The sequence below is a fragment of the Erinaceus europaeus genome, chromosome 13 (assembly GCF_950295315.1).
Source record: "Erinaceus europaeus chromosome 13, mEriEur2.1, whole genome shotgun sequence".
In the NCBI taxonomy this organism is placed as follows: domain Eukaryota; kingdom Metazoa; phylum Chordata; class Mammalia; order Eulipotyphla; family Erinaceidae; genus Erinaceus; species Erinaceus europaeus.
In genome coordinates, this window is record NC_080174.1 from 36,325,324 (window position 1) to 36,397,412 (window position 72,089).

The following is a 72,089-nucleotide window of genomic DNA, read 5'->3' on the forward strand; positions in this document are numbered from 1 at the left end:
AGATATACTTATTTGTTAATGAAAGAGAGATGGTGATGGAGATGGAGAGAGCGCCAGAGCATCACTCTGGCACATGGGATTCTGGGGTTCAATGATTTATCCAATCACCTTCCCGGCCCCTTACATTATTGTTGTTAAGATCCCAGCATTTGTCTGCTTCATAACCCATAACACAGAGCTTAGACCCACAGAGATAATGAGCTTCATACTGGGCACATAGTAGGTTTTCAGTAATTATATTTCCATTCATAGATTTTGGGTTAGACCCTCTAATTGTACCTGGAAATTCTTCAGACCACTGCTTGCTTGCTCTCCATTTCATTCTTGGGTGAGTCATTGAAGGTTAGAGAAGTAGGGTTAGCTCCAGCTGGCAAGATAGTTCACAGGGTAGTGTGTTTGCTTTGACCAAGGCTTGAGTACAGACAGCCCCACCACACTCAAGTTAGCATCTGTGCTGTGGTGTCTTTTTCCCTGTCTCTTTCCATTTGAAAAGTCAGCTCAAAGCGGTGAACCCCCAGGTAGGAGCCCTTGGTGGTAGCAAAAGGAGTGGGAAGTGGCAAGAGAGCAGAGAGGAGGGCTAATTCTACAGAAGTGAACGTGGATGGCTGTGGAATTTAAAGATTTTGGATTAAGGGAACACAAGGGAAAAATCCAGTAGGAGTGTAAAGTGCAGCAAAATGAGTTTAGGCATAATGAGTACTGGTATCCATAAGGAACTGGCCTTTTCCTCTGTAAGGTTCTTTGGGTTCATACCTGCCCTATCTACACTGGATATTAATTAGCTCCAAGCCTTGTGTAGAAAAGATTCCCATTCTATCACCTGTATGGTGCGTTGCACTGAGAATCAGCGGGAAGAGTTTGGCAAGCCGGGGCTCAGTCATGGACCTCATTGGCTCTCAATCGCTAATCCGTGTTAGCGATTTCCCTCACATTCTGGGCGGCCCCCGGTGACGTGCGGAAAGGAGCCAAGAAGACAGTTTTCGGATTGTTCCAAGAGCGGTTTTATTTTTATTTTTTTAACGCTCCAGCCAAAGGGCGAACCCAATTATCCTTAAATCATGTTGTAGCTAGTGCCTACAAGATGCCCTAGAGCGAGACCTGACCGCGTGGCGAGGGCGTGTCCGGGGCGCCTGCCAGCGATCGTGGGGACGCGAGGGGGCCGGGGCTGGGGGCGATGCGGCGCCGGAGAAAGGGAGGAAGAGCCGCGGCGGGGCTAGGCCGGCGCGGACAGTAGGAGGCTCGGCTCGGAGGTGACCACGCGTCCCGAGGCCAGGCATAGCTTTTCGCCTTCTTGGGGGTGGCTGACCAAGAAGGGAAAGCATCGGCGACGCAGGGCCTAGTACCCTGCAGCCTCACCTCTATCAGGGGCTTCAGACCCCTTTGTGCTCCTGCCCCCGCCCCGGAGGCGCCCAGCCGGCGGCGCTGAGTTGTTTTATTGGCTCAGCTGTTGACTTCATCGGTTGGCTCTCGAGTTGTCCGGCGATGTGCTCATCTCTTCATTTTGATTGGGTCTCTGAGCTGTCGCTCAGGCCGCCGCGCGAGGTGATTGCCCGGCTGCGTGGAGTCCCTGGAAGCAGTTCCGGGAAACCCCGCGTGCTGCCGGGATTGCGGCTTGGTCCATGAGGGGGGAGGGGGTGGCGCGCGCGCCATTTCTAGTCGTTTTCAAAGCGCCTCGCGCTGATTCTCACGGGCCCGGCCGCCGGCCCCTGCTCTGCCCTGGTGAGTCTCGCGCCGGCCCGTGGGGGGAGGGGCCGGGAGCCCCGATCCGACCCGGCCCGGCCGGGGCTCGACGCCTGCTCCCCAATTTCCTTTTTTCTTTTTTCTTTTTTTTTTTTCCTCCGAGGCCCCGGGGTGGGGGCGGGGATGGGTCGGGGGCGGCTTCCCGCCTGGCCGTGTACCTGGAGGCCTAGCCCAGCCGCGGCGCCTCCTCACCGCCCTCGCTCATCCTCCCGCCCCGCCAATCCCGGGCCGGCGGCGCGGACCTCCGGGCGCTCCCCGCCGGGCCTACCGGCCCGGCCGTGCCTTTCCCGCCTCCGCCCGCCGCTCCACGCGGCCGCGCCAGCCTGGCGGCCCGAGGGGCCCGCCGCCCCAGAGCCTCACCTCCGCCCGGGCTGCCTCGCTCCGGCCTCAGCCGGCCTGGTTCCAAGTGGGACGTGTGGACGGCGCCGGCTGGGGGGCGGAGGGCGGGATGCAAACCCCATCCTTGGTTACCGGAGCCGGGAGAAACTTTTGTGTGAGCAGAAGCCGGGAGGCCGGTTCGTGTAGGGAGCCTCCCTCCCTTCCCCCCATCTGCATGCTGCGAGCCGAGATTTGAAGGAAAAAATGACTCCTAGAGGCCAGGAAACTTGGAGATATCACCCAGTCTGAGGATGTCATTGGCGCACCGAGTCGGAAAGGCGATTCTTTTTCTTTCACGCTTGTAACCGTACTGCCACAAATTAAAACTTAAAAAGCCAAGGGTTTCTTGAAAGGTTCAGTCCTCCCGCATTTTTTGCTGCCCTCAAGAATCTGGATGTATGTCTCATGAGTCGGAGGGTAAGGGCTTGGCACTCCTAAGCCGCTAACTAAACCGTTAGTTTTCGTCTTGTTGATTCTTTTAAAGTTGGTCTCTTCGAATGCAAAATTTGCCCGGTGGTATTCAGAAAAATGCAGGGGTGAACCAGTGTTGATTTCCCAAATCTCCTAGCAGCCCTGACAAGTCTTGTTTAGATTTCTTTCTTTATCCATTTCTTCCTTTTCCCCTTCCTTTTATTATTATTATTATTTTATTTATTTATTGAGAAAGTATTTAGGTCAGAAGGCTCCAATTCTGTTAGGTTTTGCTGCATCCAGAAATATGGTTTGGCTGTGTGACATTGTGTTGAATTGACACAAGAGTTTTGAACGGGTCTCATGTGACATGAAAACCACGTAAAGGTCATTGTATTTGGCTGGAAGAGAAGTTTTTCCTTGATCTGAAAGGTTTTGTTTTTTGCAGTCCGGTATTTTAATTTTGTTGTTAAAAGTTCACAGACTTTTTTTTTTACAAACTTAACATCTCGGAATCAACATGTAGCACACCTTTGCAATGAAATTTTAGTCACAAATACTTGTTTTCAATATACTACTTGTCGTTATGCTTTATGAATATTAAAAGGCAAAAACCCTTAACAGGCGTTCATTGAACTAAATTTACTTCCTTTCCGTGACTAGTATTTCCAAGAGCAGTGCTGTAATTATCTTGTGATGACAGAACTTTGGAGTTTCTGATGACCTTGGGGGTAGGGGGAAACAACTCTCATGTTCACAGTAATTTTGGACGTTAGGATAATTCTAAGTAGAAATAAGTATTAATCTGTGAATGTTGTCAACTGACACGACCCGGAGTATGATCCAGCGTATGCCAGTTGAGCATGTTACCGCTATTTTGCCAGTACATCCTAATGAGCTGGCCCTGAGGAACATTTATACAGAGTTTAACTGGAGTCTGCGTCTGTGTAGACGTTAGTGGGCTATCCGCCTTGGTAATATTTTGTAATTATAAAAATTATATGTATATCATTTTCAGAGTAACCCTTTCTGTATTTTCCTTGTTGTACTCTGTTACTTCCTTCCCATGGGTCTTATTTCCTTTTTCATTAACGTCAACTAATATCAGTGGACTTTGAAAAGAAAAGAAGTGGTTTCAAGTAAGAAAACTACACATAGTGCGTTTATTTGCACAGTGTCTGATAAGCAATCTGGAAGTCTGGTTATCTTAGGGGTTATAAGTGTCTCATAGGAAACTTGGATTTCCTTTATAGACGGTTAGGTGTCATTAAAAATTGTATAGCTTTTTTTTTTTTTTCCTTTTCCTTGAGAGCCATCTTCATGTCCTTTATTTCAGTATGTGTTGTAATGTCTTTATTCTGCTGCCTCTTATCCTCATCTGATTTTTGCCATAGACAGATTCACTTTAATTCCCCACCCATTGAGACAGTGGCCTAGTAGAATTTTATGAATCTTCAGGGGAGTTGGGCCTCTTCAGCATTATATGCAGGTTGAACATACAGAGTAATTTTGGTAGGTTAATCTGAGAAATAGGACTTCAGTTAACTCCAATTAGGTAATGTTTGTTAAAACTACTTGAAAGAAGTTAGCTGTCTATTATGTTTTTGCAGCTTATTTTATATGAAAAATTCACTATGTATACCCCCCCTTTTTAAGGAAGCAATTTCAACTATAGCTTACTTTTAACTTTATGTGGACTTTTAAAGTGATTGTTAGCTTTTAAACATTTTGATTATTTTTTATTTATAAATTTGTGAATGGGATAAGCACATATTTTAGAACAAAAACTAAATGTCAAGTTGTGTTTTTTAAATGAGGTCCAGAAAACCCAAACCCCCAGCATGTTGATCTAGACTAGATAACAGGGCATTGACTTCATATCTATATTGGACTTAAAGCAGAGCTAGGAGATTTTGAAAGTTTTAAAACCTCGATAAAGTGGTCTGTGGGTGTTCTTTTTATTTGCAAATCAAACTAAAAAAAAAAAGCCAAAATTGAATTGTCAGCTGAAGGGCTTTTTAGGATTTTGTGGTGATTTGATACACTTGCAGGACACAACAGCTGCTTTTGTTATCAGTGATTCTACCTTCAATAAATTCAAGACTTTATTTAACCTAATGTACATGAAGCCTCTTAAAGATCTAATGCTTCGATGTACATTTTCTATGATTTTCACAGACTTACTACAATTTTAGGTCAGATACATACAAAAGGCATAAAATAATATATTGATAGAGGTTATTAGCAGCATGTATACAAATTAGTTTAGATAAATCATGCATTGTCCTACAAACTAGTTATTTCTGGCTTAATGTAATGTAGCTCCTGAATTTTTTCCAGCAGCATAATAAAATGGCTAATCAGGTGAATGGTAATGCGGTACAGTTAAAAGAAGAGGAAGAACCAATGGATACTTCCAGTGTAACTCACACAGAACACTACAAGACACTGATAGAGGCAGGCCTCCCACAGAAGGTGGCAGAAAGACTTGATGAAATATTTCAGACAGGTATAATATGCATTTCTTGTTTCTGACTGGTTATGAAAGTGAGGGCAAACCACTTTGATTTTATAGATTTTTAAGGTTAAATAATACTTACTGTTTCTGACCTATCTAGAGCGAATGTTACTTTCCTTTCATTGATAGCATATGGGTTTGACTTTGATATTATTTCATTATTTTGATGCCTTCTTAGTGTTGAATATGCAGTCATAGTTGTTTCAGAACAGTAATTTGACTTTGATTTATCACCAATCAAAATGTATGTTTCAGCATACCGAGAGTTTTACATTTTTTGTTAATCTAAATCATCGTTTTGCTTTTGTTTTTCTGCTTTTAGTCTCAGAATTGATTGTTCAATAAGTTTGGGTTTGATTAGGTGGCATAAGAAGACTAGCTAGTTAGACTGTATTGTCAGAAACAAAAATAAATGTCAAGACTACTTGAGAGCTTGTGGCCTGCTAGTTTCGATTGAAATCCACATCTCTCAGTATTTGGAATCGTTTGGTGTGTAAGTTGGTTATTTATTTATTTATTTATTTATAATCTAGAAGTCCCATGGCTAGGTGCTTAAGCAAATTTGAATCCTTAAAATGGTTGGTTATAAGTGGTTGGAAGCTTTAAAGAGGGAGAGAACTATTTACCCTTAGTGAGTATTGTCATAAATAAACCTGCCCTCCCTTTGGGGCCATAGATGGAAACTTTCTTCCTCTGTGTTTTGTGTGTCTATCTAGATACTGGGAGGGAGAATTGAATTGTCTCACAAATATATCATTAGTAGTGACAAATACCTGGTTTTCTTGTCTGTCTTTTTTTTTTTTTTTAACTTAAAAAGCTTAAGTTAACTTTAGACATTAAAAAGACTTCTTAAAAATGACTCCTGGGTGATGGTTCCACTTGAAAATCAGTCCTTAGGAACTTTGTGACAGTCTGCCATAGGGAATTAGCAGTGATCTGCTTAGAGATGCTCTCTTATAGAGTGTTTTGTTATTGATTAGAGGCTGATGGTTTTTGTGTTGGCTTGTATTGACAGAATGAATTGATGGGTGTCCTGAGTTGTGCCTTTGGGTGGTGGTATGGAATATTCAAGTAAGGAAATTCCAATTATTTAGGGATGCTCATTTTGAGCTTTTAAAACAAGCATGGTAACATTAAAAAGAAAGAAACTTTGCAAGTGGCATTACATTTATTTAAATTTAATTACTGTGTGGAACAAAGTTTGGTCTTAACAAAATTAAGTCACTTTTGATGTTCATATGGACTTGGGGTTTTAATCTGTCAAGTATTTCCACTTGATGTGAATCAATTCTGAAGTATATTCCTTATATTTAGACAAATACAGTGCAATTTAGCAGACTGATAGACTTAAATTAATAGGTGTTTGTGTGCAGTTACATGTACTATGTATATAGAATGCAGTGCATATATTTTCTATATATAGCTTTCTTGTAAGTTACAAAGTTCTTAATACTATTTGATAATTGTCATTGTAAACAAAGTTTTAAATGCCATAGCATCATTTAATTTTCAACTTTAGCCCTCAGAAGAATAAAAATCTTGAAGTAAGACTTTCAGAATTAATTAATCGAGCTGCACTTGAATTTAGAAGAGTTTTTAATTAAGGTTTATGCCTTTCCACATTCTGACTGCAGCAAAGTATATGCTCACATGCATTTCAATTTATCTTTGGTGCTAAGGAGGTAAAGCTTTTGACACTTTGAAGAGTGTAAAGAATTACTTATTTAGTAAAAGTGACTCTCTTTTATCCTTCTCCTCACCTTGTTTGGGTATAGTTCATATAATTTGAAGGTTGATCCTTGGGAAATAGAGACTTCACTATATCAGTGCTTACTCCATAGCACTATGCATCAGGTTTAATTTCTAAGACTTAAAGCTTTTGGGGAGTGGGAAATGGGGTTAGGATTTTTTTTTCTTATTGAGTGTGGGTGGGGATTCATGTTTATAGGTGTTGACACTTTATTCTTTTTTTATACTCCTTAGCTTTCTGGATAGTATTTGAATAGTAGTCTCTGTGTATAATTAAATAAAAATATAGTTAGTGATAGTATTGCACATGACGATTCCTGCTTAAACATTTAGTTCAGAGTATCCCTTTTATTTCAGTAATGTTACCCCTTTTTAATTTAATTTTTAGGATTGGTAGCTTATGTCGATCTTGATGAAAGAGCAATTGATGCTCTCAGGGAATTTAATGAAGAGGGAGCTCTCTCTGTACTCCAGCAGTTCAAGGAAAGTGACTTATCACATGTTCAGGTAAGACCCCTACTCAAATGTTTAACTCATGAACTGAAACAAATTTACTATCATTTTTTTTTTCTTCAGAGAGGTGCTGTTTATGATTATTTCTGCTTTTAAAAATGATATTTAAAGAAAAAATAAAGTATGGCACAGAGCTTTCAGAAATGTACATGCAAAAGTCTTCCCCCTACTCATTTATGTTGCTGTGAGTTATTAAAAAAACTTTAAAACCAGTATTTGCTGCTTGCTGTTTAGTTTTATGTGTTTCAATGACTCAAATTCTAGACTTTTGGGCGGCCTGTCTGATTTTGTTTTATGTTAGAGGGAAAAAGTGTATGTGGCAGGAGTAGTTTCAGATCTGGCAAAGATAGTTCAGATGTGTTTAAAAATCAAAAGATGGAACACTATTATGCCACTGCAAAACAAGGTAAACTTCTGGAGGCTTTGACTGTCTTGTATGGTCGAGACTCTGGCACATAGTAAACACTCAGCAAATATTTGTTGAGTGAATAAATGAACAAATATTTTCTTAAGGTTCTTAATTAAATTTAACTATGTATGTAACCTTTGAATGAAAATTTTTTTATTGGATTACTTGTTATAGAACAAAAGTGCATTTTTATGTGGAGTTATGAAGACCTATAGGCAAAGGGAGAAACAGGGGAGCAAGGTGCAAGAGTCTACAAAGGGACCTGATGAAGCAAAGATCAAGGTAAAAAGTGACTTGGATATTTGTAATACAATTAAATGATGAGGGCTATGCAGTGTCTTTGTGGTATAGCACATGCCTTGCACTCATGAGACTCTGGGTTTGATCCCTGGCACCACATTAAAATGATCTGACTGATCTTGAATACTTTTTTCTTTGTTTCATAGAAATAGTTTTTTTTTTTTTTTTTTTTTTTTTTTTTTTTTTTTAACAGCACTGCTCAGCTCTGGCTTATGATGGTGTGGGGGGATTGAATCTGGGACTTTGGTGCCTCAGGCATGAGAGTCTCTGCATAACCATTATGTTATCTATCAAGTTTCTTGCCCTTTTTTTTTTTTGCCTCTAGGGTTATTGCTGGGGCTTGGTGCCTGCACTACAATTCCACTGCTTCTGGAGGCCATTTTTCCCTTTTTTGCTGCTCTTGTTTTATCGTTGTTGTAGTTATTATTGCTGTTGTTATTGCTGTCATTGTTGGATAGTACAGGGAGAAATTGAGAGAAGAGGGAAAGACAGAGGGGGAAAGAAAGATAGGTACCTGCAGACCTGCTTCACTGCCCGTGAGGTGACACCACCACCACCACCCCCTGCAGTTGGGAGCTGGGGGCTCAAACCAAGAACCAAGATCCTTATACTAGTGGGTCCTTGTGTTTGGTGCCATGTGCGCTTAACCCACTGCACTACCACTCGGCCACCTGTTTCTTGTCTTTTGGCCAAGAGGTATTGCTATAATTACTTTCCTTCTTTTTAAAAAAATTTATTTTCCCCTTTGTTGCCCTTGTTGTTTTGTTGTTGTAGTTATTATTATTGTTGTTGACAATGTCATCGTTGTTGGATAGGACAGAGAGAAATGGAGCAAGAAGGGGAAGACGGGGAGAGAAAGATAAGACACCTGCAGACTTCGCTTCACCGTCTGTGAAGCAGGCCCTGCAGGTGGGGGGCCGGGGGCTCCAACCAGGATCCTTACGCTTTACACCACATGCACTTAACCTGCTGCGCTACTGCCCTGCCCCCACTGTCCTACTTTTGAATTGTGTTAATCTGAGGGATTTTTGTTGTTACTGTTTTTTTATTTTATTATTTTTCTTTATTTATTAGATAAAGACAGAAATGGAGAGCAGAGGGGAGCCAGAAGGAAAGAGAGGAACTTGCAGCCCTGTTTCACCACTTGTGAAGCTTTCCCTATAGGTGGGGACCGGGGGCTTGAACCTAAATCCTTGCACACTATATATATTGTGTGCACTCAACCAGGTGCGCCATCACCCAGGCCCTGTTTTATTTATTTATTTTTATTATTTTTTATTTATTGGGTAGAGACAGCCATAAATTGAGAGGGAAGAAGGTGATGAAAAGGGAGAGAGACAGAAAGATACCTGCAACATTGCTTTACCACTCACAAAGCTTTTCCCCCGCAGGTGGAGACCAAGGGCTTGAACCCAGGTCCTTGCGCACAGTAATGTGCACTCAGCCAGGTGCACTACCACTTGGCCCATTGTTTTTTTTTTTTTTTTTTTTAATATAGCAATAGTAATAGTGCCTACCATTTCAAGTTCTGATTAAATGAAGATATGTGAAGTACTTAAAATGAAGCCTCAAATGCAACAAGAAATGTATGAGCTATTACTAGTGTTATTGTTATTTAGATAAATTAAGAGGTAAATACAGAACTTTATTCCCCCCCGTGTGTGTGTGTGTGTGTGTGTGTGTGTGTGTGTATGTGTGTGTGTGTGTGTGTGTGTTTGTGTATCTGTCTTGTCTGTCTCTGTCCATGTCCTCAGGAATAAACTCGGGTTTGATTGTATATGCGTGATACTACTGAGTAGGCTCTGGGTATTTTTTTTTTTTTTCACTCTTTGTTTTAGAGGGAGTGAGACAGCAGCACCTTTCCACCATCTATAGACACCCCCACCACCACTTACACACATTCCCGGCTGTTGTCCGTGGTGCTCCTATGTGTTGGGCTTAAACCCAAGTACACTTTCTACTAGTTGAACTATCTCTCAGTGGATAGCAGAAAGCTGAAGTGAATGAATATTATTTTACTATAGGGATAGGCTTTTTTTTTTTTTTAACGTGGTGCCTTGATTGAACCTAGAACGTTTATATGCTCTACCATTAAACAGCCTCCCCAGGCCAAATTTGATTTTATGGGAGAGACAAGAGTACTGCTCTACCCTTCATGGAATGTAAACTGTGTCTTACCCTCAGCACTCCATGTGCTGCCAGGAACTGAATACATGGCTCTGTGCATGCAAGGCACATGTCTACATACTTAGCTGCTTCACAGGCCCTAACAACGATGAACTTTTCAATTTCGTATATTGATAGTTATTTTAGGTAGGTGCTATAGCTTGTAGTTTGTCACATAGAGCTCCTTTGTACCTTTTTTCTCATTTGTAAGATGACATAGCCCTATTATATTTAAAAAATAAATGTGCCAAAATTCAGTTTGTCTTTTTTAAAACTTTTCTTTTTTATTATTATTTATTGGATAGTGACAGTGAGAAATCAAGAGGGAAGGGGAGATAGGGAGAGAGACAGAGAGACACCTGCAGCCCTACTTCACCACTCACAAAACTTTGTCCCTGCAGGTGGGGACCAGGGGCTTGAACCCAGGTCTTTGCACATTGTAATATGACTTTAAAGAAATTTACTACTGGGGCCAGGTGGTGGCATAGCTCGTTGAACACACATATTACAGTGTGCAAGGACCTGGGTTTGAGCCCCCAGTCCCCCCCTGCAGGGGGAAAGCTTTTCGAGTGGTGAAGCAAGTGTTGCAGGTGTCTCTCTGTCTCTCTCCTTCTGTCACCCCTTTCCTCTCAATTTCTGGCTATCTCTACCCAATAAATAAAGATAATACAAAAATTAAAAAAAGAAATTAATAATTAAAATAATAACTTTTATTTAAAAGTTGACTATTATGCTAATCTAGGAGGCAGCACAGTTTACTAAGTGTTGAAAGTCTTAAGTCCAGTCCCCAGTATCAGTTGTAGCAGAGTGATGCCGTGTTGTTCTCTCTCTCTCTCTCATATTAATATATAAACACAAAAAAACTTACTTCTGTGTCTAGGGTAGTCACCTCATCAGGTAGAGTGCAGTACTTGCACATGCAGTTCCTTTAGCATACTCCTTGGCACTGCATATATTGCCACAGTACTCTCATTCTCCTTTTTATAAATACAAAAACATTTTTTTTAATATAGAAACTACTGTTTAAGGGCCAACATGGTAGTGCACTGGGTTGAGTGAACATGTTGCAATGTTCAGGGATCCAGGTTCAAGTCTTGGGTCCCCACCTGCTGGGGGAAAGCTTCATGAGTGATAAAACAGGGCTGCAGGTGTCCCTTTCCCTCTCTATCTCCCCTTTCCCTCTTGATTTCTTGCTGTCTGTATCCAATAAATAAAGATAATTGAAAAAATATTCTAAAGAAAAGAAACTACTGTTTATTGATTAGATTGATTAGGCTTATATACACTCAGCCATGTGTGCTATCCATCTTTCTGGCCCCTGTTAAGGTATATAGTAGTATGTAAGAAATTCGTCATAGTCAGAAACAGGCTGGGAGTATGGATCAACCTGCTAACACCCATGTCCAGTGGAGAAGCAATTACAGAAGCCAGACCTTCCATCTTTTGTACCCCATAGTGGTCCTGGGTCCATACTCCCAGAGGGATAAAGAATAAGAAAGCAGGGAGTTGGGCTGTAGCACAGCAGGTTAAGCACATGTGGTGCAAAGTGTAAGGACCAGCATAAGGATCCCAGTTTGAGCCCCGGCTCCCCACCTGCAGGGGAGTCACCTTAACAGGCAGCGAAGCAGGTCTGCAGGTGTCCTTTCTCTCCCCCCTCTGTCTTCCCTTCCTCTCTCCATTTCTCTTTGTCCTATCCAACAACAACGACATCAGTAACAACAACATCTACAACAGTAAACAACAAGGGCAACAAAAGGGAATAAATAAATAAATATAAAAAATAAAATTATAAGAAAATAAAAGAATAAGAAAGCTTCCAGTGGAGGGGGTGGGATGGTGAACTCTGGTGTGGTGAGAATTGTTTCATTGTACTCCTGATCCAACGGACATTAAATAAAATTTTTTTTTAAATGTGTCATAGTATAACATATATATTTCAATATTTATTTATTCCCCCTACTGTCACTGTTTTATTGTTGTAGTTATTATTTTTTTTTAGAATTTATTTATGAGAAAGATAGGAGGAGAGAGAGAAAGAACCAAGACATCACTCTGGTACATGTGCTGCTGGGGATTGAACTCGGGACCTCATGCCTGAGAGTCCAATGCTTTATTCACTGCACCACCTCCTGGACCACATATTGTTGTAGTTATTGTTGTTGTTATTGATGTCATTGTTGTTGGATAGGACAGAGAGAACTGGAGAGAGGAGGGGAAGACAGAGATCGGGAGAGAAAGACAGACACCTGCAGACCTGCTTCACCGCCTGTGAAGGTAACTTCCCTGCAGGTGGGGAGCCGGGGGCTCAAACTGGGATCCTTACGCAGGTCCTTGCACTTTGCGTCACGTGCACTTAACCTGTTGTTGCACTACCACCTGACTCCCATAGTATAACATATATTGTGTGTGTTTTACATTACATATATTTTCTTTTAAATTTTTTTTTATATGATAGAGAAATTGAGAGGGCGGGGTGATAGTGAGAGAGACAGAGAGACACTTTCAGCCTTGCTTCACCACTTTCAAAGCTTTCTCCTTCAGGTGGGATCCAGGGGCTTGAACCTAGGTCTTTGTGCACTGAAATGTGAGCACTTAACCAGGTTGTGCCACCTCCCATTACATTTATTTTCTGTGATTAAAAGTAGTATAGCTCTTTGCATCAGAGGTAGAATAGAATCCCCCTCAGGTAACTTGAATCCTTGGGTTTTCCTAAAACTTTGAAAACCTCTGAATTTTAAATCTTTTGTTGCTTTGATAGTGTAATTATTTAGAAAAATATTTATTACTTTTTTAAATTGATAGGACAGAGAAATTGAGAGGAAAGAGGAATTAAAGAGGGAGAGAAAAGTAAGAGAGATACCTGCTGCATTGCTTCATCACTTGTGAAGCTTCACCTCCAACAGTCGGGGACTAGGGACTTGAACTTCAATCCGCATAGTAATGTATGTGCTCAACCAGGCGCCTCATCACCTGGCTCTGGTCTTGTAAAATTCTAAAAGCTTGAGGTGTAAAATTCTCCCCTACACAGTTACATTGCATTCCTTCACCACCCCCACCCCCACCCCCACCATTGTGTCTTTGTTCTGTAGACCACTCATATAAAGTCTTGAGGGCAACGGTATTATCTTCTTATCTGTGACTTTTTTTTTCTTTTTTGTAAATAGGGTTGTTATTGGCTCAGGGCCTGCACAGTGGCTTTGCCACTCCTGGTGACGTTTTCTTTTTCTTTCTTTTTTATGGGGGTGGGCTGAGTGGGGTGGGGGAAAAAGTGGGGAGAGAGAGAGAGAGAGACATCTACAGCACACTGCTGGTGAAGAGTCTCCTTCCCCTTCGTTGGGCAGGTGGACACTAGAGACTTGAACCTGGGTCCCTGTACATTATGATGTGTGTGTTCTTCCAGCTGTGTCAACACCCACCCCCTATGACTCCTTTTAATACAGTGCTATGAGAAAAATTGGCTTTTAAGGGGGATAAAGTTTTTTTTTTTAAACTTGAATATGCACATTTGGTAATTTCTAAATATTTTTAGTCTTTGCTGTGGTATGGGACTACAAAGCAAGAGGTTATAAGAAAGTAAAGGTCAAATTATTTGAGTATAATCAAAAGTTAAGAGCAGGAATATGTGAGAAATAACAAATGAGAAACTACATGAAGTAGAACTTTTACCGATTAGTTTAAGGATAGTAAATAATTTGAAAATAATGGATATAAGCATATTGTGTAAAGGAAACAAGTTCTGGCTGCGGTAGAAGGGTACATAATAAGGAAGACTCCAATATCTATCTAGATAGCCTGAGTTTAGCATATGCTGAGTTTTTAATCTTTTCCTTTTTTCTGTTACAATTCATAACAAATAAGTGGTATGTACTTACTTAATTTACCTACACCTCTTTCTGTTGTAGAAAAAGAACAGTAAAATAAAATGAGAGCAGTGCGTGTAAAAGGAATCAGCGTGAACTTTTAACACTTTTCTTAACTATAAAATTGACACCCTAAGGATTGAAGGTGCCTTTTGGAAAAGATTAATGCATGAATTTTTGTATATGCTTTACTATTCAAAAGTAACAAGATGTCTAATTATTTTTAGGCCTTGCTTGAGAGAACTGGGTATACTCTGGATGTAACCACAGGACAGAGGAAATATGGTGGTCCTCCACCAGACAGTGTGTACTCTGGTGCGCAGCCTGGAATTGGAACAGAAGTAAGTGCTCTTTGGCTACTTATTTGCCAGACGTTTTTTTCCAACTTGACAGGGAAAAATTCTAGATTCTCTTCAGTGTATTCTATCTGTTTTCTTGATAATGTTCTGTGTTTTGCTGCCACTGGTAAATAGCCATACACTTAGTAAAAGGATGTAGAATTCTTGCAAACTGGTAGCTGAAACCATGCAACTAGTTGGGGCCAGGAAATAGCTCACCCAGTAGAGTGCACATTTTATCATGCGTAAGAACCTTGATTCAAGCCCCCAGCCACCAAGAGGGGATTCCACTTGGAGCAGTGCAATTGTGAAGTTGCAGAGCTTCACTGTTAACTCTGGCAGCAAAAAGCAAACAGACAAAACCAAAATAAAAAACAAACATGCAACTTGAAGCAATTTTTAGGCATTTGGAATGAAGATATTAAGATAAGAGGGCTGGGCTGCTCCTTTGCCTTGTGTGTGACCCAGATTCAAGCTTAGGCCCCTACTGCATAGAAGGAAGTTTCAGTGCTGTGGCCTCCTTCACACACACACACACACACACACACACACACACACACACACACACACACACTCTTTCTCTTTGCCTCTATCTTTTTTAAAAAAGTGCAATTGCTATATTCTATTTTGCTTTTGTTAGTAATTTTGAGCTGTACTTGTTTACCTCATCCTGTCAAAATGAAAGTGATCAATATTTAAAAGATTATTGATGGGAGTGCCCCCCCCCCCCCCCGAAAGGGCATAAAATCAGATAAAAGGTTAGCAGATTAGTCTGTTGTGAGACCACTCACATGTATATTATTAAATTCGATTTATTTTATTTTATTTTTTAGCTAGAGACAGAAAGGTAGAGGGAAAGTGACCACAGCACTGAAGGTTCCTCCAGTACAGTGGGGTCTGGGTTTGAACCTGGGTCATGCATATGGCAAAGCAGTACACTATCCCAGTGAGTTATTTCACTGGCCTTTGTTTGTGAGTTTTTTCACTGGCTTTGTTTGTTTTTTACTACTTTACTAGTGAGAAGGGTAGGAGGAAAGAGCCAGACATCACTCTGGTACATGTGCTGCTAGGGATTGAATTCAGGACCTCAAACTTGAAAGTCCAATGTTTTATCCATGGCACCATCTCCCGGACCACTCCAGTTAGCTTTTTAAGCAGTGTAGAAATACAGTCCAACTTTTTTACTTGAATTCCTACAGCCACTTTTTTTGTGTCTGTGCCTGTGATGCCTTGCACCCAAACTCAGGGCATTATATAAGAAGCAAAAATAATTTATCCTACTATACTGCTGAGAGGCTCTTTAAGATTTTATTGGAAGCATCTCAATAGTATAGTAGGATAATTATTTTGACTATCTAAAATAAATGGTAGGGTAATTGTAAAATATGTGTATTTCTTTTACATTACACTGCCTCTTTAGGAGAAAGATGCACCTTTCTACTTACTCACTATTATTATTAATAGCAGAAAGTGTATTAAAATATCTGTATGAGATTACTAGCACATACTACTCCTGTCAAACATTTTTTTTTTTTACAACAAAATACCTGTGTTGAGTTTTGGATTCTTCTCATAAACATAGGTTTCATGAGATTTTGTTGAAAATTAAAAGTTTTGAAAAATGGGAGATTTTAGTTTATTGAGTCACCGGTAGCTTTAATAAACAAAATTATTTTGATGGTATTACTTTTGATGTCATGAAGTTTGAGTTTCTGTTCTTTTGTTTTATTTACTTTATTATTATTATTATTTTGCCTCCAGGGTTATTGCTTGGACTCAATGCCTGCACCATGAATCCACTGCTCCTGGAGGCCATTTTATTTCCCCTTTTGTTCCTCTTGTTGTTATGGCCTTGTTGTGGTTAATATTTTTGTTGTTGATGTCGTTTGTTGTTGGCTAGAACAGAAAGAAATGGAGAGAGATGGGGAAGACAGAGATGGGGAGAGAAAGATAGACACCTGCAGACCTGCTTCACCGCCTGTGAAGCGACTCCCCTGCAGGTGGGGAGCCGGGGGCTTGAACCGGGATCCTTACTCCGGTCCTTGTGCTTTGTGCCACGTGCGCTTACCCTGCTGCGCCACCGCCCAACCCCCGAGTTTCTGTTCTTTTATGTTCAGTCAATAGTAAAAAAAAAAAAAAAAAAGCTCTTGGTTGAAATTAAAATTAGGGTCTGGGCCTGAGACTGACAGTATTATGTGGAAAGATTTAAGAGACATTGTTGATAAACGTTCTGAGGTCAGAAATGCACAAGAAAAGTACTAATTTTGAAATGTGTTTCTAATAGTGTGTCTTAACTCTTAGACCTAGTCTGGTTATAATATATTTGTGATTTTTTTTTTTTTTTTTAATGTTTTTACTTACTTTGGATGGAGACAGAAATTGAGAGGGGAGTGGAAGACAGGAGAGAGAGGAAGATACCTGTAGCACTGCTTCACTGCTTGAGAAGCTCCCCCCATACCCCACAAGTGGGAGACTGGGGACTTGCCCCAGTCCTTGGGCAATGTGAGTGCTCAACCAGGTGTACTTCCTCTTTGTGATCTACTAGTATTATATTGGGCAAGCAGATTCTCTCTCTCTCTCTCTCTCTCTCTCTCTCTCTGACATAAATGTAATAACCATTGGTGATCATAGCTACATATTAAGTTCTTGTTTAAAGAACATGGCACTGAGCTTCTATGGATACAGGATATGATAGATTGACATCTAGTATTTGGTTTATTTATTTGTAAAGGCTTGATTTTTTTAAAAAAGATTTTATTTACTTATTAATGAGAAAGATAGGAGAGAGAGAAAGAACGAGACATCAGTATGGTACATGTGCTGCCGGGGGAACTCAGGACCTCATGCTTGAGAGTCTAGTGCTTTAGCCATTGTGCCACTTCCCAGACCACAAGGCTTGATTCTTTATGGGGGAGGTGGCAGGAGGAAAACCAGAGCATTACTCCTAGCATATGCTATGCAGGGAATTGAATTGGGGTGCTTATTCCTAAGAATCCAACGCTTTATAGCCATTAGGCCACCTCCAAGGTATTTGTTTTACTCTCTTATATAGAACCACTATAGTTAACAAATATAAAAAAATAATACTTTATAGCAGTCAAAATGAAATATGTATAAGGAAAAGCTGCTGTGTTGCAAAAAGTGAATGAGTTGCATGATGGAGGAACCCTAGTAGATACTCAAGACTGTTAAGCCATCTGCTTGCTTCTGTTGTAGATTTTCATCTTAGAGGGTCCCTATGCCAGTTTTTTGTTTGTTTGTTTGCTTTTTTTTTTTTTAAACTAATTACTATTATTATTAATAAGAGCATTACTTAGCTTTAGCATTAGGTGGTGCTGAGGATTGAACTTGGGACCTTGGAGAATTAAGCATAGATGCCTTTCTTCATAATCACTATACTATCTCCCCTAGTTTTTTTCTTTTCTCCAGGGTTATTGCTGGGGCTTGGTACCTACACTATGAATCCACTGCTCCTGGAGGCCTTTTTTTTTTTTTCTTTAGATTTTGTTGCCATTGTTAATGTTAATTATTGCTGGACAGAACAGAGAGAAATCAAGAGAGGACAGAAAGACAGAGGGGGAGAGAAAGATAGACACCTGCAAACTTGTTTCACTGCTTGTGAAATGATTCCCCTGCAGGTGGGGAGCCAGGGACTTCAACTGGGATATCTAAGCCATGAGCACTTAACCTGCTGTACTGCCTGGTCCCCTCTTTTGTTTTTAATGAGAGAAAATTAATGAGTCTAAGGGGGAAAAGCACAGCACCATAAGCTGGAACCTGGATGACATGCATAGCAAAGCAGTTGTCCTTCCAGGTGAGGTATCTCACTGGTCCCTATAAATTGGATTTCTTTAATTTTTTGCCTACCAGGGGTCTCTACTCTTCCTGGTGATTTCTTTCTTAAGTTGAATTTTAAATAGTCAAATGAGTATGATGGGCTTGCTTTATGAATTTTTTCTATAAAATGATTAAAATCATTAATCATTAATGTAATTTTCCTGGAAATACTTTTTTTTTTTTGCCTCTAGGATTATTACTGAGGCCCAGTGCTGGCACTATAAAGCCACCAATCCCGGCAGCCATTTTTCCTTTATTCATTTTCTTTCTTTCTTTTTTTTTTTTTTTTTTCTATTAGGACAGAGAGGATTGAGAGAGTATGGGGAGATAGAAAGATAGACACCTGCAGGCCTGCTTCACCGCTAGTAAAGCATCCCCATTGTAGGTGGGGAGCAGGGGCTCGAACCTGGTTCCTTGTGCTTAACCAAGTGCATCACTGCCTGTTCCCATGAAAATACTTTTTTTTTTTTTTTTACACTTGAGTGTAAACATTATCTTATGCAAGGATCCAAGTGCTTTCCCCTCCCCCCCTGCTTGGGGTTGTAGTGAGGCGGGGGAGTCTTATGAACATAAAACTGAGTGCTATAGGTGTCTCCCTCTCCCTCCCTCCTCTTTTTCTCAGTTTTTTTTTTTTTTTTCCTGCCCTATCAAATAAAATAAAATACTGCTTGGGATTGATTCTCCCCGTCCCCCAGGATTATCTCTGGGGCTCAGTACTGCCACTATAAATCAACTGGAGGCCTTTTTTTTTTTTTTTTTTTTTTTTTTTATTGGATAGAGACAGAAATTGAGAGGATGGGGGAGATAGGGAGAGAGAAAGATATGTAGATATGCTTCACCTCTCAAGAAGTGCCCCATCCCTCCTGTAGGTGGGGAGCAGGGACTCAAACTCAGGGCCTTGTGCATGGTAGTACGTGTATGCTTAACTCAGTGCACCAGCTCCTGGCCCCTGGGATAGTGAATTTGTCTTGCAGGCACCAAGCCCCAGTGATAACCTTGGTTTCGACTTAAACAAAAATTATTTTAGATTTGCTTAAAGAGACAAGTTTGCTCATTCTAAAAATGTAGGCACAAATGTATATAAGTAAAATAGTAATATGGTACTTAGCTCTCTCACTGAATTGTTTCAGATACTTTACATAGTCCTACCGTATGTGCTTTTCTTTAGTATTTATTTGTAAGAGAAAGGTAGAAAATAATAAAAGGAGGTGGCCATGTGGTGGCACACCTAGTTAAGTATACACATTACTATACACAAGGACCCACATTTGAGCTCCCACTCCGCCCCTGCAGAGAGGATGCTTCATGAGCAGTGAACAGGTCTACAGGTGTCTCTCTCGCTCTCTATTCCTCTGCTCTCTGTTCCTCAGTTTCTCTGTTTCATCCAATGGGGAGATGGCCACCAGAAGTGATGCATTTGTAGTGTTGGCACCTAACCCCAGCAATAATCCTGGTGACAAGGAAAAAGTGAGTAGTGAATAGGTGTTTTTTTTTTTTTTTTTTGCCTCCAGGGTTATTGCTGAGGTGAATCTACTTGCTCCTGGAGGCCATTTTCCCCATTTTTGTTGCCCTTCTTTTTTATCGTTGTTGTTATTATTATTGTCATTGTTGTTGGATAGGACAGAGGGAAATTGAGATAGGAGGGGAAGGCAGAGAGGGGGAGAGAAAGATAGACACCTGCAGACACACTGCTTGTGAAGCAACCTCCCTGCCGGTGGGGAGCCAGAGCTCAAACTAGGATCTTTAAGCCGATCCTTGCGCTTTGTGCCCTGTGTACTAAACCTGCTGTGCTACTACCGGACCCCTGAATAGGTGGTGTTTTAAGGTAATCATGAAGCACCATTGTATTATATTAATAGAGACAAAACAGTTTAATCAGACAGCCTACACGCACACACACTCACTCACTCTAGCAGCAGCAGCACATAAAATTATCAGGGGCTATGTGATAGTACATCCAGTAAAACACACATTGTTGACCTGAGTTCAAGCCTACCTCCCCTGCCATGGGGGAAGGCTTCACAAGCAGTGGTACAGTGCTGCAGGTATCTCTCCTCTCTCCCTCTCCCTCTTTCTCTATTTATTTATTATTATTTTAATATTTATTCCCCTTTGTTGCCCTTGTTTTATTGTTGTAGTTATTATTGATGTTGTTGTTGGATAGGACAGAGAGAAATGGAGAGAGGAGGGGAAAACAGAGGGGGAGAGAAAGACAGACACCTGCAGACCTGCTTCACTGCTTGTGAAGCGACTCCCCTGCAGGTGGGGAGCCTGGGGCTGGAACTGGGATCCTTACTCCTATACTTGCATTTTGCGCCACGTGCTCAGCTGCGCTACCGCCTGACTCCCTTTTTTTTTTTTTTAAACCAGAGCTCTGGCTTGTGATGTAGTGGATTGAACCTGGGACTTTGGAGCCTCAGGCCTGAGAGTCTCTTTGCATAATCATTATGCTATATCTCATCCTCTATCAAAAAAGGAAAAACTAGCCAACTGTGAAGTGGTATTAGAGTTGATTAGACACCAAACCCCAGTGGCATAAATAATAGTGGTAGTAGTACTAGTATCACTAACTATCTGTATATATTTCTTGTTTTAAGAAACCTTTTTTTTCCTTCTTTACTGGGGGGATTAATGGTTTACAGTCAACAGTAAAATATAGTAATTTGTACATATGTAACATTTTTCAGTTTTCCATATAACAGTCCAACCCCTCTAGGTCCTCCTCTGCCATCATCTTCTAGGACCTGACCCTCTCCCCCACCTCAGAGCCTTTTACTTTGGGGCAATTAAGACACCTTTTATCTATAACCTATTTAAAAAATATATTTTTATTTTATTTTAATGACAGATACACAGAGATCTGAACACTGCTCAGCTCTGGCTTATGGTGCCACTGGGGGCTTGAACTTGGGACCTTGGAGCTTCAGACATGAAAGTTGTTTGTATAACCACAATGTAGTTTCTACAGCCCTCTTATCTATAACCTTTTTTGCAGAGCTATGTTTTATTAACAAATATGGGGTTGATAATATAGATAGTATAACTAAAACTTCAATTCTGGGTATTTTGAGGATAGATAAAATGGAATTTATTCATGAGTTGGATATGGAGATATGAGAGAAAAAGGCCAACAAGCTTCAAGGCATATTAACTTGAACAGTTAGAAGGGTGAAGCTACCATTTATTAAAATGAGGAAAGTTGTAGAGAAGATCCAGTTAGCAAGATTGAGAGGTAGTTCAGTTCTGGACATGTTATGTTGTCTCTAGACCTGTTTGAATATTTGTTAAACATATCCTGGATTACAGGGGAAAGTTCTGACTAGGGGTTATATAAGTAGGGGCATTAACATCTATGTGGTATTTTAAAACTTGAGCTGGGATATGCTGTGTGTAATGCTGTGTGTGGCTAAAGAAAAGGTCTAAAAACCCTACAATTTTCTGACATTGGAGTTTGGGGGATAAGGTGGAACTTGTAACAAAAATAACTGAGAAGTGAGCCATTGAATTAAAAGAAAATGTACTGCCTAAAAGTCAAGCGAAAAAAATTTTATAGAAAGATGGATGTTCAGATATCACACTTAATCCAGGTAAGATGAACTGAGAATTGATGTTAGTTATAATAACATGGATGTCTTTGACTAGAGTGGTGATGAAAGCCAGATTTTGAGAAGATTCAAGAATATGAGAGGTAAGGGATTTGAGGCAGCAGGTGTGTTCTGTATTTTGAGCAGTTTTGCTGTAAAGGACAGCAGAGACATGGAATAATAGCTGGAAGATGGTGTGATTTTTGTTTTCATTTAAAATTTAAGGGAAGAATTTTCACATACTTGGCATGCTAATGTGAGCTGTTTATATATGAGAGGGGAAATTGGTGAAAAAAATATTGCTACATCAAGTAGAGGAGAAGAGTTGAGATGAGTACATAAGTTAACTATTTGAGGTAGATGTTTATTTCATTTAAAAACACATAGCTATTTATTTCCCAGACACTGTACTCAATGCTGGGAATAAAATGAGGAATATGAAGTGGGCTGTCTGCATACATGGACACGAAACTCACGAAAACTAAAATGTAGAATCAAGCCCAGGTAGTATTTTGAGCTCACGAAAACTAAAATGTAGAATCAAGCCCAGGTAGTATTTCTTTGCAGCTGGCAGTAAATTTCTTTTAGAATGTAAGTCAGCTTGTCACTTGCCTGCTCAAACCCTCCCCAACACACTTGGAATTAAACTCCAAATATCTAACTGTAGTTTAACTAAATTTGCTCTTTTCCAACATTGTCTTCGGTATGAACCTTCTGATCAGTACTTGTCTGTTTGCTGTACTTGAGTCTTTTTGTACTTAGCCCTTCATCTTTGAATGCTTTTTAAAAAATTAACTACTTATTTAATGAGAGAAAAAGACCAGAGCACTATGCAGTCATATGTGGTGCCAGAGATACAACACAGTGCTCCACTTAATGCAGTCCTGTTATGATTTTAATTGAGGCAGTGTACAAATGGGGCCAGGAGAGAGCTCACTCAGAGAATTCTTTTTTTTAATATATATTTTTAATCTTTATTTATTTATTGGATAGACACAGCCAGAAATTGAGAGGGAAAGGATGATAGAGAGGGAGAGAGAGAGAGACACCTGCAGCCCTGCTTCAACATTTGTGAAGCTTTGCACCTGCAAATGAGGACTGGGGACTCAAAACTTGGATCCCTGTGCACTGTAACATACACTCAGCCAGGTGTGCCACCACTGGTCCCTAGAGCATTCTTACCACACATGAGGACCCAGGTTCAAACCCTGGCGAAACATGGGTGCATCATGCAAGGTATTGAGGGAAGTTGTAGTGTTGTGGTGCCTTTGCTCTTTGTATGGCTCTTCTTCTCTGCATATGTGAAGTTAAAAGGAAAAAAACGTCTGTCAGGAACAGTGGAATTGTGTATTTGTGAGACCCCAGCACACAAAGTGCACACATAGTCCATTGATGAAGGATATTTTCCATACCTCAAAGTTCTGATAGATAATGGGCCAGGTGGTGGCACACTTGATTGAGCACTCCTATTACCATGCACAAGAATGGGGTTCAAGTCCTGGGTCCTTAAATGCAGGGGAGGAAGCTTCTCCCTGTATGTCTTCTCTCCCCCTCAATTTCTATCCTATCAAATCAAATAAATAATATATGTGTATATATAATTCTGATAGAGTGATAGATTGAAGCTTTTTTTTTAAAGATTTTTTTAAAAAAATTTATATTTATATATTTTCCAACTTTTGTTGCTCTTTTTTTTTTATTATTGTTGTAGTCATTTTTGTTGATGTTATTGATATCGTCATTGTTAGATAGGACAGAGAGAAATGGAGAGAGGAAGGGAAGACAGTAGCGGAGAGAAAGACACCTGCAGAACCTGCTTCACCTCCTGTGAAGCGACTCCCCTGCAGGTGGGGAGCCGGTGGCTCGATATGGAATCTTACGCCAGTCCTTGCGCTTCGAACCATGTACGCTTAACCCTCTGAGCTACCGCCCGACTCCCAGTTGTAAAGATTTTTTAAAAAATATTTATTTATCCCCTTTCGTTGCACTTGTTTTATTGTTGTAGTCATTATTATTATTATTATTGATGTCATCATTGTTATTAGGACAGAGAGATGGAGAGAGGAGGGTAAGACGGGGAGAGAAAGATAGACACCTGCAGACCTGTTTCACCACTTGTGAAGCGACTCCCCTACAGGTGGGGAGCCTGGGGAAGGACCACATCAACCTCTCATTAAGTTATACCTTTTAAAAAATTTTTATTTATAAAATGGAAATACAATACCATAGGATAAGAGGGGTACAATTCCATATAATTCCCACCACCAGAACTCTACATCCCATCCCCTCCCTCGATAGCTTTCCTATTCTTTATTCTTCTGACCCAGGTGTTGTTAAAATTCGGAGGCTCACGGCGGGTATCAGAGATGCGGAGACAACGGCTGGGCAGGGAAGCTGTATTTCTTTATTCAGGAACAATGATTCATAAACTAAGACAAACTAATCACCAAACAGAACTCTGTTGTCTCTTTGCGGCGGCGCAAGCACTCTTACTCTGGAACTCAGGAACCCTCGAACTCTCTCACTCTGGAACTCTGGAACTCTCTTACTGGGGAACCCTCTGAAACTCTCCAACTCTGGAACTCTGGCGGGCTTCCTAGGGGCGGGGCTAAGCGGGCCCGCGAAATTAGCAGGCCTGATCTAATTCTCTTGGCGGGGGAGAACTAGCACCCAATGTAAAGCATACAACACCCAGGGTCATTATGGGGTACTGAAGGTGGAAGGTCTGGCTTCTGTAATTGCTGTCCCGCTGAATATAGGCATTGATAATGTTGACTGGTCGACACATGCTCGCAGCCTCTCTCTCTGGCAGAGCTCTGGGGAAACGGGCCTCCAGGACACATTGGTGGGGTTATCTGCCCACGGAAGTCCGATTGGCATCATGGTAGTGTCTGGAACCTGGTGGCTGAAAAAAGGGTTAATAGGGGCCAGGTGGTGGTGCACCTGGTTGAGCGCACATGTTACAGTGCGCAAGGACCCGGGTTTGAGCCCCTGGCCCCTACCTGCAAGGGGGAAAGCTTCACAAGTGATGAAGCAGTGCTGCAGGTATCTCTCTGTCTCTCTCCCTCTCTGTCACCCTCTTACCTCTCAATTTCTGACTGTCTCTATCCAGCAAATAAATAAAGATAAAAAAATAAAATAAAAAGAGAAAAAAGACCTGTTTAAAAAGAAAGAAGGGTTAACATGTAAAGCCAAACAAATTGTTGACTAATCATGAACCTAAAGGCAAGATTATTGCAGATGAAGATTTGGGATCTCCATTTTAGAAATAGCTAGTAGGTCTATTTTAGGTATATTCCAAAGGACCCATGGCTATACTAGTTTTTTCCTGAGCCTGAAATCTGATATGCAGGTGGACCCAAGTTATTGTCTGGGGAGATGATGTCATGGCTGGAAAAAGGGCTAGGAAGCTGGGTCAGGGAGAATAGCTCCCAGATAGGAGAAAAGTGTATAAATATTGTTGACTGTAAACCCCATCAGTTTGATCTGGAGTCCATATTCAACTAAGGAACCTATGGTGACCTCTGTGACCAGCTGATGGGGCGACCTGGTAGTGACCAGAGAATCATCATTAAAGTATGCTAGTCTTTTGCCCTTTTTCAGCTTTTGTAGTCCTTACTTTGATAAGGTTAGCTTTGGTGTGATTAAGTGAAGTGTAATAGGAAGTAGATGAGGAGGGAAGTTATTACTTTTATAAAAGGCATATATCAAATTTACATAAAGGTAAACATGTATCATCTGCTCTGCTATTTTGATAAAATTTCAAAAAAAAAATAGGAAATTGCTAGTGAAATTTTGCCATTTATTTATTTTAGATTTCTTTATTCATAAGAGAGAAAGAACCAGAGCATTACTCTGACACATGTGATACCAGGGATCAAACACTGGATTCGCAAGCTTTTTAGAGTACCACACTACCCATTTTGAAACTGCCTTTCCTGCTGTAAATTTTTCATTCTGGGGACCAGGCAGTAGCACACTGGGTTAAGTGCACATAGTGTGAAGCAGGAGAACTGGCACAAGGATCCCAGTTCGAGCCTCTGGCTACCTACTTGGGGGGGGGGGTTGTTTTGCAAGTGCAAAGTAGGTCTGCAAGTGTCTTTTTCTCCAGTCTTTCCTTTCTCTCACAGTTTTACTCTATTCTATTGAACAACAGCAGGAACAACACCACCACCAACAGTGGGAAAAAAAAAAAGATTGCCTCCAGGAGCAGTGGATTCATGGGGCATTGAAGCCCAGAAATAACCCCCCCCCAAAAAAAAAAAAAAGAAAGAAAAGAAAAAGATTGCCACCAGGAGCAGTGGATATCCTTCCTAGTGCAGTCACTGAGCCCCTGGAGGCAAAAAAAAAAAAAAAAAAAAAGCCACTTTTCTTTCTTATTAATCATTTTACCTTTTTCAATATAGAACATTGTTTATGATAACTTTCAAGTTCTTTATAATGGGTTTTGGAACAGCATTAATTCCAAGAAATTCAAATTATCTTTATTCCTCCAAAAATTCAAATTATGTTTATTCCTCCATAGCCATCCTTCTGCTCCTGCCTTCTTAGAAATAAAAGCTTTATAGCTCTAAAATCAAATGCTTATTTTGGGGTTCTAATACCGAGATTTAATTTCAGGTCTTTGTAGGTAAAATACCAAGAGATTTATATGAGGATGAGTTGGTGCCTCTCTTTGAAAAGGCTGGTCCTATTTGGGACCTACGTCTTATGATGGATCCACTATCTGGTCAGAATAGAGGATATGCATTTATCACCTTCTGTGGAAAAGAAGCTGCACAGGAAGCTGTTAAACTGGTATGTGATAAACAAATACCCACTATCCAGTAAGTCTGTTTTTGAGAGACTTCCTCAGTTTAAGTGTTTGTTATTAACATTGTTTTGTTTTCTTTTGTTTTTGCTTTGAAAGTTCTTATATTGACTGAGTTGCTATGCTACTTTTGCTTTTTTTTTTCTTGATTATAACAATAGAAATGAAACTTGGGGCCAGGCAGTGTAGTGCAGGGGTTAAGCACACATAATACAAAGTGCAAGAACTCGCTCAAGCACCCTGGTTTAAGCCCCCAGCTCCCCACCTGCAGGAGGGATCCTTGATAAGCAGGTCTGCAGGTGTCTATCTTTCTCTCCCCTTCACTATCTTCCCTCTCTCAGTTTTTCTGTCGTATCCTATTGGGAGAAAAAAATGGTAAAATTGGCCTCTAGGAGCAGTGGATTCCTAGTGCGGGCATTAAGCTCCAACAATAACCCTAGAGGCAAAAAGAAAAAGAAATGAAATTCCTCAAATAATATGTCATAGAAAGCCTAAAGAGTTAATAGCTAGCTAAAGTTAATAGCTAGCTAATAGATAGCTAAAGTTTAATTTGAATATTTGGCTTCCCTAGTTCTATATTTAAATAAGGAATTCTCACTGTTACACTCAGCATAAGGATTCTTTAAAAATATAATAAGGACCGAGATTGGTTCTAAGTTGGTTGCTCTTGTTTCTAGGCTCTTCTGCCTTTAATCTTTTTTCTTTTACTTTATAGCAACTGTTTATATACTACTTTATATACAACTATTTATAAACTGCTTTATATACAACTATTTCCTTTTGGTAGCACTTTAAAATACCCTTTGTATTTATTTCATAGTGATAGTAGTAACAAATCCTAAAAATTAAGTATCTCTTTATTCCTTAGGTATTATTAAGGTACAATCATCTCAGTAATTTAAAATGACCATGTCATCTTTTGGCATATTCTCTTTTTTTTTTCTTAAATCAGAGCACCACGCAGCTCTGGTTTATGGTGCTGTGGGGGATTGAACCTGGCTTTGGAGCCTCAGGCCTGAGAGTTTCTTTGCATAACCATTATGCTATCTACCCCCACCCACTCTAGCATATTCTTGCTAAGACATATAAAAACCTCACCCAGTATGGTTCTAGTCTTTATAGATGGGTAGTTTTTTTCACAAAAATGTTTAGCTTTGAAGTTAATCATTTAAGGGGGCTGGGTGGTGGTGCACTGGGTTAAGTGCACATAGTACCGAGCACAAGGATCCCAGTTCAAGCCCCTAGCTCCCACCTGTAGGGGGTTGCTCCCTCTCTATCTTTCTCTGTCCTATCAAAAAAAAAAAAGCCACATAACCCTGGAGGCAAAAAGAAAAGTTAATCATAGCTTGATTCAGTTTTTTTTTGTTATGAATTTTCCCTTCTAACCTGATTAATATTGAGAAAAATATGAATTTTCTCAATAAATAGCATATAACATAAGTGATTTTATTTTTTTTAAATCACATATATATATTAGTAAACAGATAAGAAGCCAGTTTATCAAGGAAACCATTATAATGGTTTAAATTTTATCACTTGATATAATTTTGCAACTTAAAACTTTGTCTGTATTTGGAATTCTAAAGGGGATGGCAGATAACAATGATCATGCAAAAGATTTTCATCTAAAGCTCTGCAGCCCCAGGTTTAGTCCCTGACACCATCATGAGCGAGAGCTGAGTAGTGCTGTGGACTGTCTCTCTTTCTCTGTCTCTGTCTCTGTCATTAAAATAAACAAAAAAAAATTTAAAAGGAAACCTTTAAAAGATAAAAATAAAAAATTCTATATTTTGTGTAGAATATGAAATTTTAAAAAATTTCTTTTGCATTGTTTAAATATATTTGTTACTCAGTGTACTGTTAATTTTGTTTCTGGCTTATCTGGAACTAACTATCTTTGAAGGATCCTAAATCATATGTCTTGGTACTCTGGAATTTTCTTTAAAAAAAAATCAGATAATGAAATGTGAAATCACATTTATTAAAATAAGGTGGATAACTTAGCATTTTTTAATTTATGATGGAGTAATGATAACCAGTAGCAGTGAAGCTTAAATATATTTATATTTGGGGGGGGGACTGGGAGGTGGAGTACCTAGTTAAGTACACATAATGCCATGCACAAGGAACAAAGTTTGAGCCCCCCAGCTTCCTACCTGCAGGGGGATGCTTCAATGAGTGGCCAGCGGGTCTTCAGATGTCTATCTCTCTTCCTGTCTCCCCCCCCCCCACTTTCTCTCTTCTAGCCAGGAAAGAAAGAAAGAAAGAAAGAAAGAAAGAAAGAAAGAAAGAAAGAATAAAAACGCCTCCAAGAGCAGCAGTGGATTCATAGGTCCCTCATTGAGCCACCAGAGAAAACCCTGATGGCTACTAAAAAAAAATTTTTTTTAATATATTATGGCAAACATGAGAGAAGTTATTAAATTCATGAAGTAGGGATTATTTTACCCCGAGTTAATAGATTTTAAATATTGTATCAGTTGTTCTGAGTTTGGGGTGGTTGTCGGGTATCTGGTTCTTTTCTTCCTTGCAGTGTGACAGTTATGAAATTCGCCCGGGTAAACATCTTGGAGTATGCATTTCTGTGGCAAACAATAGACTTTTTGTTGGATCAATTCCAAAGAATAAGACTAAAGAAAATATTCTGGAAGAATTCAGCAAAGTCACAGGTAAAACAAAAATATATTTAGAAGTTAATTTTGGGGAATATTTTGGTTATTATGTATAAGTGCAAAAGAGGGGGCTGTATATTAATTTAAGAATTCAAATCTCTAAAAATGCCTCTGTTCTGCTTTCTAGTGGTTGGACTAAGCAAATTTTCTCATCTAAACTTCTTAGAATGTTTCCTTCACTTCTTTGCCTTAGTTAAACCTTGGCTTTTTTCAGAGCCCTTGACCTGTATTGCTCTAGTGAGAGGATTCCTCCCTGACATTCAGTGTACTTTAGGGCTAAGATGATAATATTTTTATCCTCTTGCTGTTTTTGTATCCATCCTGTTGTCTTGTCTGAATTAGATTTATCAAAATTTCTAATTTTTAAGTCCATGGAATTGAGAATTATGTTTTTATAAATACCATACTTTTAATTAAAACTGAACCCCAAAGTGATTACAAGTTTCACTTATTACACACAAGTTAGTCTGACTTTTCCTGTTCGTATATATGTATATACACACACTTATACACATACATATATATGTATGTATCTAGGCAGAGAAAATGAAAGAGATCATAGCATTGAAGCTTCATCTAACCATGGGATGGACACATTGCAAAGCAACACACTAAAGTGAGCTATTTTGCAGGCTATTCCCATCCCCCCCCATGTGTTTTTAAATGCTGATGGAGCAGTTAATAAGAAGGTACTATTTTCAACCATTACTTCTCCTTCTAAAATCCACTCATTTTAATCATCTAGATATATCATACCTCCTCTTTCCTTAAAATTGTCATTTACTGTTCTTCTGGCTCCAAACTTTTATTGTCTGAAGATTGCTTCTGGTTCACATTCTGCTTCTTTCCTAAATTGACTTGTTTTTTTTTTGTTATATCTCTGGCATCTATGTGGATGAACCATCTAATAATCCAATCTCCTAGTCTTTTAACTACTTCATTTCTAGTCCTTTACTTTACCTTCCTAAAATCCAGATAACATTTTGGATCTTGCCACCAGAAATTCTGCCCACTGTATATTTTTTAATATTTATTTATTTTTTCCCCTTTTTTTGTTGCCCTTGTTTTTTTATTAGTTATTATTGTTGTTACTGATGTCTTCATTATTAGATAGGACAGAGAGAAATGGAGAGAGGAGGGGAAGACAAAGGGGGAGAGAAAGACACCTGCAGATCTACTTCACCGCCTGTGAAGCGACTCCCCTGCAGGTGGGGAGCCGGGGGCTCGAACCAGGATTCTTACGCTGGACCTTGCGCTTTGCGCCACATGCACTTAACCCACTACCACTGGGTAGGACAGAGAGAAATTAAGAGGGGAGGGAAGATACACATCTGCAGACCTGCTTCACCATTTGTGAAGTAACCACACCCCCTGCAGATGGGGAGCCATAGGCTCGAACCAGGATCCTTGTGTGGGTCCTTGTGCTTTGTCCTATGTCTGCTTAACCTGGTGCGACGCCTCCCGGCCCCATATCTAGCCTTTAAATATTGGCTTTATGCTGTGAACAAATAAAGGCTAAATTCTAAGAAAGGAGATAAGATAAAAACACTAAAGGAATATTTACACATTGTGGTAAGCGCCATGATATGTAAAATAAATATTTTATTAGAGAATAGCTATAATCCTTGTTTTAGTGGTTATAGAAGAAGGCTTTTTAAAAATTTTTTTTTATTTAAGAAAGGATTAATTAACAAAACCATAGGGTAGGAGGGGTACAACTCCACACAATTCCCACCGCCCAATCTCCATATCCCACCCCCTCCCCTGATAGCTTTCCCATTCTCTATCTCTCTGGGAGCATGGACCCAGGGTCATTGTGGGTTGCAGAAGGTAGAAGGTCTGGCTTCTGTAATTGCTTCCCCGCTGAACATGGGCGTTGACTGGTCGGTCCATACTCCCAGTCTGCCTCTCTCTTTCCCTAGTAGGGTGGGTCTCTGGGGAAGCTGAGCTCCAGGACATATTGGTGGGGTCTTCAATCCAGGGAAGTCTGGCCGGCATCCTGATGACACCTGGAACCTGGTGACTGAAAAGAGAGTTAACATACAAAGCCAAACAAATTGTTGAGCAATCATGGACCCAAAGCTTGGAAAAGTGGAGAAGGAAGTATTAGGGAGGTACTCACTGCAAACTCTAGTGTACTTCTGCTTTCTTACTTTGGTGCCATACTCCAAACTCAGTCAATTTCTGCTTTGCGTTTCTACTTCTTTTTTTTTTTTTTTTTACATGCATAACATTCCCCAGATTCCCATTTAACAATACAACCCCCACTATTTCTTTCATCATTTTTCATGGACCTGTATTCTCCCCACTCACCCACCCACCCCAAAGTCTTTTACTTTGGTGTAATACTCCAAGAAGAAGGCTTTTAAAAAAATGTCTTAACCAAGAATTAAACAGTGAATAATAGTAAGTAGTACTATATGAAAAGCAAAGGGATAAGTTGCTTCATGAAAGCAACATATATCCAAAGCTTGAAATCTAGAAAAGAACTTGGTATATTAATGTGATATGTGCGTTTTTAATCAGATGCACCACCACTTGGCCCCAAAGAACTTGGTATATTAACATAATGGAGGAAAAGACCAGTGTTGTTAAAAGGGGTGAAATTATATGAGATGAAGTCGGAGAGGGCTTTTACAAACCATGCAAGGAATTTGGGTTTTATTATAAAATGCCAAGAAGATATTTGAAGGCCTTAAGCAGGGTATAAATGCCTGTTTTACATTTACAGAATACGATTCTAACTACTATATGGATAATAACTTTGGGAAACTAAGAGTAGAAAGTAGTAAATTAGTTGACTCTTTCATTGTAGATTACATAGAAGATTGGATTAAGGTAGAAGCGGATATGAAAATAAATGAGATAGGGACAGGGAGAGATACCTCAATGTGTAGGGTGTGTTCTTTGTCATGTATGTGGCCCAGGTCCAAACTTTTGCACCATGTGGAGAATGGTATGGCACCTGGGGAAGCTCTGGTGCTTTGGTCTCTTTTATTTCTCTTTCTTCCTCCCTCCTTGTGTCTATCTGAATGAAATCATTCAGGTGGGCACTGGGTTAAGTGCACATAGTACAAAGTGCAGGGACTGGCACAGGGATTGTTCAAGCTCCCGGCTCCCCACCTGTAGTGGGTTGCTTCACCCATGGTGGAGCAGGTCTGCAGGTGTGTTTCTCATCCCCTCTCTCTATCTTCCCCATCTCTCAATTTCTCTCTGTCCTGTTGAACAATAGCAACAACAACAACAAAAACTGGAAAAAATGGCCACCAGGACTAGTAGATTCATAGGAACTGAGCCCCAGTGATAACCCTGGAGGCAAAAAAAAAAGTTATGGTGGGAACTGTAAATCTGAACAAGTGTTATGTCCTGGTGTGTTGGGAAATTGTGCAGATGTGGTTGAACATTGGCTGTGTGTGTGTCTGTGTAAGGAAGCGGGGAGATAGAAAGGGAGAAGAGTAGACAAGTAGATGGATTTGAAATTGGGAGATAAGGAAAGGTACACTCAAAATTGAGTTCTCAATTTTTGCCTTGAAAACTTCTTAAGATGTTTTTACTTTCTACTATATAGGGAAATATAGAAAAGATAGACTTTGTGAGTAATGGTATAGTTTCGACGTGTTAAATTTGGAATATACCAGACGTGAGCTAGAAGTAAAATCTAAGCATCCTTAAGGATATGGATTGCATTTTAGAGGCTTGTTGATGAAGGCATAGAAGTAAGTCTAGGGGGAGTCGGGCGGTAATGCAGCGGCTTAAGCACAGGTGGCACAGAGCGCAGGCACAGGCATAAGAATCCAGGTTTGAGCCCCTGGCTCCCCACCTGCAGGGGAGTCGCTTCACAAGCAGTGAAGCAGGTCTGCAGGTGTCTTATCTTCCTCTCCCCCTCTTCCCCTCCTCCCTCCATTTCTCTCTGTCCTATCCAACAACAACAACAACAATAAAACAAGGGCAACAAAAGGTAATAAATAAATTTTTTTTAAAAAAAGAAGTAAGGCTAGGGGGCTGGGCGGTACTGCAGCGATTTGAGTGCACACAGTGAGAAGTGATAGGACCGGTACAAGGATCCCGGATCCTGGTTAGAGCCCCTTTCTCTACCCTCTCTGTTTACCCCTCCTCTCTCGATTTCTCTCTGTCCTATGCAGCAACAACAACAAGGGCAACAGAATGGGAAAAGGCCTCCAGGAGCAGTGGATTCTTAGTGTAGGCACCGAGCCCCAGCAATGACCCTGGAGGCAAAAAAAAAAAAAAGGCCAGAGGAATGTCAAAAGTGATCATTTTTATTCTTGGTAAAAAAAGCAGTAACAAGTTAGTTCTAGGAATGATTTTTGGCCATGATTAGTTCTCTTGGATTTATATGAACAATTTGGTTTTTAAGTTTGTTGGTGGTATTTTTCATAAATTATAAGGTCAGATTATACCCAATACTAAAACATTATATATGTATCAAAATACAATAGTTTAATCGTCAGTATACTTAATATAAAAAAGGGAAGTAAAATACTATCCAATCACTTTATCTGATAATACTAGTTTAATTGCCTACTAGGTAATTAGTGAATCATTTTGAGGCTTCCTCAGTTATTTTTTTTTGCTTGTTAGCAAATGGATTTAGATCTGCCTAGTTGTTAGATGTGTGGTGGATGCTTTTGGCTTATATATCTGGCTGTTGGTTTAACAGAGGGTTTGGTGGACGTTATTCTCTATCATCAACCCGATGACAAAAAGAAGAATCGGGGGTTCTGCTTCCTTGAATATGAAGATCACAAGTCAGCAGCACAAGCCAGACGTCGACTGATGAGTGGAAAAGTTAAAGTATGGGGAAATGTAGTTACGGTCGAATGGGCTGATCCTGTGGAAGAACCAGATCCAGAAGTCATGGCTAAGGTAAATGTAGTTACTTGGGGTAAAGATGTGGTTGGCACTTAAATTCTATATTCAGGATAATATTCAAAATTTTCAAGTTTTATGGTAAATTATAGCACATGATGTTATTATTTAGGGAAGGACCTGCTTTACAGGTAAAAGTGTCTCAGTATCCACTAGCCAAAAGGAACTAAACTAGATTCCTTCAGTCAAACATTTCTTTATACTTTGAGAATTTGTTTAGAACTAGATAACATGAAGAATTAAGTGGCCAGAGAGGTGCCTTAGTGGTAAACATTGAAGTCCCTAGTACTGCATATGCCAGTGTAAAATGGTGCTCTGGTAGCTCTCTCGCAGACTCTCTTACACACACATACACACAATATAGGTACATGTCTTTTAAAAAATACAGAAGTTGGGGGTCAGATGATAGCTCACCCTGTAGAGTGCATGCCTTCCCATGTGAGGCCATGGGTTTAAGTCTTTTTTTTTTTTTTAAGATTTTATTTATTTATGAGAAAGATAGGAGGAGAGAGAGAACCAGACATCACTCTGGCACATGTGCTGCCGGGGATCAAACTTGGGACCTCATACTTGAGAGTCCAAAGCTTTATTACCGCACCACCTCCCGGACCACGGGTTTAAGTCTAGACACCACATTAGTTTTTTTATTACCTTTATTTATTTATTGGATAGAGACAGCTAGAAATCGAGAGGGAATGGGGGTGATAGAGAGAGTGAGAGACAGAGAGAAGCCCTGCTTCACCACTCACAAAGCTTCCCCTCTGCAGGTTGACACCACATTAAAAAATTAAATATTTAAAAACATTTTTTAAAGGCAAAAGTACTGAGTAAAGAGAAGTAGTATTTTAGAAACTGTGGATTATGATCTTCATTGACCACACTGACTTTTATTACATGACCATCTATTACATTTTTTTTTTTTTATATTTATATCTAAAAGTTATACACATACACACGGAGAAAGAACTAGAGCATCACTCTGGCACTGACTGGGAATCAAATTCAGAACCTCGTGCTTTGAAATTCAAATCTCTAGCCTCAGAGTCACTTCCTCCATGCTTTCTTTTTTAATGATTGTATTTTTTTTTAACAGAAATGGAGGAGGGGAAAACAGAGAAGAGGAAAGAAAGATAGATACCTGCAAACCTTAAGTGATATATTATATATATATATATTTTTTTTTTTTTTTTCCCCTCCTCCAGGGTTATTGCTGGGCTCAGTGCCTGCACCATGAATCCACCGCTCCTGGAGGACATTTCCCCCCCCCTTTTGTTGCCCTTGTAGCTTCGTTGTGGTTATTATTATTGCCCTTGTTGATGCAATTCGTTGTTGGATAGGACAGAGAGAAATGGAGAGAGGAGGGGAAGACAGAGAAGGGGAGAGAAAGACACCTGTAGACCTGCTTCACCGCCTGTGAAGCGACTCCCCTGCAGGTGGGGAGCCGGGGGCTTGAACCGGGATCCTTATGCCGGTCCCTGCGCTTTGCGCCACATGCGCTTAGCCCACTGCGCCACCGCCCGACCCCCAAGTGATTATATTTTTAAGAATATCATTCCCAGAAAGAAAGATACAGGGTTCTCATGTTTGTCAATGGTAGTAGCAAAATATTTATAGAAAATTCTGTTGCTAGCATCCAAAGATTCCGATGATGCCACGGGTCCTGATTCTGAGGAAGAGATGTATCAATTAGATCTCTGTTACTTTCAGTAAATATTTTGATGTATGTTGCTTCCATTAAGCAGGCAACAACTCTGTAGATGCCATAAATTAGGTTGGATGCTCCTTTCCTCAAGCTTTTTACTCCAGGTAGCAGTCTCAGTTCATACTTATAACGATAGTTTTTGTGGGCAGTAGTATTTTTTTTTTAATTTAAAAAAATATTTATTTATTCCCTTTTTGTTGCCTTTTTTTATTGTTGTTGTTATTGATGTCATTGTTGGATAGGACAGAGATAGAGAGAGGGGGAGAGAAAGATAGACACCTGCAGACCTCCTTCACCACTTCTGAAGCGACTCCCCTGCAGGTGGGGAGCCGGGGCTCCAACCGGGATCCTTATGCCGGTCCTTGCGCTTTGCACCACGTGTACTTAACCCGCTGTGCTACTGCCCGACTCCTGGCAGTAGTGTTTTATGATTAAGTAGAGGGTCTGGGAGATGTGTATGCAAATAGTTTCATGCCAAAGGCTCTGAGGTTGTAGGTTTAGTTTCCAGCAGCACTGTAGAAGATCCAGTGAAACGAGTAAGATAGGCTCTGAGATATATTAACTCAGTATCTTTTTTTTAAATGTTTTTAAATATTTATTCTCTTTTGTTGTCCTTGTTTTATTGTTGTTGTTGTTATTGATGTAATTGTTGTTAGATGGGACAGAGAGAAATGGAGAGAGGAGGGGAAAGACAGAGGGGGAGAGAAAGTTAGACACCTGCAGACCTGCTACACCGCCTGAAGTGACTCCCTTGCAGGTGGGGAGCCAGAGGCTTGAACCGGGATCCTTACACTGGTCCTTGCGCTTTGTGCCATGTGTATTTAACCCGCTGCACTACTGCCTGACTCCCTTAATTCAGTATCTTTCTCATTTCTTAAAGTAGATGGGTATCAAGGAAATGGACTGAAAATAAATACCTTTGTTGTTGTTGTGTTAGCTGTGTTGTTTGATTCCAGATGTTTCTTCTCCTAACGGATTTGTGACTTTGGGAAAATTATTGAACTTGGTTGCTATCTGTTTGATTGGGTTTGGATAAATGTTATTAAGAAAACCATACAACTTTGAATCTACCTTATAATAACTTAAAATTAAAAATTATTATTTATTAGAGACAGAAATTGAGAGAGCAAAAGGGGAAATAGAGGAGAGAGAAAGATACTCAGAGCACTGTTTAACTGCTTGGTGAAGCTTTCACCCTGTAGGTGGAAACTAGGGACTTGAACCCAGATTCTTGCATATTGTACACGCTCAACTAGGTGCTCCACTGCCCAGCCCCTACCATATAATAACATTGCTTTTACAATAAGATTGTTTTAAAGATAGAATAGGTTATAAGAATGGAATAAAAATACTTAGAAACTCTATAGTATAGTTATAGTAATTTTCTTATCAACCACTTTTTGTATACCTCTAGTAACTTTTCAGATTGAAATACATCCAGAAATTTTCTATAGGATCCTTACTATGGTGCTTAAGTGCCAGATACAACTTGAAACCTCATCTTTGAGAATACGTTACTTATCTATTCTGTAACCTCCCAGAGACTGCAAGTTGGATCTTGTTTTTTTTTTTTTTTTTTTTTTTTACAAAATAAATCTTTACTAACAGGCCTTTTCCCTATTGATTTTTAAAGATAATTTCAACTAGTAAGTTTTTAAAAAATATTTATTTGTTCTTTTTTGTTGCCCTTGCTGTTTTATTGTTGTAGTTATTATTGTTATTGATATCATTATTGTTAGATAGGACAGAGAGAAATGGAGAGAGGAGGGGAAGAAAAGAGGAGGAGAGAAAGCTAGACACCTACAGACCTGCTTCACTGCCTGTGAAACGACTCCTCTGCAGGTGGGGAGCTGGGGGCTCAAACTGGGATCCTTACATGTGCGCCATGTGCGCTTAACCTACTGCGTTACACCCGACTACTCCTATCAACTAATAAGTTTTACCTGGGAAAAGAATAAAAGATCCCCAATAGAGCTAAAAAGTCAGTAGTGGAGGCCTGTCTAGCATTTTATTTGAGGCAACACATTCTTCAGTGTGTTATTTGGTTGTTGGAATAAGTAATAATTTTCTTATTAAATATATATATATAGAAACAAAGAAGTACCACTTTTACTCATAACTTCATCTTCTATGCCCCCTAGAGCATTGTAGGTATCCATTGTAGTAGTCTGATATTTATTTTTTAAGTGTTTAGTTAGGCACATATAATAGTCTATTTTTTGTTTACTTGCATGAATAGTTGCTGGTAACCAGTCCTATTCACTGATCTATATTTACTTTTTTGTTTTTTAATGTTTTATTTTTTTTTCTTTTTGCCTTCAGGGTTATTGCAGGGGCTCAGTGCCTGCCCTACAGATCCACTGCTCCTGCAGCCATTGTTTTTTGTTTTTTGTTTTTGGATACGACAGAAATTGAGGGGAAGTTAAAAAGGGAGAGAGAAAGACACATGCAGACCTGCTTCACTGCTTGGGTAGTGATCCTCCTGCAGGTGGGGAACCAGGACCTTGAACTGGGGTCCTTGCGCTTTATACTGTGTGCTTACCCTGCTGCGCCACTGCCCAACCCCCTCTATACTTACTTTCTTAACCATAAAAATATATTAAATTATTTATTTATGGCAGGAGAGAGAACCAGAGCATCACTGGTGTATGTGGCACTGAGGATCAAACTTTCTCATGTTTGCAAGCCTGGCACTATATACACTGCACATCACAGGCTGCTCTCCAACCTAAGGAAGAATATCATTTTGTGTTCCACTAAGGAATTATGCAGTGTTTTTAATGTTAATACAGTGCTTGCTTGTAGTGATTATAACTGTTAATTAAGTTGTATTCCTGTTTTGTAGTCAAAGTTAGAAAATGTCTTGTTTGATCTTTAGGTGGCTGCATTGTATTTCATTTTATGGATGTACCGTGGAACATTTAATCAGTTGGATATTGACTTATTTATTTTATTATTGTAATGGTGGAATGAGTGAACTATATCATGTCAGTTGATACAAGTACAGATAGATTTGTAGAATGATTGTTAGGGATACAGCTGTGTATCTGTAATTATGAGGCTATTGCCATACCTCTCTTTATGATAACCAGCAATTTATAAGAAATCAATCCTCACCCTTATTACATGGGTATAGATTTTTTGCCAATCTGATAATAGATAGTATCTCAAAGCTATTAGTTACCACTGAGCTTCACTGCTGGCACTACAAATTAGCTGCTTGAGGCAGCCATTTTTTTTTTTTTTTTTATTATTTTTTATTAGCTAGGACAGAGAAATTGAAAGAGAACAAGGAGATGGAGAGAGGGAGAGCAAGATAAGACATCAGCAGACTTGCTTCACTGCTCATGAAGCAGACAGGTGGGGAGTGAGGTCTTGAACCCTGGTCCTTGAGCCTGGTGATATGTACGCTTAACCAGGTGTGCCACTGCCCATCCTTTCATTCATTAATTTCTTAAAATACTTTCATAATTGGTCCTTCCTGCTTTCTCCCCCATCCTGATTTTTTCTTTTAAGTTTTTTTTTTCAATATGTTAACTGTATGATATGGATATAACTTCTGTTGTTATCTAATTAGTACTATATTGATTATTTTATATATTTGGTAGGACTAATCTCTAACCCTACACACTTGCCCTTACTATTCACTGTTTTCCCTTTAAATTTTTTTTCCCTTTTTTTCTTTCTTTTAAAATAATTAAATTTGACAAGACCGTAGGATAAGAGGTACATTTCCACACAATTCCCACCACCAGAACTCTGTATCCCATTCCCCTCCCTTGAAGACTTTCCAATTTTTTAATCCCTCTGGGAGTATGGACCCAGGATTATTATGGGGATGCAGAAAATGGAAGGTCTGGCTTCTGTAATTCCTTCTCCGCTGAACCATGGACATTGGTAGGTTGATCCATACTTGTAGCCTGTCTCTCTTTCCCTAGTTGGGCATGTGGGGTTCTAGGACACATTGTTGGGGTTGTCTGGCCAGGGAAGACAGGTTGGCATCATGGTAGCATCTGGAACCTGGTGGCTGAAAAAGAATTAAGATATATAGCAGAACAAATTGTTAACTAATCATGAAACTAAAGGCAAGAATGCAGATAAAATTTGGTTTATTTATATGCATTCACTTATTTAAGTGAGAGAAGATTAAACCCGAGGACTATTCTGGCACATATGGTTGTGGGGATCAGACTTGGTATCTCATGCCTGAGAGTCCAACCTTTGGTTAATTGTACCCCACTCCCAGGCTGCCTATATGATCTTTTACATTTGGTTTATACAGGTGCTGGGGGGAGGAGTGAATGGACAGAAAAATTTGCTTTAGGGGAACTTGGAGAAAATGTTACATTTATAAATTAACTTAGTAGTACTTATATTTTGGTTGTTTCAACTTTTAATGAAAGGGCAGATGAAGGGACTAGTAATTTATATAAATTGGTAACTTAACAGAATATTTTACAAATCATTTTATTTTTTTTCATTACTGTATAGAGACAGAAATTGAGAAGAAAGGAGGAGATAGAGTGGGATAAAGAGAGAGAGAGAGAGACAGAGACCTGCAGCACTGCTTCACTACTTCTGAAGCTTCCCGTCTGCAGATGGGAACCAGGGCCTTGAATAATTTTCTTGGCAGCTTTTATAGTATAATTATTACCACTTCACCATGTATTTTTTAAATTTTTTATTTGTTATTTATTGACTAGAGACAAATCAAGAGGGAAAGGGGAAATAGGGAGAAAGACATCTATAGCACTGCTCTGCTTGCAAAGCTTGAGTCTGGATTCCTTGTACATTGTAATATGTGCACTCAACTGTGCACCATCACCTGCCTCCTCTTACCATATTATTTTACTGTTGAATGTTTTTATAGAAGAAAAGCTTATGCCATGAAGATAGGAGAAAATCAGTTTAAGATTTGATCTAGTTTACCCACTAGAGGTGAAGTCCCATTTTTTTGAACCTGGCACCATTAGAGAGCATAGTGGTACAAAGGATGGTGGAATGATGCTATTGTATGTCTCCTTTTTCTCTGGAATTGATTATTATTTAAGCTAGTCTGAGAGTGGTGGAACACATATACATGAAGCCACAGACCCACCAAAAAAAAAAGAAGAAGAAAAGAAAAGCTAAAATTAAGTGGTTAATGTCAATTTTGTGTATTTCTTGTCTCAGGTGAAAGTTTTATTTGTAAGAAACTTGGCTACTACGGTAACAGAGGAAATATTGGAAAAATCATTTTCTGAATTTGGAAAACTTGAAAGAGTGAAGAAGTTGAAAGATTATGCATTTGTTCATTTTGAAGACAGAGGAGCAGCTGTTAAGGTAGACATTATTGAATTTTGGTCCTTGGTATTTGAATTTTATTCCTGAAACTTATTCAACATAAAGTGACTTGAAAACTGAAATGAGATTGATTTTTAGCTTTTGCCAAATCTGGAACTTTCTTTTATGCATCTTTATTAGTGATGTGATAAGATTCCACATTTTAGTGTCTGGTTTTAATAAGTAAAAATGTAACTTCTGGCAAGTTACTTTTAATCTCTTACTGTTTTTGTGAGCCTAAGGTTTGATGGCATGGTCCCTTGGAAATATAGAAAGTATAGTAATTATTTGCTATAAATAGTTAGGCACTGTGCATGGTACTCTCAGTTAATGTTGGGGTGCTATCACAATCAAGGGATGCCCCTTGGCTTTTTTTTTTTTTTTTTCTGATGGAAGCTAATTAGACTACTATTTGTAAAGCTCACTGTTTGGGGCCAGGGAAATAACTCAGCCTGTTGTTTATATGCCAAAAGCAGCTACATTATGACAGTGCTGAGCTGTGCTCTCTGGTCTTCTCTCCCTAAATAAATAAACAAATCTTAAAAAAAAAAATCACAGTTCACTATAAAATTAGTATTGGTTTCTAAAATTGTCATTTGTGTGGTTTACAGGTATAGGTTTTAAATCTGCCTTCTAATTTAGTTGCTATTAAATAACTTGTTGACTCTAACTGTATATGATTTCTAAGAGCCTGTAGGGTTGTTTGCCTAAGTAGTCTATGGAGTTTGTAGCCAAGCAATTGGAAATCATAGTCTCCAGGATGGGAAGAAAAGAGAATTTTGATGCTCCATTCTTATATCAGAAAGCTTTTATAGACTTATTTTATTAATTAGCTGAAATAGCTAAAAGCTCATATGGAGACATCTAGAGGAGAACTGATTTAATCTTATTAGATACTTGTAAATGCCATTTATGATTATAGCATTTCAAAGAGAAAAAGCTACTGTAGGAAAACAGAAAAAATAGTAATGAGTTAATTTATTTGAACTTTTGAAATATGATATAAAAATATTGGCATATAGAATTCTTATTTGATTACTGCAGTCCAGGTGAGTACTTAAATAATAGTCCAGGCCTTTTGTGCTCTTGGTGCTTTCAGCTAACTGTTGTTGCAAAGTATGTTCCAGGACAATGTGTTCTGGGGGAGATTTAGTTTTTTGGATCAGTATTTTGTTGAATTCTATTGATAACATCATTTATATTTCAGATCCTTAAAATTTTATTGAAGAACAGTGTGAGACCTACATGTCGAATACCTTGTGCTTACTTAGAAAATTTGAATTCTGAAAAGTTAAAATGCTTTTTGCCTGGTTTGTGCTAATCCTGATATTTATTCCAGATGTTTATCTATCCTTTGGTATAGCTAAGCTTTGAGGAGTTAATGGAATCAAGGAATGGGCAAGTCTGGGAGCTCCTTTACATATTAAAGTATAAGGCACTAGTTTGTTCTCAATATAATTTTTAAAGATTTATTATCAAGAGGGGGAGAGAACCAGAGCATCACTCTGTCATGTGTGGTTTTTGTTTTTTTCATTTATTAATAGGATAGAGACAGAAATTGAGAGGGCTGGGGAGAATGAACCACATAAGCAGCACTTCACTACTTGTAATGCTTCTCCTCTGCAAGTGGGGACTGGGGACTTGAACCCAGGTCTTTGCACATTGTAACATGCACTCAGCTGGGTATGCCACATATGTAATTTTTTAACACCCAGCCCATATGTAATTTTTAACTAAGTCCTCATGCATGCATGTCTGTCTTTCTGCTCATTAAACACCTCCCATTCCACCTCAATGTAATTTTTATATAAGAATATAGGACTGATGAGCACATACCTCCATGTGTGAGACCCTGGGTTTGATCTCCTGTGCCCCATTAAAATGAAAAAGATAAAACAGCAGAACACTATAAAAGGCATAAAATTCATTGATCTCTTTCTTTTTATCTAAAAAAAGAAACAGGTAAGATTGAGGGAAATATACTTGTGTTTTTTTTATGTAGCTAGATTAATCTTTTGTAAATTAATAAAAATTGGAAGTATATTAAAATACTTGCAAAAGTTTTTCCTTATTATACCTGGTCTGTAGTATTTTAAGAGAATTTAGGCTAGTGTAGCAATATTTTAATTGAGTTCAGATAACAGGTTATAGTCAAACTAGACAAGTTCAACAAGCTGGTGTAATTAAAAAAAAATTGTGATTAATAGTAGGTCACAAGACTATAAGATCACACCGTACCCACCAGCAAAGCTTTTTATCCTCACCCTCCCACCTCCCAGAGATAGCCAATGTAGTTCTCACAAGTCTTAGAAATAGTTTTTTTGACAAGCTGGTGCAATTTTAAGAAACTACTAATTAGCTGAAATAGTACTATTTGTAAAATAAATGTATTTTCCCCCCTGGTTTTTGTATAGGCCATGGATGAAATGAATGGCAAAGAGATAGAAGGGGAAGAAATTGAAATAGTATTAGCCAAGCCACCAGACAAGAAAAGGAAAGAGCGCCAAGCTGCTAGACAGGCTTCGAGAAACACTGCGTGAGTCTGCATTTTAGTAAATTTCTTTGAAGAGGGGGTCGATGGAAGTCAGGTTAATGAAACAAAATCAGGAAAGTCTTGAAGCAACTGATTTTTTTTCTTTTCTCCCTTCCATCCACTACTAGGTATGAAGATTATTACTATCACCCTCCTCCTCGAATGCCACCACCAATTAGAGGTCGGGGTCGTGGTGGGGGGAGAGGTGGATATGGCTACCCTCCAGATTACTATGGCTATGAAGATTACTATGATGATTATTATGGTTATGATTATCACGACTATCGTGGAGGCTATGAAGATCCCTACTACGGCTATGATGATGGCTATGCAGTAAGAGGAAGAGGAGGAGGAAGGGGAGGGAGAGGTGCTCCACCACCACCAAGGGGGCGGGGAGCACCACCTCCAAGAGGTAGAGCTGGCTATTCACAAAGGGGGGCACCTTTGGGACCACCAAGAGGCTCTAGGGGTGGCAGAGGGGGTCCTGCTCAACAGCAGAGAGGCCGTGGTTCCCGTGGATCTCGGGGCAATCGTGGGGGCAATGTAGGAGGCAAGAGAAAGGCAGATGGGTACAACCAACCTGATTCCAAGCGCCGTCAGACCAACAACCAACAGAACTGGGGTTCCCAACCCATCGCTCAACAGCCGCTTCAGCAAGGTGGTGACTATTCTGGTAACTATGGTTACAATAATGACAACCAGGAATTTTATCAGGATACTTATGGGCAACAGTGGAAATAGACAAGTGAGGGCTGGAAAATGATGGGCAAGATATGATTGGCTCTAGATCTACATTCTTCAAAAAAAATTTTTTTGGCTTAACTGTTCCATCTTTAAGTAGCAGTTTGCTGCCATTTGTATTGGGCTGAAGAAGTCACTATTGTGTATATACTTAAGTCTTTTTATTTTTTCCTCTTTCCATAAATGCTCTTGGACATATTGGGCTTACAGAGTTCCCTTATTCTGGGGGATATGATGCTTTATTGGTCCATGCTTCATTTTAGCTTCGAAACAAACTGAGCACACTGTTAAATCACGATGATTTTGCAGAACCTCTGGTTTTGGATGGTTTCTCTTTTTTTTTGGATTTGGATAGATTACATAGGAGTATGGAGTATGCTGTAAATAAAAATACAAGCTAGTGCTTTGTCTTAGTAGTTTTAAGAAATAAAAGCAAAAGAAATTTAAGTTTTCTTGTATTGAAAATAACATGATTGTATGTTTTGCATTCCTAGAAGTAGGTAAACTGTGTTTTTAAATTGTTATAACTTCACACCTTTTTGAAATTTGCCCTACAAATTTTGTTTGGCTTAAACGTCAAAGCCGTGACAATTTGTTCTTTGATGTGATTGTATTTCCAATTTCTTGTTCATGTAAGATTTCAATAAAACTCAAAAAACTATTCAAAACATTACCTATTTCAAATTCAATTGTGTCTAAAACATTATTCGTAATCCTTGCAGGAACATTGTTTTCAATTATAACTGCCTATGTGAGTGATCAAATTCATGCAAAATTTCTTGTCTACTCCAATATGGTATTGTGGATATCAGACTGAGGATTAGTCTAAATTCTATTTATTCCAAATAGCACTTCATTAATTGGTATTCTCTTACAATCTCTTAATTTCATACCTTATTTTTTTTTTTATAAAAATTGGTTCAAAGACTTGAGAACATTCTTGGCAGGCATTGGATTATTTGAAATAAATAAAATGGGGCTGGGGAAGCAGACTGCAATTTACTTTGACCCACATTCTTTCTATAAATGATAATTTGTTGACTGAAGACCTCATTTCCTGGATGAGTGAATGTATAGTAGCAGGAGAAAATATTAGTACTGTGGCGTCAATTGCACTGCGGAGTAAACTAATTGTAGTATACACGATCACAACTACCACTTGTTATTGGTTTAGGAATGTAAATTCCTATTGCTTTGTAAATTTACTTTGAGAAATAATCATGCCTTATAATAGAGGCTTAACAATATCTAGTGGCTATACTTCTATTAATACCTTTTAAAAACATCCTAGTGGCTAAAAAATTTTTGATTAGCCCAGTCACATCTATTTCCCTGTTTCCTTTAGAGATTCTTATTTATGGTGATGATTTTTTTTTTTTGCTTGAAAATAAGAGGAACAGAAGAATCTTAACTGTACAAAAATGTCTGGATCACTTTCAAATTACCATAAAAATTTCCTTTACATTTTGCTCATAGTTGATTCTAAAATGTTTTTTTATGATACAATTAAGACATTGGGAAACAATTAAAATGGACACACCTTTATTTTGTATATTTCTGTTTGGTGTCTTTTTTTATCTCAGCAATATTAGATTTAAAGCCTCTTAATTCTTACTAGCTTGGTTAGATCACATGTTGGGTTTCTTGGCTTCTTGATTTCGTATAAGAAAATTACTATTTGCTGATGAAATCTGTCTCATTTCTCTTTACAGTACACTCATTACATAGTACATTAAGTTAACAGACCTGATTGCTTTTATATTTTTGGCAACTGATAAGAGAATTACATAGTCTGTTATATAGTAGTTTCACATTAACATGGGTATGTATCTCTTAGAAAAAGCATAAATCCAATTATTTTTCATATGCCCATGTATGTAAGTAAAGACACCAAACATACTTCAAATGCTACTTTTAAACTTTAAAAATACTATATGAAGCTATAAATATAAATTTGAGTTAGACCCTGATTTTTCTTGGTCTACAAGAAAAAAAAAAATTCACCCTAAGTTGTATTTCTTAAATTATATTAAAATTAGATGTTACCAACTATAAAATTGTCATGAAGAGAATTAATGATAAGAATAGAAGTAATTCTGACAAAGTAATTTATTGTGCTTCCCCTACCCATTCTAAAATAGAAACTATAGCAAAGAAAAAATTTATGAAATGTAATTTTCAGGAGCTTTATATCTGTAGAGATGTCCTAATATTATTTTACTACTTAACAAATAAATGTGGCTTTTTAAGCATTAAGTGTTACTTTAGAGCTTTTCACCTTTTTGATGTTTTCTAAATTTGTGCTATTGTAGCATTTACAGAAATTTGATTCAGAGACCAGTTTTTTACTGAAATAAATAAAGCAATTTAATATATAAGTCTGAAAAATGTCAATTCAAGGAGGATTTTATTCTAGATTTATATTGTTTTTTAAAAATAATTACAAATTATGGATTCAGGAAAAATTGATTTTCCTGTTTTCCTGCCGTCTTTTTTGTTTTCCAGTCATAATTCATTTTTTTATGAGCCTGCTATTGTACTCTGTATGATGGAATATATATTTACTTTAGTAGATTTCTTCTTTGTAGGGGCCCTTCCAATATTGGCATAACTATACTTTTCCCCCATTATGCAATGTCAGTTTTTATTTGATCACTCATTTATAGCAGTTGATTAAATGTATGCTTTTATGTGATGGTGCTTTAATATTTAAAAACAAAATGTTTCTAATAAGCTGCCAGTTTTCTAGTAAAAGCAAGTTTATTTGATCAATTCATACGGAAATTGAGTTATAGTGCTTCTATAGTTAGTTGATTTTTATTTATTTATTTACTTTTAGCTATCTTAGCTATTGGGGTTATTTTGTATAAGAAAGCCTAATGCTTTCTGTTAATAGCTGACTTTTCTCTCATTTGACTTTGAAATCTGACTTAAGCCTCAGACTCTCCTAGAAAAAAAGTTAACATGGACCTTGAATTACTTGTTTTAAATTCCAAAAGAAAAGGAACATAATTTCATTCCTAGCTTAAAATCATTTAATAATCTTGAAACTCATTACATCATTTGCCTCCTGCCCATTTGGATAATCATACCTACATTTATTAATTGTATATTTGTAAAGCCTTTCCAGTCAATACTTGCTATAAGGCTATTACTTGTCAAATATAAAAACTTCTAAATATGTTAAAACTTTGTTTTGATTTCTCAAAAATTTATTACACTCAGTTACCCAGCGTTTTTCAAATCAGCTGTGGTATATGAAAGAAATGTTAATGTTCATGTTGTTCATTTTTATATGAAATATCAGGTGAGCAGCTAAGAAAAAGCCTTATAGAAAGAGTTTACTGGACTTACAAGTGTGTTTGTTTTTCTAAGAATGGGAGCTTCTGTTAACTTAATTGCCCTGAGAAAACCTATGGTTTGGGTAGACTGGCTAGAGAACCCAAATCCACCAATCAGGCATGCTCAATTTTAAGTTTGCATTCAAAGTCTTAAGTTTTCTTTATTTTTATTTAGTGAAAATGTAAGCTCTTTAAAAAGTGCATATTTAACATTTAATTTGAAGCAGTTACTATTAATATTCTTAGTTTTTTTTCTTCTTTTCAAGTATACATAGTTTTTTTTTTTTTAATTTAGAAGTTACCAGAAGCTCTGGGGTTTTTTGTTTTTCAATCATTTTCAGATGTTATCCAGAAATCTGCAAGTGTACTTTTCATGTTTTAACTCCTTCCTTTTATCACCTGACTATCAGGGAAGCGAGGTTGAGGCTGCCCTGACCTGACATGTCATGATGTCGACTTGCTAGGTGGGGTTCGCTGGGGACGATAACCAGTGGAATTGTTGGTAAGAACTTTTTTTTTTCTATTTTTTTTTTTAATCAGTAATGGGACATAAAGTGTGGAAGAATGCCCGTGTATATAAATGGGCATTTATATTGGTCTTGTGTAAAACTAAGACTTTAATATTAAATAGTTCTTTTCTTAATAGGAACATATAAGTACTTCATACTTACGCTTAAATTGTAATGGCCCTATGACTATGAAGTAATGAAGTACTGTGCTTTAAGAGGTCAGGACAGATAGACCAAATTTACAAGATACATTCAGTAAGGTCTATTTAAGGGTAATTAAGTTTGCTTTATTTTACTGTTATTTTTCCCCCTTTAGTATCTTCATTATATCAGTATTGGCTAGATTAGCATCTTAAAAGGTGTTTGTTGCACACTAAAATAGTAAAAATCAAAAGGTATTAATAGAATGGAGGATTGAAACATTAGAAAACATTTTTAATTATCCAAAAGATAACACTAAAATTCAGCTTTTAGCAATTTGGCAGATAATGGGCTCTGTATTTGATATAACTTTGGGTCCAGAGGAAATGACACAACATGACTTAAACATCACAGAAACACAAATTTATAACTTGTATTTTCTTTGAAACCTAGGGCTGGTGACAATAGATTTAGGTAGAAATAAGTCAGTATTTAGATGTTTGCTAAAAATTAACATCTCATATTCAGGATTCTGTATGGTAAAGTATGATGATTCAATTTAGTAACTTGGCACTTCTGACCATGTAATATAAAAATACAGTATAAATGACATAAGCACTGGTTAAAAGTTAATTATATGTCAGAAGAACCTCAGTATTCTTAAATCATCAACTTTTGTTGAATAGATCAGTCTAGGAAGACTTTCTTAGGCATTAAAAATGTAGTGGTCTGTGTCATGATTAGAAAACATTATCTGTAAGCTTGCTGTAGACTAGCTTCACATTACTACCATGAAATTACACTTTAACAATTGTTGTGACTATCATTGTGTTGTGGTTCTCTCAATTTTTATGCATTTAAAATGATAGAAAGGATCAGATTAGAGGCCAGGCATGGCACACCTGGTTAAGTGCTCATATTACAGTGCACAAGGATCTGGGTTCAAACTCCTGGTCCCCACCTGCAGGTGAAAAGCTTCATATGAGTAGTAAAGCAGGGCTGCAGGTGTCTTTCTGTCTCTCTCCCTCTCTATCTCTCTCCCCTCTTAATTTCTCTGTGTCTATCCAGTAATAGTTTTTTTTAAAAAGATCAGATTATAGACCTTAAAAATTGCATTAAAATGCATTTAATATGCTCTTTGGAAGTTCTATAACAATAGGAACTCTAAGGAGTTCACATAAATTAAGGAAAATGCAGTGCAAATTTGATGGCTTCTATTCACTTAATATTTTTCATGCAATCAGAAAAGGAGACATATGGGGCCAGGCGGTGGCACACCTGGTTAAGCATTAACATTAGTGTGCAAGGACCCAGGTTCAAGCCCTTGGTCCCCATCTGCAGGAGGAAAGCTTCACAAGTGTTTTAGCAGGGCTGCAGGTGTTTCTCTCCCTATCTTCCCTCAAGTTCTCTGTCTATCCAATAGTAAATAAATATAAAAAATTAAAAAGAGAGACATTGTGGGGGGGAAATTTTAACTTCTCACATAGAAATTTTCATTTTATGTAGTAATTTTTTCAGGATCCCATGAACACTGCTTATCTTGATTTTTCACAATGCCTAAAAAAAGGAAACTTCTCTAGAGTGTTCATTAAGACAGATCTGTACATTAATAAATCTTGTTAAAATGCTTAGTACTGTGTTATAAGACAATTTCTACAATTGAGTTGAAAGTTCCTGCAAACATTACAGATTGTTGAGAATGCATATAGTAATAACAAATATTAAAGTAGGAAGTTTTGAGACTTTAATCATCGATTCAATAAATGCTTTTGGTATAGTGTTCAGGTGCCATAACTGTATGAAATATTTGTATAATGTTAAATATTTTTAATAAAATCTAACATGTTCAAAATGTTGTGTTGGTGATTTTGGGTGGGGTGTCATGGGTTCATTTGTGCAAAACAAATTCAGTAGTACTATAATTGAGATTTTTTTTTTTTTGTAGCCAAATGGAGTTTCTGTTTAGTACTAGATAACTGGGCATCTATCAGAAGGGAAGGTAGTGAAGGAGTGTGGTGGTAAAAGAAAGTAAATGGAGGGGCCAGGTGGTGGCACACCTGGTTGAGCACATATGTTAGAATGCTCAAGGATCAGTGTTTGAGCCCCCAGTCCCCACTTGCATGGGTAAAGCTTTGCGAGTGGTGAAGCAGTGTTGTAGGTCTCTCTCTGTCTACACTGTCCCTCTCTTTCACCCCCTTCCCTCTTGATTTCTGGCTGTCCCTTTAAGTAAATGAAATTTTTAAAATATAACAATAGGGGGTTGTGTGGTAGCACAGCAGATTAAATGCACATGGCGCAAAGAGGACCGGTGCAAGGATCTGGGTTTGAGCCCCCAGCTCTCCACCTGCGGGGAGATGCTTCACAGGTGGTGAAGCAGGTCTGCAGGTGTCTGTCTTTCTCTCCGCCTCTCTGTCTTCCCCTTCCTCCATTTCTCTGTCCTATTCAATAACAAGATCAGTAACAACAACAGTAATAACCACAACAATAAAACAAGGGCAACAGAAGGGGGGATAATAGCCTTCAGGAGCAGTGGATTCCTGGTACAGGCACCAAGCTCCAGCAATAACCCTGGAGGCCAATAATAATAATAACAATAAAAGTAAAAGTAAAACAAACAAAAGTGCCAGAAGTAGCTGTCCTGGGATTAGAGCTGGGTCTACAGGTATCAAAAGGGCATGTTGATTTTGATCTAACAAACTTATCAAATTATCCACATTGGAGATGATCTTTGCAAACATAGGTTGAAAACTTTTACAATGTTTTTAGTAGTCATTTTATTTCTCTACTAATCTTGACATGCCACCAGAAAAGTGGCAAGGGAATACTTGAAAGGTTTAGATGCATTGTAGGAAATACTCAAATGTAGAAGTGTTCCATTTCATAAAGTAAACTTTAAGGAGTTTCTGTTTTCAATCTGGTCTCATTCTCTTGAAGATAGGCCTAATGCATTTTTCTTTGAAGTTATTTAGTTCCTTAAAGTTAAAAAAATTAAAAAAGTAGAACTTCTATAGCTCAAAATAAAACTCAGGCAATTAATGTACTTCAGATACATAAGTGTATCTCAAATGAAAACAAAAATTTAGGAGGAAAGTGTTAGGAACCTGACTACTTGCAAACAAATTGGAACTGTTCAGAAGTAATAGTAATATATTCTGCCTTGTGTCTTTTGAATGTGAATTCTGGGGAAGAAAAAGTAATTACTATTTAAGATAAAGAGTAAACACATACTTCTAGCTATTTTCCAGAGTCTACTGATGTTGTTTTTTTTTCCTTTCATCTCCAGGTAAAAGGAAACACTGATACAGGGAGGAATATTATAACCACAGAAAATGTCTGAACTCTTAGATTACAGCTGGGAGTAGGGACTGAATTGAAGTTGGTTTTTGTTTATTTTTATAAGTAAGAGGAGGTGATTTTGCCATTCATATTAAAATTAGATTCTTGATGTCATTATTATCTTTGATGTTTATTATATAGAGATAGCCAAAAATCAAGAGGGTGGGGGAGGTTGAGAGGGAGAGAGATAGACACATACAGCACTGCTTTACCACTCACAAAGGTTTCCACCTGCAGGTGGAGCCTGGGGGCTTGAACTCAGGTCCTGGCTCATTGAATCGTGTGCTCAACCAGGTGTGCCACCACCTGGCCCCTAGATTTGTGATGTCTTTTGGCTTTGCCTGAAACAACAAGATTCTACTAGGCATTTTCACAAAATTTACAACTTCATCATGACCTTTAAAATATCAGGGTTTTTATACAATTTTAAAAAAATATTATTTATTTCCTTTTGTTACCCTTGTTTCATTGTTGTAATTGTTGTTGTTATTGATGTCATTGTTGGATAGGACAGAGAGAAATGGAGAGAGGAGGGGAAGACAGAGGGTGGGAGAGAAAGACAGACACCTGCAGACTTGCTCCACCGCCTGTGAAGCGACCTCCCCGCAGATGGGGAGCTGGGGTTTTGAACCGGGATTCTTATGCCAGGCCTTACGCTTTGTGCCATGTGCGCTTAACCCACTGAGCTACCGCCCGACTCCCTATACAATTCTTTTTTATGGGTAGAGATGATGATCAGTATTATCAAGCATAATATTAACCAAAATAGAGGATCTCAACTTAAGTTTTTAAAAATGTGTCAAAAGGAAAATAGTCTGTTATATATTATTATACTACATATTCACTATTTTATATACTATGCCACACTAACGACTGGAAGCAAAGTCATTTATGTTCAGTAGGATTAATTTCATACTTAGGCAAATTTTTAAAAAATCATACTTTAGGGCCAGAGAGGTAGCATAGTGTTTATTCAAAGAGACTCTTCATTCCTGAGGCTCCAAAGTCCTAGGTTCAGTCCCGCACACCACCAATAATGAAATGAGCAGTGCTCTGGTAATTAATTAATTACACTTAAGTAAATTTCAGTCGCCCAGAATTTTAAGTATATTACACAGGGGGTTCATGTTTCTTTTTTTTTTTTAAATAATTTATTTCTTTATTGGGGAATTAATGCTTTACATTCAACAGTAAATACAATAGTTTGTACATGCATAACATTCCCCAGATTCCCATTTAACAATACAACCCCCACTATTTCATTCATCATTTTTCATGGACCTGTATTCTCCCCACGCACCCACCCCAGAGTCTTTTATTTTGGTGTAATACTCCAATTCCATTTCAGGTTCGACTTGTATTTTCTTTTTTAATCTTGTTTTTCAACTTCAGCCTGAGAGTGAGATCATCCCATATTCATTCTTCTGTTTCTGACTTATTTCACTCAACATGATTTTTTCAAGGTTCATCCAAGATCGGCTGAAAACGGTGAAGTCCCCATTTTTTACAGCTGAGTAGTATTCCATTGTGTATATATACCACAACTTGCTCAGCCACTCATCTGTTGTTGGACACCTGGGTTGCTTCCAGGTTTTGGCTATTACAAATTGTGCTGCCGAGAACATATGTGTACACAGATCTTTTTGGATGGATGTGTTGGGTTCCTTAGGATATATCCCCAGGAGGGGAATTGCAGGGTCATAGGGTAGGTCCATTTCTAGCCTTCTGAGAGTTCTCCAGACTGTTCTCCACAGAGGTTGGACCAATTGACATTCCCACCAGCAGTGCAGGAGGGTTCCTTTGACCCCACACCCTCTCCAGCATTTGCTGCTGTTATCTTTTCTGATGTATGACATTCTCACAGGAGTGAAGTGATATCTCATTGTTGTCTTAATTTGCATTTCTCTGACAATCAGAGACTTGGAGCATTTTTTCCTGTGTTTCTCGGCCTTTTGGATCTCTTCTGTGGTGAATATTCTGTCTAAGTCCTCCCCCCATTTTTGGATGGGGTTATTTGTTGTCTTGTTGTTGAGTCTGGCAAGCTCTTTATATATATTGGTTATTAAACTCTTATCTGATGTATGGCATGTAAAGATCTCCCGTTGTGTGAGGGGTCTCTTGGTTTGGGTAGTGGTTTCTTTTGCTGTGAAAAAGCTTTTTAATTTGATGTAGTCCCATAGGTTTATACTTGCCTTAGTCTTCCTTGTAATTGGATTCGTTTCATTGAAAATGTCTTTAAAATTTATGCGGAAAAAAGTTCTGCCAATATTTTCCTCTAAGTATCTGATAGTTTCTGGTCTAACATCCAAGTCCTTGATCCACTTGGAATTTACTTTTGTATTTGGTGAAATACAGTGATTCAGTTTCATTCTTCTGCATGTTTCAACCCATTGTTTCCAACACCATTTGTTGAAGAGACTCTGCTTTCCCCATGTAATAGTCTGGGCCCCTTTGTCGAAGATTAGATGTCCATGGGTGTAGGGCCTCATTTCTGGGCTCCCAATTCAATTCTATTCCACTGGTCAGTGTGTCTGTTCATGTTCCAGTACCAAGCAGTTTTGATGACAATGGCCCTATAATACAGTTTGAGATCTGGGAGTGTGATGCCTCCGGTTCTGTTCTTTTTTCTCAAGATTGTTTTGGCAATTCTAGGTCTTTTCTGCTTCCAGATAAACATTTGTAGCATTTGTTCTATTCTCCTAAAAAATGTGCTTGGGATCTTGATGGGGATAGCATTAAATTTGTAGATGGCTCTGGGTAATATATTCATTTTGATTATGTTAATTCTTCCAACCCATGAACATGGAATATCTTCCCACTTCTTTGTGTCTTTTTCAATTTCTTTGAGTAGTGACTCATAATTTTCAGTATACAAGTCTTTCACTTCTTTGGTTAGGTTTACTCCTAGATATTTTATTGTTTTTGTTGCTATAGAAAAAGGAACTGATTTCTGGATTTCAATTTCTTCTAACTTACTGTTTGCATAGAGGAATGCTACTGACTTTTGAATGTTAATTTTATAGCCTGACACATTACTGTATTGCCTGATGATTTCCAAAAGCTTCTTGCTGGATTCCTTAGGTTTTTCCATGTATACTACCATGTCATCTGCAAATAAGGAGAGTTTGACTTCTTCTCTTCCAATCTGTATTCCTTTAATTCCTTGCTCCTGCCTGATTGCTATGGCAAGAACTTCCAACACCTTGTTGAATAGTAATGGTGATAGTGGGCAGCCCTGTCTGTTACCTGATCTGAGGGGAAATGCTTCCAGTTTTTCACCATTGAGTATGATGTTGGCTGTAGGTTTGCTATATATAGACTCCACTATCTTCAGGAATTTTCCATCTATTCCCATTTTTTGTAGTGTTTTGATCATAAAGGGATGTTGTATTTTGTCAAAGGCTTTCTCTGCATCTATTAATATGACCGTGTGGTTTTTGGTCTTGCTTTTGTTGATGTGGTGGATCACATTGATTGATTTACGTATATTAAACCAACCTTGCATCCCTGGGATAAACCCCACTTGGTCATGATGAACAATCTTTTTGATAAACTGCTGTATCTGGTTGGCTAGAATTTTGTTCAATATTTTCGCATCTATGTTCATCAGAGATATTGGTCTGTAGTTTTCTTTTTTGGTTGTGTCCCTGTCTGCTTTTGGTATCAGGGTGATGTTGGCTTCATAGAAGCTGGCAGGGAGTATTCCAGTGTCTTCAATCTTCTGGAAGACTTTTAAAAGTAGAGGTATTAGTTCTTCTTTGAAAGTTTTGTAGAATTCATTTGTAAAACCATCTGGTCCAGGACTTTTATTTTTGGGGAGATTTTTGATAACTGTTTCAATTTCATTAGCTGTGATGGGCCTGTTCATGTTATCCACTTCCTCTTTACTTAGTTTTGGAAGTTGGTAGGTATCTAGGAAATCATTCATTTCTTCCAGGTTCTCTAGCTTGGTGGCATATAGTTGTTCATAGAAGCCTCGCATGATATGTTGAATTTTTGCTGTGTCTGTTGTGATATCTCCTCTTTCATTTACTATCCGATTTATTTGGGTCTTCTCCCTTTTTTGTTTTGTGAGTCTGGCTAAAGGCTTGTCGATTTTGTTTACTCTTTCGAAGAACCAACATTTACTTTCATTGATCTTTTGTATGGTTTTCCTATTCTCAATGTTATTTATTTCTGCCCTAACTTTAGTGATTTCTGTCCTTCTGGTTGCTTTAGGATTCCTTTGTTGTTCTTCTTCTAGGTCTTTAAGATGTGCAATCATGCTGTTTATTTGTGCCTTTTCTTGTTTCCTAATGTGTGCTTGTATAGCTATGAACTTCCCTCTTAGGACTGCTTTAGCTGTGTCCCAAATATTTTGATAGCTTGTGTCTTCATTTTCATTGAACTCTCGAAACATTTTGATTTCTTCCTTGATTTCCTCTTTGACCCAGAAGTTGTTAAGAAGTGTACTGTTGACCTTCCACATTTTGGGACTGTTACTAATCTTTTGTTGATTGTTAAGTGTTCGTTTAATTCCACTGTGGTCTGAGAAGATGCTTGGGATGATTTCAGTGCTCTTGAATTGGCTGATGCTGTCTTTGTGGCCTAACATATGGTCTATCCTTAAGAATGATCCATGTGGATTTGAGTAAAATGTGTATTCCAGTTTCTTGGGATGAATGACTCTGAAAATGTCCAATAGTTCTAGTTTATCTATCTCTTCATTTAGCTCCCTTATGTCTTTATTGATTTCCTTCCTGGATGATCTGTCAAGTTGAGATAGTGGGGTGTTGAAGTCCCCTACTATGATTGTGTTACTGTTAATATATTGCTGTAGCTCTTTCAGTAGAAGTTTGATGTATTTAGATGGCTTCTCATTGGGTGTATAGATATTAATAATTGTTAAGTCCTCTTGATTGACTGATCCCCTCTGAGCATTAAGTAGTGTCCATTCCTATCTTTTTTAATCTTATCTATTTTAAAGTCTATCATGTCAGATATGAGAATAGCTGTTCCTGCCCTTTTTTTGTGGGCCATTGGCTTGTATGATAGTTTTCCATCCTTTCACTTTAAGTCTGTGTTTGTCTTGTTGAGTTAGGTGAGTTTCTTGTAGTCAACATATTGTTGGGTTGTGTTTTCTGATCCATCTTCCTACTCTGTGTCTTTTAATAGGTGAATTCAGGCCATTGACATTTATTGATATCAAAGATTGAAGATATTTTAACACCATTCTTGTAGAGTTTTAGAGTGTTTAGATATATGTCCTATTTGTGGTCTGGTTGTTTATAGGAGACCTTTCAGAACTTCTTTCAGGGCAGGCTTGGTGATGGTTGCTTCCTTCAACTGTTGCTTGACTGAGAAGGTTTTGATGCTTCCATCTAGTCTGAATGACAGTCTAGCAGGATATAGTATTCTTGGCTGAAAGCCTTTCTCATTGAGCACTCGATAGATATCTTGCCATTCTCTTCTGGCCTGTAGTGTTTGTATGGAGAAGTCTGCTGCTAATCTTATGGGTTTTCCTTTGTAGGTGACTTTGTTTTTCTCTTGAAGCCTTGAGGATCCTTTCTTTATCCTTATTCCTTTCCAATCTAAGTATGACATGTCTTGGTGTCTTTAGGTCTGGGTTAATTCTGTTTGGGACCCTCTGGGCTTCTTGAATCTCTATGTCTTTGGTGTTGTCTAGACTAGAGAAATTTTCAGCTATTATGGCCTGGAGAATGCTTTCTTCCTCCCCTTCTCTTTCTTCCTCTGGTAAGCCAATAATGCGTATATTGTTTCTTTTGAAGTCATCCCATAGGACTCTGTTGTTGTTTTCAGCATCTCTTAATCTCTTTTTGAGATCTCTTACTTCTTTTTTAGTTGTCTCTAATTCATCCTCAATCTTGCTAATTCTGTTTTCAGCCTCATAGATTCTATTCTCTCTGCCCTCTACTGCTTTCTGGAGTTCATCTATTTTGTTGCCCTGCTCTGATACTGTTTTAGCTTGTTCAGCTAGTTGCCTTCTTAGCTCAGCGATTTCAGCTTTCAGCTCTCTAATAACCATGAGATAATTAGAATTTTCTTCCATTTTCTCATTTGTTGTTCCTGCATTTCTGACTACAATTTTTTCAAATTCTTTACTCACTCCTATTATTATTTCCTTAGCTAATGTTTGGATGTTGAACTCGTTGTTTTGTGCTTACCCTCTGGAGGACTTTTAGCTGGACTCTTCTCCTGGTTCGAGTCTCCAATATTTTTTCTTGTTGTTTTAACCATTTTATATATGTTAACAGTTTTTTCAATCCCTGAGTTGGAGCTCAGTGGTGTAAAAGCCTCTTTTTTTTTTCTTCCCTGTAGGCTATGGGAGCCTGAGGGCTTTTAAACTATCAATAGGCTTCTTAGCTTAATCACTGACTCCTGATCAAGAGATAAAGCAGGGTGTGGCAGAGATAATCTAGTGGTTATGCAAAGAGACTTTCACAGCCCCTCAGCTATGCCACCGAGGTATAGGTCTTCTCCTGAGTTTCCCTGTTAGATCTCTGTCCCCTGGTGTCCCTCCCTGTTGCTGCTCCAGATTCTGAGGGTAGTAGCAATGGAGACTCAGAGTTGCACTTGGTGAGTCTCTGGGGAGTCCTTTCCTCCCTTCAGCTGTCCCCTTGTTGTGGAGCAGACTGGAGGTGGTGTCTCCACTGATAAACTGTTGAACTGTTAGCAGCCACTTAATCTCTCCTTAGGCCCCTCTCTCCTCTCTGTCACCAGCCACGCATGTTTGTACTCACGGGTGATTTACTGGGTTCCTGTGGTCATTCTAGTCCTGTCTTGTTTAGGTCCGGGTGGTCTCCTTTGGTATTCCTAGTTGATCCGGGAGAGGAGAAGAGAGGAGAGAAAGCGATCTGCTGCTCGTAGCTCCGCCTCCCGGGGGTTCATGTTTGTAATCAATTAGTTGATTGATTTTTTTTTTTTTTTTTTTTTTTACTTTGGACAGACATTGAGAAGGAGAGGGAGAGAGACAGATACCTGTAGCACTGCTTCACCTCTTGTGAAGCTCCCCTATTGGTGGGGACCAGAGGCTTAGAACCTGGCCCTTGAGCATGATAAAGTGCACTTCCTGGCCCTCAGTATTTTTTTTTTAAAACAAACTACATAATAAGTGCAGTTTGCCCTTTGTTGATTATATCTGAACTAAAGAAAATGAAAGACAATAAATACTTTCATATATGTATATATGTGTATGTATATTTGTGTGTTTAAAAGCCAGTATAATTTTCATTAGCTGAGTTACTATTTGAGGATTTGATGGTCTATAATAACTATATATATATATATATATATATATATATATATATATATAAATTTCGATCCTTTGGTTGTAGTGGTGCTAATAAGTACCTAAACTGGTTTGATCAAAAGGACTTGTTGAGTATACTTCTGGCAAGTTATGATATAACTAGATCCTTTTGATCAGATGGTACATATTTAGCATTTAATTGTATTGAAGCTTCCTGTGCTTCTACTAAGAAATAGGGCATTAACCAGTTTATATTTTAAATTAATCTATTTAGAGTTGGTGTGGAAAACAATTTGATCTATTTCAACAGTAAATGTTATTGAAACTTAAATCATGAAGCATGATGTATGCATGTGTGCTAGTTGTGATGTTATTTCATGTTTACAATGTGGAAAAGTGGTAAATATTTTTTTAATTTTATTTATTTTATTTTTGAGAGATGCAGAGAGAGAAACACCAGAGCAGTGCTCAACTCTGGTTTATGGTGGTGCAGAGGATTGAACCTGGGATTAAGGAGCCTCAGGCACAAGAGTCTATTTGCATAACCATTATACTGTCTCCTCTGCCCAATAATTTCTTGAGTTTATAAAAAATAATTGTGAAAGGACTTATAGCAGTTATTTTAGTTTTCTTAAAATGTCTTCAGTCACAATTCACCAGATTTTCTTGGAACTTTAATGTGGGTGGAGACCTAAGGATTTTGTTTAAAATATAGATTCTGATTCAGTAGATTTGAGATAGGTAAAATGTTGAAATTTCAAACAGATTCTAGTATCACTATTCCTAGTACTACTTTGAGTAGCAACGTCACAAATTATCTCAAATTTTGGAGGGGAAATGGTTTCAGAGTGCCGATCTCAGTAGAAAAAAGAACAGATGTTTGCAATGATTTACAGAATCTAATTGGCTTAGTTGAAATTTAAAAACTGGAAAACTCCACACAAATGTTAATGGTGTTTAGAGTCCCAAGGAAAGGTTAGAAGTATTAAAAAAAAAAATCAAGAAAAAGTTACCCTACATAGGGTTAGGAAGTGGAAAATAACAATAGGAAGGAAAAAGAAAAAAAATTACAGGTCACTGAAATGTCATGGAATATTTATTTAGGAAGTAAATTAAGAAAGTAGGTTATGTAGCATAAAAACTTCTGAAATCCCATAAAGTGGAGATTAATAGGCTACTACATATATTCTAGTCCCTCCCTTCCTTCCTTCCTTTTCTCTCCTCTCTTCCCTCTCATTTCTTTTTTTCTTTTCTTTTTTCTTTCCCTTTCTTTTCTCTTCTTTTCTTTCTTTCTTTCTTTTTTCTTCTCTTTCTTTCTTTCTTAATCTGGTTATGAGATAATAGAGTTCTACTTTGGTATAATGAGGCACTGGGCTGTAAATGGGACACTTCAGTATTCAGTGCTTTCAGTATGCTCAGTCTGTGCTACAACAGCTTCCCCCTAGTTACTATTTTGCTTTGTTTTAACTTCTGGCTTTGGTGGGGAAAGTTAACATTTCTTAATTAAAACAATATTAATCAAAACCTATGTTTATTTACAAAGTCAGAATTCTGATTCTCTGCCTAATTAAAAACTAGAGAGTAGAAATATAGCTAATAGGAGGTTTGAATTGAATGTTGTTTTATGCTTACTTTTAATTTGTCTATAATAAACTTAATTTGAATTTAAAGTTAAAATAATTTTGTCATATAGTTAACTGCTGAAAGTATGTATGTTGCTGATAGTCATTTTTTTTTTCATAAAAATTTGGGCCAGAATATCATTGGTTATTGATCTCTAAGCCAGTTTTTATCAAGTGATTTAGCAAAGAGTACGATTTTCCAAATGTGTTGAGGACTAAAAATTTCCCTTCATATAATTTATTCATAAACTCTAAATTTATCTTCATTCTGAATCCGATTTATATGAGTGTTTAAAGAATTTTTAAAGTGTTTGTATAATAAGCCATCTCCATCATCTAATATTTAATTTCAGTTCTTCTACAATTTTCAAGAACCAGGTGGAAGAGTTTGAAAGGCTTCACTTATCAGACCTGAATGTTTGTGCGCGTGATAGAAAATTATGCATAAAAGAGACCAATATGTTCAGCTCTAAAATTGGTGGTATGGTGAACCTACTTTTCTTTTGTATTCTTACAAATGTAACCTTCCCAAAAAGAAAGTTGGTCTTAATACATTTTTTAAATGCCTATATTGAGGATATTTTCTGCTTTTATATTCCATGAAAATCTGAACCATATAGAAAACAAATCAACTAAAGTCAATTTCCTTTTAAAAGCCTGTTCTTGACTATAATGTCTTCTAGAATTCCTTGTAATTTGGTCCGTTACTTGAAGTGATGGAGAATACTCGTCAAGAATAGAATCAGGAATTCTTAGTACTTACCAGTACTTTTAAAGTCTTTGTGTACAATGTGGTACTATTTTAGGTAAGCAATGTAGTATTATGTTAGGGAGGATCTAAAGGCTTATTTACCATGCCTAAAACTCTCAAAGTCACTTATTTGAGTTTATAACTGGTCAGTTGGTCCGGCTTTACAGAAAACTAGCTCTCTTTCATAAATTTTGCAAGTTTTTTAAAAAAATATATTTATTTTCCTTTTTGTTGCCCTTGTTTTATTGTTGTAGTTATTATTGTTGTTGTTATTGATGTCGTCATTGTTGGATGGGACAGAGAGAAATGGAGAGAGGAGGGGGAAGATGGGGGGGGAGAGAAAGACACCTGCAGACCTGTGATCTGCCAGAGGGGTATTATTGACATGAAATATGTTAATAAGAAATCCTCCCATTATTTTCTTAAAAGTTGTTATCACTGCCCTTACATCTTAATCTGAAAAGTAGGTTAAACCTATAAGTGCTTCTTAAAATTTGCCCAATTTGATTCCTAAAGTAGAATAGTTGTGTCTGTAAGATGTATAATATAGTAGCCTTGAAGAAAGAATTGAGTAACTGAACATTTTATTCTCATATAATTTAGGTGGTAAACATTTGAGAAAATTTCCAAAATTAATAAGATAGCAAACTCAGATTGAGTCTTTGTCATGCTTTGTAGTAATAAAAATGTTTAACCTTTATTGATGTCACATGTTCTTCACCTTAAAAAGGGGATTGTAAAAATATATAATTATTGCTAGTTTATTTCACCATAGGTGGTTTTTTAACATAGTAGTGGGAATTACCAAAACTTTACCCTTGAGAAATATTTATTATAAGAGTAATTAACTTTTTTTCTTTTCAGAAAGTTCAGTAACACCATGATCAACCTGGTAATGCTTAGAAAGGAATAATTTAAATGGATTAACCAAATATACATATGTTAATTTAAAGTTTAAATTTAGTTTATACTTAATAATAACAATTTGGGTTTTTTTGTTTGTTTGTTTTTTAAGTGTTTATCATTGGATGGAGACAAAGAGAAATTAAGAGAAAGGGGAAAGAGGAGAGAGATAGACATCTGCAAACCTGCTACACCACTTGCAAAACTTTTCCCCTGCAGGTGGGGATTAGGGGCTTAAACTTAATACTGAGTATTTCCAACATCTGTCATTTTCTTGTTGTCTCAGCTTATTTGTAGGCAAAGGAGATAGCTTGACTTTACAGCACAGGACTTAACAGACCAGAGTGGCTAAGTTCAATCCATAGTACCTTTCTACACCAGAGCTGAGTTCTGCTGTGGTTAGTTATCAATATTTATTAGCTCTTAAAAGTAAGTGTAAATGTGGAAATAGAGATAGTTTAATACTGAACCCTGTTGAATCTGATACCAGAGTTCACATTTTAACCACCACTTTGCTTCTTTGTATTTTACTTACTCTATGAAGTACTGTCAAGTAAATATCATTAGAATTCTTTGAGGGGAGTCGGGCAGCAGTGCAGCGGGTTAAGCGCACGTAGCACAAAGCGCAAGGACCCCAGTTAGAGCCCCTGGCTCCCCACCTGCAGGGGAGTCGTTTTATAAGTGGTGAAGCAGGTCTGCAGATGTCTGTCTTTCTTTCCCTCTCTGTGTCTTCCCCTCCTCTCTCCATTTCTAACAATAACTACAACAATAAAACAACAATGGCAACAAAAGATAATAAATATTTTTTTAAAAGAATTATTTGAAATACTGAATAACTAGGTACAATGGCAAACACTAGTAGTAGTACTAGGTACGACTAGGTGATTAGGCTACTGGGTTCTCCTGGAGGGGCTAAGAATTAATCTTAGAAGTAAGAGCATAAGAATTGTTTTGGTGGTGATAATCAAATATTGATAATATTTGGATAGCTCAGGAACTTTCTGTAGATCAATATACTATCAGTATAGCCTTCATTAACTGAGTAGTGCTAATGCTCTTAAACCTTCTTACATCTAGGGTTTTTTTTTTTTTTAATAGCTTTATAAGTTAGTGGGTATAATTGCACACCATTCCCACCAGCAGAGTTCTGTGTTCTACATTAGTTTTTTAAACTATTCTTTTGTATTAACAGTCACAAATTTTACTAAACATCTTGTAATTAGAAATTTCCTTTTGATAGTCTCAAGTTTAAACTATGTCTTAGTATTTTAGCGTTTGTTTTAAAGTACTTTCAATAAAATGGAGTTAGGTTGTGCAAACATTGTGATTTTACATGGAATTCAGTTTTATTGTTTAATTTTCTTTTTTAAAAATATTTGTTTTAGATAGAGACAGAAATTATGAAGAGGGAAAAAGAGACATCTCCAACATTGCTTCACTGCTCATGAAGTTTAAGTCTTGAAGTTAAGTCCTTGTGCATGGTAATGTGTGCACTCGGCCAGGTGTGCCATTCCCTGGCCAGTTTATTTACCCCCCCCAAAATTGAAGCTCTTATTCTTTGAAGGTAAAAGCCACTCCCCAACCCCCTTCCTTCCCTCCTTTCTCTCCTTACTCAATAGACTGTTTTGTACCTTCCCAAGGGCTTTTCCAAATGTCTTTGAAATGGCTACTGGAATGTTATGAAGTATGTATTAGGTGCTTACTTTTAAGCCTGACTTTGTGTAGTATTGATGATCTTAACACTTCAATACTGTAAGGGCTGGGTTCAAACCTGGGTCATGTACAACTTATTTCCTAATTTATTTTATTTTATTTATTTAGGTATTAACATGAAATTGAGGAAGAGAACCCAGAGCATCACGTTGGCACATGTGATACAAAGATTCAGTTTGGGGCCTCATGCTTTGTAGTTTGACACACAAGCCTCTGTACCACTTTTCTCATAATTTTCCACTCACCTTTATTCCTAGGGAAAGAAGCATTTAGTATAGGGAGTGGTGGGTGGGTAGATGAAGGAGAAAGAGGTGTCATAGCTCTGAGCCACCATCCAACTCTGTGCCTGGGGCTAGGACTTGAGCCCTGGGCCTTGCATGTGGTAAAGTGCATACTCTACTGCTATCTTCTGACCCAGAAGAGATTATCAGTTTTTAAAATCACTTTCTTGAGGAAATGTTGACATGCAAGGTTGTGGTTTCACAGGTAATCACAAGATAAATGGGGTATAGCTTCTCCAAAATAATTTTTTTTTTTAATATATACTTATTTGAGAGAGACACAGACAAGAGCTCAGCTCTATCTTAAGTTGGTGCTGGGACCTCTGGGCCTTAGACATGCTAATTCTGCACTTTTAACAGATTGAACTGTCTCTTCACTTTATTATTATTTATTACTGGACAGACAGACTATGACCTCTCCAGATTCAAAGGAGGTCTCGAAACTTTACATCAGGCTCAACCTGACGCTGTTAACTGGCTACGGAAGAAGGGCAAACGCTAGAAGAAGAAGACCTGGATAGAAAAATTGAGAGAGGAAGAGAGGGAGACAGACACCTGCAGTCCTGCCTCACCACTTGCAAAGCTTTCTCCCTGCAGGTGGGGATCCAGGGCTTGAACCTAGGTCCTTGAGCACTGTAATGTGCTCTCAACCATGTGTGCTACTGCTTGGCCCCTATCTCTTTAATTTCAGACCATTTTAGTTGCTGTTTGTTCAAGGCCATAGTGCTAATTAACAACAGTGATATTTGGCCCCATTAGTTGGTAATTTGCCTATGTAGTTATCCTTTCTGTTATTTCTTATACAATTGAGTAGAACTTCAAAATTTTTCTAAATTTCGCTAGATCTATAATTCTCCATATTTCTTCATCCTCTGTAATGCTCCCTTTTTTCCTGCTCTCTAGGAATTTCAACTATTGTTAGAGCTTATTGGATTTGACATCCAATAAAATATATCTTTAACCCTAATCTTTTACTTATTATCCCATATTATCTTTTTTTTTTTTTTTTTTCAGTTTTAACAAGGTGCCGTAATGAATTTAGCAAATTTTAAGTACAGGGAGTCAGGCTGTAGCGCAGCGGGTTAAGCGCAGGTGGCGCGAAGCTCAAGGACTGGCGTAAGGATCCAGGTTCAAGCATGTTCAAGGTTCGGGCATGAGGATCCCAGTTCTAGCCCTTGGCTCCCCACCTGCAGGGAGGTCACTTCACAAGTAGTGAAGCAGGCCTGCAGGTGTCTTTCTTTCTCTCTCCCACTCTGTCTTCTCTCTCCTTTTCTTTCTGTCCTAACAATGATGACATCAATAACAATAACTACAACAACAATAAAAAGCAACAAAGCAACAAAAGGGAAAATAAATAGATATAAATTTTTTTTTAAATATTGTAAGTACATATGTTCCTTGTACTGTGCTAGCACTGAGAATAAAAGAGTGGGAGTGTCTGCAAAAGAGCAAAACCTTAAGAGAGAGCCATCAAACAATTACATATTGAGAGCACCTCTTGATTCTTTAGGTCTTAATAGTGTCTTTCTTGAATATTTTCCTAGTCAAATGCTGACCTGTGATAACTTTTTCTTAATAACTGCTAGTCTGTTTTTAGATGACAGTTTCTAATATTGTAGAATAACAAAGTAATATAGAAAAAATATTGGAACACATGAGAACTAAGAGCTGTATTTCACTACTGTTGATTATAGAACTTGTATTAAAATGTTTTAGAAGTTGAGTACTTCTTTTTTTTTTTTGCCTCCAGGGTTATTGCTGGGGCTCAGTGCCTGCACCGCAAATCTACTGCTCCTGAAGGCTCCCCCCCTTTTGTTGCCCTTGTTTTATCATTGTTATGGTTATTTTTGTTACTGATGTCGTTGTCAGACAGGACAGAGAGAAGTCAAGAGAGGAGGAGAAGACAGGGAGAGAAAGACACCTACAGACCTGCTTCACCACTCGTGAAGCGACCGCTTGCAGGTGGAGAGCCGGGGGCTTGAACCGGGATCCTTATGCTGGTCCTTGTACTTCACGCCATGTGAGCATAACCTGCTGTGCTACTACTGCCTGAACCCCTGAAATTGAGTTCTTCTTAAGCAAATTTTGTTAATTAAAACAGCATCCATATTTTAGAAAGCTATGTTTATATGCTAGAGATTGTTCTAGGTACTAAAAATCGAGCAGTGGGTATAAGGCAGTCTTTTTCCCTCAGGAAACTAAAGCTTTTTTTTTTTTTTTAAGACAGGGAGAAATAGAAATACACCTACAGTAAGAAAGATAGCATAATGGGTATGCAAATAGACTTTAATGCCTCAGGCTTCAAAGTCCCAGGTTTAGTCCCCCCATACCACCATAAACCAGACTGATCATTGCTCGTTTCTCTTTCTCCCCCCCTCGTGTGTGTGTGTGTGTGTGTGTGTGTGTGTGTGTGTGTGTGTGTGTGTGTGTGTGTGTGTGTGTCTTATTAAAATAGTACGTTTTTGGGAGTCAGGCAGTAGCGCAAGGACCGGTATAGGGATCCCAGTTTGAGCCCCCGCCTCCCTACCTGCAGGGGAGTCACTTCACAGGTGGTGAAGCAGGTCTGCAGGTGCCTGTCTTTGTCTCCCCACCTCTGTCTTCCCCTCCTATCTCCATTTCTCTCCTATCCAACAATGGCATTAATAACAACAATAATAAATACAACAATCAAGGGCAACAAAAGGGAATAAATAAATATTTTTAAAAATAATAATACATTTTTAAAGCATACCTACAGCACTACCCCACTGCTCATGAACCTTCCCCCTTGCAAGTAAGGACCAGGGACTTGAACCTGGGTCCTGTGCATGGGAATATATGTATCTAGTATATCTAGTGCACTACCACTTGGTCCCATTAATTTATATATATTGCCTCCAGAGTTATTACTGGGGCTCAGTGTTTGCACCACCAATCACTTCTTCTGTCAGCCATTTTCTTTTCCATGGTTGTCAGCATTGCTATTGTTATTGGATAGGACAGAAAGAAATTGAGAGGAAGGGAAGACAGGGAGAGAAAGACACCTGTAGAACTGCTTCACTGCTTGAGAAGTGACCCCCCGACCCCCGCAGGTGGGGCATGGGGGCTCAAACTGGGATACTTGTGCCAGTCCTAGCACTTTGCACTATGTGTGCTTAGCCCAGTGTGCTACTGCCCGACCCACTTTTTAAAATACTTTATTTATTTATTAATGAGGAGTAGGAGGAGAGAGAGAAAGAACCAGATATCACTCTGGTATATGTGCTGCCAGGAGTGGAACTCAGGACCTCATGCTTAAGAGTCCAGCACTTTATCCACTGTGCCACCTCCAGGACCACCCCATTAATAACATCAAGGGAGAAAATTCTTGGTTAGTCTGCTTCTCATAACCTCAATCTCAGACTTATAGGCTAGGTAGCATTATTGTGCTTTACAAGTCAAATCCTAGACTGTTAACAATTCTGAGTTTTCCTATCAAGCTTGTCTTACTTAATTTTGTTCTTCACAGATGCCATAGTAATTGCTACATAAATATTAGCTTATGGGTGTCAAATCTAAATTCTTAAAATTTAAGGTCTTTAAACTTTATTGTAAACTTTCATATTGATCCCTTTAGTCCTCTTCAATTTGACTGTGATTTTACTTAAACCATTTTTGTCAGCCTTAGGAAAGGTGTACTGTTAACATCCGTCTTCCTAACAATTACTTTGAAGATTATTCCATTTCCTAGGAGACATGGATTTTAATGTAACACATTTATGTAACAATAAGTTATGGTCGACTATCAAGATGATCATATTTGTAACTCCAAGCAGTGGTCCTTGTCAAGGAGGACTGGGAATTACATAAGTATTAGTTTGGCAGAATGTACTGAACCTTATCTCTTAATAAAAACTGGGTAACGGGGTCTGGCGGTAGCGCAGCAGGTTAAGGGCACAAAGCGCAAGGACCGGCATGAGGATCTCAGTTAGAGCCCCCGGCTCCCCACCTGCAGGGGAGTCGCTTCACAGGTGGTGAAGCAGGTCTGCAGCTGTCTGGCTTTCTCTCCCCCTCTCTGTCTTCCTCCTCTCTCCATGTCTCTCTGTCCTATCCAACAACGAACGACATCAACAACAACAAGGGCAACAAAAGGGGGAAAAAATGACCTCCAGGAGCAGTGGACTCATGGTGCAGGCATTGACCCCAGCAATAACCCTGGAGGCAAAAACAAAACAAAACAAAACTGGGTAACAATTTGTAAGTAGGAAATAGAGTAGGTTCAGAATTGTTTGGATATGAGACTTGGCAAGTAGGTTTTTTTTTTAATATTTATTTATTCTCTTTTGTCCTTGTTGTTTTATTGTAGTTATTATTGATGTCATTGTTGTTGGATAGGACAGAGAGAAATGGAGAGAGGAGAGGAAGACTGAGAAGGGGAGAGAAAGATAAGACACCTGCAGACCTGCTTCACCACCTGTGAAGTGACTCCCCTGCAGATGGGGAGCCGGAGGCTCGAACCGGGGTCCTTACTCCATGCTTTGAGCCACGTGCGCTTAACCCGCTGCGCTACTGCTGGACTCCCTGCAGGTAGGTTTTTATACTGAACCTGTTGCCTTAAAAGGGCAATTTCAGAAGATTGTCCGCTCTGGAATATTACAGAGCAATACATTGTTTCCCAGTTGTCAAAATCCCACTTCTTAAAGTACACAGAACAAATGATAAAACACCCTATTTGGACAGTCCAGATCAAAAAACAGATCCAGATCAAAAAACAGATCAAAAAACACCCTATTTGGACAGTCCAGATCAAAAAACATTTGCACAAGTGAGCACATTTATTGAGCTCCTCACTTTGATCATGGTGATAAACACTTAAAGTCTGTTAACTCTTCTTATGACTTATATGCCCTAGTGTCCCTTGCTGAGGGAAATTTCAGTGCAAAAGAAAGCTTTAAGTTTCAGCCTTGAACTTGGATATCTAGTCCAACCCCCCCACCATAAACCCCACATTATTCAGTGAATAGCACCTCTTTGATGAGTCCCAGACACATGCAATTTGATTTAATTTTTTAAAAAATATATTTATTATATGAAAGACTCACAAGACAAGAGAGAGAGGCAAGCCAGAGCAGCACTCTGGCACATGCAGTACTTGTATTAAACTGGCAGCCGAAGGCATGAGTTTGATGCTCTACCAGTTAAACTATCAATATTTGTCGAGTTGCTCTGAGTTTTACATTTATCTTTAATATTAGCCACTATGTTAGGTTGTAATATTACAGTTTTAGAAGTGGAAAAATAGATTCCCAGAGAGATTGAGTGACAGCCAGCACTGTACAGCTAGTTTGTATTAAAGAGAGTTTTAGGGCTGAGTGTTTTTTCATTTCTAGTTTCCTTTAGAAATACCTATTTCACGATATAGAACTAGAAACAGAATATTCTTTAAATGTAAAGTGGAGAATTTAGAATTATAGATTATAATAATTCTAAAATGTTTTTAGATTATAATATTTAATTTTTTTTTTTTTTTTAGTTATTTACTAGTGAGAGACAGAACCTGAGCATCACTCTAGCCTATATAATATACTGGGGCTTGAGCTTGGACCTCATGCTTGAGAGTTCAGTGCTTTACCCACTGTGCCATCTCCCATGATGTTAATGTTTAAATTTTAATTTGCTATTCTATCCACTTACTTTCATTGCCCCTAACTAGCATCATAATGTCTCCATTTTTTATGCTATGTTGGTATCTTTATATACATAAGCTTCAGTTGTTTTTCTTTTCCTCCAGGGCTATCACTGGGGCTCAGTGCCTGTACTACAAATCCACTGTTCCTGGAGGTTATATTTTTTCCACTTTTTTGCCCTTGTAGTTACTGTTTTTGCTGTCTTTTGGATAGGACAGAGGGAAATCGAGAGAGAAAGGAAAGACCGGGGCGGGAAGATAGACACCTGCAGGCCTGCTTCACTGATTGTGATGTGACCCCCCTGCAGCTTTGGAGCCGGGGATCCTGAACCGGATCCTTGTACCAGTCCTTTCACTTCATGCCATGTGCGCTTAACCCCTTGTGCTACCGACCAGCCCCCAAGCTTTAGTATTGTTGAAGAAAAGAATAAAAGGTGTTGGTTAATTTTATACTTCTAAATATAACCTGCGATATTATTATTACTGCCAACTTGAACCATTTAATTCTAGCCTATTATTAAGCATAGACACAATACTATACCTAGGGGCATACTGCTATCATCTCATGCCAATAGTACTTGATGCTAGACAAGTGCAGTACTACCTTATATTTGGGTCAACTACTTCTATATAATGAATTTACTTAAGACCTGTTCTGAGAGTTATTAAATTTGCTGTCCAAATCTGGGCTCTAAATTCCAGAAATTCAAAAAGATCTTTGATTTTCCCTTTGCAAATATGTATGAAAAAATTTATGTGATATGTCTTCAGTATTTTGTGCTAATTTACTAGCATTTGTTAGATGCTTGCTTTGTGTTAAGTGCTATTCAAAGTGCTTTTCAGGTATATTTAATACCCACAGCTTCACTGTACAAATGAAGGTAATGAATACAGCAACTCTGTAGTTGAGCTACGATTGAAATACTAAATTACTTGTCTGTTGAAAAATAGAACCCCACAGTATTGTGAAAAGAATTTAGTGTCTGATTTTTTTTTCTTTCTCTTCCTCTCCTTCCCTCAACTTCCCTCTACGCCAAGTCTTTTGTTAGACTTTTCTCTCCCTACATTTAGTTATTGCCTTATTTTTTAATTTACTAGATTTTTCTTTTTATTATTTTTCAAATAACTTGAGCATCCTTCAGAGAAGAATAACTGGGAATTTATTCATAAGCTTAGAAATTAAACTTGGAAAATAATATTTCATTGACCTTTATCTTGTCTTAAAATTCTGATTATGTTATTGAGCGGGAAGGCTACTTAAATGTTTCCTCTATCCATTTATGAAACATTTTTGTACCTCCCACATTTTTACCTGGTTATTTACCACCAAATGGTATAAAGGTTTGATAAGTAATACAGTTCAATTTCATGTCTCAAGTGATTCTCATTTTCTTTTTTTTTGTTTTTTTTGTTTTTTTTGGTGCCGAAACCCGGGAGCGAACCATGTGATTCTCATTTTCAATGAGAATGAGTTGTCCTTATTCATGATATATGGATTTTTCACAATTCTGTCCTTTTCCTGTGGGTGATTCTGTTTGGAATATTAACAGAAAATTTTCATGTTAATGCTAATTTGATTCTTTTTCCCCACTAGCATGTATTGGAACACTCAGACTTGAAGAAGGATATAGGTAAAAAAATATATGAAATACTTTCTAACATTAGGTTTATGAAGTCATTTTCTCTGCTTAGTTATGTCATACTTAGACATAATCAGTCTGAAAATTATTGACAAGACAATTTGTGATAGGGTATTGCTGAAATAGTGGATATTTTGATTAGCTTTTATATTTATAAACATAGCATCAATTTTCTTGACCCTTAAACTCAGGAGTTTGCATTAGACAATACTAAGGGCTAAAGTATTTTTCTTTATGTGGAATTTTGTGCAGAAAATTTGGATTACTTAATTGTAAAGTGAATAGTAAATATTAATGTAAAACACATTTTAGATTTTTCTTTTTTTTGCTTCTAGGATTATTGCTTGGGGCTTGGTGCTAGTGACCATTCTTCCCCCCCCCCCATTTTTTTTTTTGATAGGACAGAGAGAAATTGAGAAGGGGAGGGGTAGAGAAAGATAGACACCTGTAGATCTGCTACACCACTTGTGCTGCCAGTGGAGGAGCAGA

At 38.2% G+C, this 72,089-nt stretch overlaps 1 protein-coding gene and 1 long non-coding RNA gene across 7 annotated transcripts in view; both read left to right on the forward strand.

Moving 5' to 3' along the window:
• Positions 1-1,565: 1,565 nt before the first annotated feature.
• Positions 1,566-45,140, forward strand: HNRNPR (heterogeneous nuclear ribonucleoprotein R). Of its 6 annotated transcripts, none has more exons than XM_060205513.1 (11): positions 1,576-1,719; positions 4,870-5,038; positions 7,185-7,303; positions 7,893-8,000; positions 14,272-14,385; positions 26,424-26,600; positions 29,147-29,282; positions 33,964-34,169; positions 41,047-41,196; positions 43,611-43,732; positions 43,858-45,140. In XM_060205513.1, the coding sequence occupies exons 2-11, from the start codon at positions 4,882-4,884 to the stop codon at positions 44,468-44,470; spliced, it is 1,902 nt and encodes a 633-aa protein (XP_060061496.1). In that variant the 5' UTR covers positions 1,576-1,719; positions 4,870-4,881; the 3' UTR covers positions 44,471-45,140. The 6 variants fall into 6 exon arrangements, with proteins under 6 accessions (XP_007528786.1, XP_060061496.1, XP_007528785.1 ...); XM_007528723.3 differs by having other exon boundaries at positions 4,873-5,038; XM_060205511.1 differs by lacking the exon at positions 1,576-1,719 and adding an exon at positions 2,509-2,535.
• Positions 45,141-46,850: 1,710 nt separating this feature from the next.
• The window catches only part of LOC132542727 (uncharacterized), a 34,722-nt gene continuing 9,483 nt past the window's right edge, over positions 46,851-72,089 (forward strand). The window contains exon 1 of the long non-coding RNA XR_009553700.1: positions 46,851-48,313. This is a non-coding gene — a long non-coding RNA (uncharacterized LOC132542727). The remainder of the gene's footprint in view (positions 48,314-72,089) is intronic.

Coding starts and splice junctions, on each gene's coding strand:
- HNRNPR (XM_060205511.1), top strand. Junction 34,170..41,046: donor ATCCAGAAGTCATGGCTAAG/GTAAATGTAGTT, acceptor TTCTTGTCTCAG/GTGAAAGTTTTATTTGTAAG. Junction 41,197..43,610: donor ACAGAGGAGCAGCTGTTAAG/GTAGACATTATT, acceptor GTTTTTGTATAG/GCCATGGATGAAATGAATGG.